Source organism: Monodelphis domestica, chromosome 4, assembly GCF_027887165.1.
Source record: "Monodelphis domestica isolate mMonDom1 chromosome 4, mMonDom1.pri, whole genome shotgun sequence".
NCBI classification, from domain to species: domain Eukaryota; kingdom Metazoa; phylum Chordata; class Mammalia; order Didelphimorphia; family Didelphidae; genus Monodelphis; species Monodelphis domestica.
The window spans coordinates 240,598,412-240,670,500 of NC_077230.1; the positions used below are offsets into that span (position 1 = coordinate 240,598,412).

The window sequence follows — 72,089 nt, forward strand, 5'->3', positions numbered from 1 at the left end:
TAACATTCAAACCCTGAGTCTCTGCCTAAACCAACAGCAGTGCAATCTAACCCGAGCCTTTAGTAGAGTCCATAATCCCAGTGCAAGACAATCTTTGAGGCATGCCTGTTCTTCAGTGGGCTGGCCTGGGTAAGCCCAAAGCAAGGACCAAAGCTCAAGGTAAAATTATAAGCTCTAGGGCAAGGCAGCCCACAGTGTGTCTGATCTAATCAATTCCAGAGTGAGACCAAAAGTCTTATCCCAAACCTGAGGCCAGAGTTTTGACCCCCAGGGCAGGGGTAGTTCATAGAGCTCTGAATTCCACTGGCCATCAGCAGTCACAGGGGGTTATTGAATCAACAGCAGGAGGTAGAGAAGAGCTTCCAGCCTACAGGCCGTTATACTACCTTGGAAGAATTAAAATTTGTAGAAACCCAGAAATAGAGTTAAGGGTAGCATTAAGGAAAAACTGACATTTAAGAGAGTGCCCTCTACTCTAAAAACAGAGCTCACCTTTAAGATAAAAGTGAAAGTAAAAAAAAAAAGGTGGGAAAATGAGCAAATATCAAAAACAAAACACCTAATGAGAAGAATTTTATGAGGACAAAGAGCAAGGCACAAACACAGAAGGAGACAATAAAAGCAAAGTAAACATATGCAAAGCTTCAAAGAAAAATGTAAATTGATCTTAGGTACTAGAAGAACTCAGAAAAAGATCAGTGATGAGAGGCGGAAGAAAAATAGAGAAGAGAAATGAAAGTAATGTAAAAATAAAACAATAGAGCTGACCAAATGAAAAGGGAAGTTCAAAAGCCCACAGAAGAAAATTGTTCCTTAAAAATTAAAATTGGGCAACTAGAAGCTACAAAACAATAAAACAAAATCAAAAGAATGAAAAAAAATTAGAAGAAAGAATAAAATATCTGATTGAAAAAACAACATTGAATAAATTTATATTTCTTAATGCTTACATTAATAAAATAGAGAAAAAGCAGATTAATGAATTGGGCCTGCAACTAAAAAAGTGAGAAAAAGCCAAGTTAAAAATTCCCAATAAAAGACTAAATTAGAAATCCTAAAAATCAAAGAAGAAATTAATAAAATTGAAAATAAGAGAACCATTGAACTAATAAATAAGACTAAGAGTTGATTTGGAGTGGGGGGACATAAAATGGACAGAGCACTGGAAAATTTGAATGAAAAAAGGAAAGAAGAAAATCAAATAATCAACATAAAAAATGAACTTACCACCAATGAACAGGAAATTAAAGCAATTATTAGAAGCTATTTTGCCCAATTATGTGACAATAAATCTGACAATTTAAGTGATATAGATGATTATTTATGAAAATATAAATTACCCAGATTAACAAAAGAGGAAATAGAATATTTAAATAATCCCATTTCAGAAAAAAATAAATTGAACAAACCCTCAATAAACTCCCTGAGAAAAAATCCTTAGGGCCAGATTTTCTCTCAAGTGAATTCTATCAAACATTTAAAGCACAACTAATCCCAATATTATATAGACTATTTGGGGAAATAGTTAGAGAAGGAATACTATCAAATTCTTTTATAACACAAATATGGTACTGTTACCTAAGCTGAAGAGCAAAAACATAAAAACAAAATTATAGGCCAATTTCATTAATGAATACAGTTGCAAAAATCTTAAATAAGATGCTAGCAAAGGGACTACAGCAATATATTACAAGGATTATTCACTATGACCAGGTGGAATTTACATCAAGACTACAGGACTGGTTTAATATTAGGAAAACTATCCATATAATTGACCATATCAATAACTCAACTAACAAAAATCACATGATTATCTCAATAGATGCAGAAAAAGTCTTCAACAAAATACAATACCTCTTCTTAGTAAAAACACTAGAAAGCATAGGAACAAATGGATCATTCCTTAAAATAAGTAGTATCTATCTAAAACCTTCAGCAAGTATCAGCTGCAGTGAGGAGAAGTTAGAAGCCCTCCCAATAAGATCAGGAGTAAAGAAAGCATGCCCATTAGCACCATTATTATTTAATATTGTATTAGAAATGATGGCTTTAGCAATAAAAAAAGAAAATGAAATTGAAGAAATTAAAGTAGACAATGAAGAAATTAAACTATCACTATTTGCAGATGCTATGATGGTATACTTAGAGAATTCTAAAGAATCAATTAAAAACTAATTAAAATAATTAATAACTGGTAAATTTGTAGGGTACAAAAAAGATCCACATAAATCATGAGCATTTCTATTTTTTACCAACAAAATTCAGCAGTAAGAGATAGAAAGAGAAATTCCACTTAAAAATCTCTCTAAACAATATAAAGTATATGGGAATCTAATTGCCAAGACAAATCCGGGAATTATATGGACAAAATTGCAAAACATTTTTCACACAAATAAAGTCAGATTTAAATACCTGGCAAAATGTTAATTGCTCATGAATAGTCTAAGCTAATATAATAAAAAATGTCAATTTAACCTAAATTAACTTATGTATTTACTGCCATACCAACCCAACAACCAAATAGTTATTTTGTAGAACTAGAAAAAAATAATAAAATTCATCTGGAAGAATAAAAGGGTCAAGAATATCTGTCTGTTTAATGACAAAAATGTGAATGAAGGTTGCATAGCAGTAACAATCTCAAACTGTACTATAATGCATTTATCATCAAAACTGTCTGGAGCTAGTTAAGAAACAGAATTAGTAGAACAATGGAAGATATACACAATACACAGGTGCAAATGACTTTAGCAACCTAGTGTTTGATAAATTCAAATACCCCAGCTTTTGGAGTAAGAACTCACTGAGAAAATTGGAAAATAAAATGGCAGAAGCTAGCTATAAAATGATATCTCACCTCCTATACCAATGATGGTGAACTTTTCAGAGACCAAATGCCCAAACTGAAACCCTCATGCCACATGTGAGCCTCCCTCTTAGCCCAGAGAGAGGAGAGAGGAAGTGCTCCCATTGGGTTGATGGGCATAGGAGTGGATGATGTGAGAAATGTCCTCAGGAACCATCCCACTCTGGCATGCATGTCATAGTTCACCACATGGCCTATAAGGTCAAAATAGATATAAGATTTAGATATAAAGAGTGATACCATAACTAAATTAGGAGAACATAGAATAGTCAGATTCTGTCAGATATGTGGAGAAGGGAAGAATTTATGACCAAACAAGAGATAGAGAACATTCTAAGATGTAAAATGAATTATTTTGATCATATTAAATTAAAAAACTTTTATATAGCAAAATTATAATGTAAACAAGATTAGAAGCGAAACAACAAACTGGGAGGGAAATTTTATAATAAATTTCACTGATAAAGGTTTTATTTCTAAAATCTATAGAGAAGTCAAATTTATAAAAATACAAATCATTCCCCCATTGACAAATGGTCAAAGGATATGAATAAGTAATTTTCAGATGAAGAAATCAAAGTTAGCAATAATTATATGAAAAGATACTCTAAATTATTCTTGATTAGAGAAATGCAAATTAAAACAATGATGAGATACTACCTCATACCACCAGATCAGCCAATATTATAGTAAAGGAAAATGATGAATGTTGAAGGGAATGTTCAAAATTGGGACACTAATGCATTGTTGCTAGAGTTATGAATTGATTCAAACCATTCTGGTGGGCAATTTGGAACTATGCTCAAAGGGCCATAAAACTACATACCCTTTGATCCTGTAATATCCTTCATTGGTTCTGTATTCCAAAGAGATAATAAAAAAGGGAAAGGGAACTACTTGTACCAAGATATTTATAGCACCTCTTTTTCTCGTGGCAAAGATTTGGAAACTGAGGGGATATCCATTAATTGGGGAATGGATGAACAAATTCTGGTACATGTTGGTGATATAATACTATTGTGTTTTAAGAAATGGTAAGACGATTTCAGAAAAAGTTGGAAAGATCTCCATGAATTGATCTAGAGTGAAATAAGCAGACCTGAAGAACATTGTACATAGTAACAGCAATAGTATACTATGAGCTGTGAAAACTTGACTATTCTTAGCAATGCAATGATCTGCTATATTCTTGAAAGACTTATGATGGGGAATGCTATCCACCTTCAGAGAAATGACTGTTAGAATTGGATAGATGTGGATCCAAGCATATTATCCTTCACATCAATGTATTTATGGTTTTATTTGGGGGGTTTGGTTTTGTCTGAGTGTGTTCTTACAACAATGGCCAATATGAAAATGTGTTTTTCATGATAATAAAAGTAAAATTAAAAAAAATTTGGTTACTGAGCCTCCAAAGAATGAAATGACACTCACAACCTCCCACAAGTAGCTTATTTCACTTTTCAACAATTCCAATTTTTAGGAAGGTTTTTCCTTATATAGAATGGAAATATACTTTTATTACAACTTTTGCCCATGTTTACTAGTCCTGCCCTCTAGGGCCAAGCACAAATTTTATCCTTCTTCCATGAGAGCTCTTCAGACCATTTCACTGTGGAATAGGAAATGGGGGTGACTAATAGGCCCAATGAGAAGACTCATTCCAAAGATCATTCTTTGAGGGGGAGTATATATACATACTTAATAAGTTATTTGGACTTAATTAATAAGTAGAAATGTTAGGTATGTCTTTTTGCCTAGGGATGCTATGAAAATGTTACTGTGACAGGGCACCATGAACTGTGAAACTCTATATAAAAATATTTAGGAATTCTATTTCTAATAACACAGATCTGGGAACAGATGGCATGATTAATTGGAATGCCTATATTTCTGATGCCAGGTTTTGCTACATTGAAGTTACCAATATTATTACTCCAATGACCCCAATTGTCTTTTCTACCTGTCTCAGAGCCTTTCCCAATTAATTAGGATTGCTTGTAATATTTATAACTTTTTTCTATAGCAAGATCATCTATCTGCCCCGCATTTAAACTTATGTTCTGGGCTCCAGAGTTTTACATCAAAAGGTGGTCCGGAGAATTCCATGTTACCCATATTCTCACTGGTGCATTCCACTTTTGGACCTATTTTCTGGGGCCAAAGGAGCTGAAGGACAGATATGAAGGAGAAGACCGCTGATGAATATTCTTTATTGCTGTTTTTGGTATGTCTGAACCTTCAGTGACACCATTTTATATTCTAGAGTCTGGGATAATTGGAAATAAAACTAAGACTTCTAAGTGCAGAGTTCACAGCTCCTGAGCTATGGCAGAGGACAGAATTGAGCTGTATTTTTAATACACTGTAGAAGCTAGCAAGGTAGAGTCCCCTACAAATCTCTGTTCTTTCCCCGATGAATCTGGGGTGAGAGGTTCCAGTAATTTTATGAACATGAAGGTGTAAATCCTCCACTGAAATCTCTCACTGTGGAGGGATTAAAAAAAAAAACACATAACCCACATTGAGCATTCTAAGGAGTCAGGAGCTTGTGCCTAAATGTTTAACATTCACATTTTATGGTGAAGTGACATTTTTAAGTGGGTGATAATGCCCATTTGCAGCCATCACTGGAGGACAGCCACAGGCTTAGTACAGGAGCTCAACAATGAATCAAAGACGTCCTTTATGTCATGTCACTAAGCAACCCTGTCCTCCACCACCTCTTGCTGTGTCTGCCAGGCACACGATCTGTGTCATCCACATGGTGGATTTATAAAAGCTCATCTACACTGGTCAGAGTGACTCACAGACAGCTAGGGCTAGGATGAATAGGATGATCATACCTTAGAACTGGAAAGGACCTTAGATGTCCAACTTAGTTTTAATGTAACTTCTTAGCCAGTGCACCCTGAGAGATGTACATTGCATTTTCTTCTGCTGGAAGACTTTAATTGTACTCTGAGAATTAAAACTGTAGATGGTTTCTTGGACCAACCATCTTATCTCCTTTTCTACTTCCTATCCTAAGACTTCTGCCTCTTATTTTCTGTCCTTCATCTCCCTTCTTTTTTTAAAAACTAATTTTATTTTTTTACCTTCTTTTTCTTATTTTAATAAAATTTTCCACATAAGTTTTCCAGAGTTATACAATACATATAGCCTCCCTCCATTTTCCCCTCCATCCTCCCAGAGCTGACAAGCAATTCAATTGGAGTTATACATGTATTGTCACACAAAGCACATTTCCATATTATTCCATAAGTGAATAATCCTATAAACCAAAACCCCCAAACATATACCCAAATAAGCATTTATATATCATATGTTTTCATCTGCATTCCTATTCCAACAGTTCTTTCTCAGGAGGAAGAAAGTACTTTTTTCTCATAAGTCCCTCAGAATTGTCCTGGATCATTATACTGCTATTGGTAGCAAAATCTATTGCATTTGATTGTTCCACAATATTGTAGTTACTGTGTATGACATTCTCCTGGTTCTACTTATTTCACTCTGCATCAGTTCACAAAAGTCTTTCTAGCTCTTTCTGAAATCATCCTGTTAGTCATTCCTTATAGCACAATGGTGTTCTATCAACATCATATACCACAATTTGTTCAGCCATTCCCCAATTGAGGGATATCCCTTTAGTTTCCAATTTTTTGCCATCACAGAAAGAGCAGCTGTAAATATTTTTATATAAACAGGCCTTTCCCCATTCTTTTGCTTATCTCTTTGGGATATAGGCCTAGTATTACTGGATCAAAAAGTATGATTCCTTTTATAGCCCTTTGGGCATAATTCCAAATTGCCCTCCACAATGCTTAGATCAGTTCACAACTCAACCAACAATGTATCAGTCTACCAATTTTGCCACATTCCCTCCAACATCTATAATTTTCCTTTACTGTCCTATTGTCCAATCTGATAGATGTGAGGTGGTATCTCAGACTTGTTTTAATTTGCATTTTTCTAATCAAGAGGGATTGAGAACATTTTTTTTTATTGTTTGCTCATTTTTCCTATCTAATTATAGGTAGGCTCTGTTTTCTGGGTAGTTGGGGTACTGTCTTAAACTTCAGTCCTTCCGTGCTGTTATTTTCAACTTATTTTCTGGGTTGTTACGCTGAGAGCTCTGATAGCCCTCTCCCCCTGATGATTCAATTGACCCTTGAGATGCTGGTAGTTTAAAGGCTTTCCTCAGGCTTGGGTGTAAGCTTTTGATCTCAGTCTGAACTTGATCAGATCAGATTCTAACCCCAGGCTTACGCTCAAGGTTTTGGTCTTAAGGTGTTCTTTATTCAATCAGGGGTGTTCCTGATTGCCCTATCTTGGAGCTCCATTCTTAGTTTTGGGCAAAAAAAATCCCAGGGAGGCTCCCCTTGAGAACTATGTCCTCACTCCAAATCCAGCTTGGGATTTCTGGCTTTGCTCTGGGCTCACATAGATTGGCCCCCTTCAGTCCATATTACCTTGGGCTGGGACTCTGGATTTCTACACAGGATTTGCAATTTCAAGGGGTGTTAGTTGACTTGAACCTCTTTTTGCCTGGCAGGATCTTAGGGTCTGACTTAGCTTAGACTTAAGTTCAGAACCTGTGAGAGCAGATGTGTGGAGCGTTGGGGGTGTGGTTTGCTCTTGGCTTGCTCTTCATGCACTGCTATGGCCCCTGCTAGCTCTGTTCCCCTCTCACCTCAATTCTCCAAATGATCTCTGCCTACCTTTTGGGTTTTTCTTTTTTGGAAAGTTGTTTTCCTCTATCTCTTTGTTGGTTCTTTCACTCCTGTATTAGTTTTGTGGCAATATTTTGCTTTTGTTCAGAGAAGATTTTTGTGGTGCAACAGTGAGCTGCTGCCCTAGTTACTCCTCCATCTTGTCTCCACCAGAACATTTTTCATATGATTGTTGATAGCATTGATTTCTTCACCTGAAAACTGCCTATTCACATCCTTTGACCATTTATCAATTAGGTAATGACTTGGATTCTTATACATTTGACTTCATTTTTTAGTATTTATTTTATTTTTAATAACAAATGTCCTTGTAAGTTTTCCAAAGTTATATGATCCAAATTACCTTCCTCCTTTCTTCTCTCCCCACTCCTAGAGCTGGCAAGCGATTCAGTGTGGGTTGTACATCACACAAAACATATTTCCATATTATTCATTTTCTTCATCTCCCTTCTTATCAGTCCCTAGTCCTCACTTCCATTTCTTTCTTCACTTCCTATTATCCTAGCTCCCTAAACTTTCTTCCTACTTTTCTACTCTTCTCTACTAATATTGGAGTATAGTTGAAAAAAGAGAGGAAGTAACCTGGAAATTATATGGTTTCTGGAAGGTGAAGCACTTAAGAATTTCTATAATCATGATTATTTTAAAAGCTTTCAATGTATGAAAGTCTCATTGCATTATGCTTATTGACTTAAAATCCTTTCATTGGAAAATTTCACCACCTGACTGGAACATACTCCGAAACATCAAGATACTTGACAATCATCATCTTACATTATATGCAAAAAATACAATATGAATTATTAAATTTAATATCACTTTAAAAATAGATGAGAAACGCATCAGTGATTTTGACAGTTATGGCTAAGAGGAAGATTCTTTTTTTTTTTTATTTAAAAAAAAACCCTTACCTTCCATCTTGGAGTCAATACTGTGTATTGGCTCCAAGGCAGAAGAGTGGTAAGGGCTAGGCAATGGGGGTCAAGTGACTTGCCCAGGGTCACACAACTGGGAAGTGTCAGAGGCCAGATTTGAACCTAGGACCTCCCGTCTCTAGGCCTGGCTCTCAATCTACTGAGCTACCCAGCTGCCCCCTAAGAGGAAGATTCTTAAACAAGGAAAAGAGTGATAGATGAAAGACAAAAATTCAATTTCAGTTACATGAAATTTAAGAACTTTTGCACAGACAAAATCAGTCTAACCAGGATAAGAAGAGAAGCTTTTGATAGGGGAAAAATACAGCAAATATATCTGATAAAAGTCATATATTTAAGATATATAGGAAACTAGCCCAAATATATAAGATCAAAAGTCATTCCCCATTGAATAAATGGTTAAATGATATGCAAAAACAGTTCTCAAAAGAATTGCAAATTATTAACAACTGTAAGAAAGATTTCACCAATTCACTAATAATAAGAGAAATGGAAATCAAAAAAAAACCTGAGGTTCTAGCCCCTAGAAAATTGGCAAAAAGGACAAAAACAGTAATAGTCAATGTTGTAAGGGTTGTCAAAAGGCAGGAAAGGCCCAAACATTCTGGAGAGCAAATTGAAATTATACCAAGAAAGTAATTAATATGTCCATGCCATTTTGACCCAGAAATCACACTGCTCAGTATATGCCCCATGGAGATCATAAAGAGAAAAAAAGATGCATTATGGACCAGAATATTTATACTTTTGTAATAGCAAGGAAATGAAAACTCAGTAAAGACCCATTGATTTGAGAATGGCTAAGAACTTTGCAATACATGCCACACAAAGCAATGACTATAAAAAATACAGGTAAACATGGCAAGACTCAACAATATATGCAATTGACTACAGCATTGTAAATGAAAGAACAATGAAAAATAGAAACAACTTTGAATACTTATAATGACTAAGAATGACTGTGAAAAAGAGATGAGATTGTTCCTGCCTCATTTCCTTTCAGAGGGAAGGGACATTGGATGTGGAATAGTGTATATACTCTTTTACTTGACTGATTTATAGATTGGTTTGCTGTACTTCCACCCTTCTTTCTTTTAAAAACTCTTTGTAAGAAGGAATGACTCCTTATGTTGAGGGGTAGTGGGTAGATGTGTGTTAGGAAATGAAGAGAGAATAAAACATATAAATTAAAATGTAAAAAGGGGGAGTGGCCTTTAGTCCCTCACCAGTTCCTACTCTGCCCAACAGAGCAGCATAACAAAGAAGAATGATATGTCATTAGTTAGGGTTCTATTGGAAAGCATTTCTGTTGAGTGACTGGAGTTGCTAGGCCAGGGGCAACTGTCCAGAATTAATTGAAGAGAACTACCTTGTCCTGGGTTTATGTCTTGCCTTGATGCTATCTAGAATATCTTGCTGTCCAGGGACTGAATCTAATAAAATTTTGTAATCTCTACAGGGCTTAGAGCAAGACCCTATACTCAGAGGATGCTCAAGTAGGTGTTTGTTGATTTGATTTGTAAATATGATTGGGAAAATGCTGGTGGGCCCACTCAAGTCCAGGACTCCCATGGGAGTTTTGGGTAAGAATGTGTTCTAGGTAAGCCAGCATGCTTTCTGTTTTTACTTTCATGACTGAGATTTGAGGAAAATCATAAGATATGGTGGAGTGATGGCCCAGAGTTTAAGTAAACTATAATCATTTACTTGTTTTCATCTCTGTCCTATGGTGCCTAGTATATAGTGCCTTACATGGAGAGAGAGAGAGAGAGAGAGAGAGAGAGAGAGAGAGAGAGAGAGAGAGAGAGAATATATGTGTATATATATATATATATATATATATGTGTGTGTGTGTGTGTGTGTGTGTGTGTGTGTGTGTGTGTGTGTTCAGTTGTTTTGCAGTCATGTCCAATTCTTTTTGATCCCATTTTACATTTTCTTGACAAACATGCTAGAGTGATTTGCCATTTCCTTCTCCAGCTCATTGTACAGAAGGGGAAACTGAGGCAAAAGGGGCTTCTCCACTGTCACAGTTAGTAAGTGTCTGAGGCTGAATTTGAGCTCTGGAATATGAGTCTTCCTGACTTCAGACCCAAAACTCTATCCACTGTGCCATCTAGCTGCCCTTACATGGAACAGATATTTGAATCATGAATGATTATTAATTAATTAATTATTAAATTAATGTTGGAGTTATCATGAGATAAGACTGAAAAGATAAGTTTACACCAATCTGTGAAGGGCCTTGACTGTTGGGCAAAGGAGTATGGACATTATTTGGTAGAGCAGCAAATTGAAGAATGTTGGACAGAGGAGTGATTGGTTTGCACAAAAAAGTTAATCTACTAGCTATATGTAGGAAGAATTGTAGGAAGAAGAATTGGAGGTAGATATTAGCAAAGAAGCTGTTGTAGTAATCTGAACAGGTCACACAATTATAGTTTTAGAGTCTTGAAAGGGACATTAGAACATATTGGTTTCAACCTCCTTAATATGTCCATTATAAAATGTTGGGATGGTGGCCAGTGAAATAAAAAGAGTGAGGTGCCTTTAAGAGAGATTTCAATATTAGAATCATCAGGACTTCACAACTAATTGCACATAGCAGAGGCTTACTAATTGTTGGCAGGGGAAGAATCAAATGAAGATTTGAATATAATTCTGAACATTTATTAAGTTCTGGTCACTGTGCTAAGTTTTAGGAATACAAATAAAGGGGGAAATCCCACCACCCCTGCTCCCAGGGACCATACATTCTAATGGGCAAGAAGGCAAGACAATGCCTAAACATCTGGGTAAATTCAAGATAGATATATAGATATATAGATATATAGATATATATATGGAGAATTTCATATGGAGAAATTCAAGATATATATATATATATATATATACATATATATATATATATATATGGAGAGAGATAGAGAGAGACGGAGAGAGAGACAGACAGACAGACAGACAGAGACAGACAGAGACAGAGAGAGAGACAGACAGAGAGAGACAGAGAGAGAGACAGACAGAGAGACAGAGAGAGACAGAGAGAGAGACAGAGAGAGAGACAGAGAGGGACGGAGAGAGAGACAGAGAGAGAGAGAGAGATGTTCCAAGGGACTGACCCATATGATCCCAGTCCTTATGAACATGTGCAGAATGTTTGGCTGATACAACAATCACAGGGACTTTGGAGCATTTATAGACATTCTATAACATTCTGTAGACATTCTATAGATATTTCTAAGTGCTTGCCATCTGATGAAGAGGAGCCTTTTTCTTTGGCTGCATCACCAGATGGATAGGTAGGTATGGATGTGAGACCATTCAAAAGGCACTAGATCACCAGAACCTGGTTCTTTTTGTGATGTGACTTTTTATTGCCTTCCCTTAAGAGAAGAGGAACAAAGCTGTGGGAGAGAGGTCTCAGGCCTTCACCATCTGAGACTAATATGTGTCCCATGAATATGGGCTTGAGTTCTTTGCCTCAGCACTTGTTCTTTCATGTTAGGTAAAGGAAATTGGAGAAAGAATATAACCTTGTGAGTTTCAAAACTCAGTAGATAGAACATGGTACCCCAGAAAATCCAGGACTGGAATCTGTGCCAGGTTTTACCATCCAGTCAAGTTTTGAGGCCACAAGGAGTAAAGATTGACTTTCGGAATGGTAATAACATAGACAAGAATGTATCCAGTTGGGATTCACGTTAGTATGAATTTAGTGGGACAGTGCTATGTAAAAATGTAGTGAAATCTAAGACTATTCTTCCTGGAGCCTGAGGGGAAAATTTACCCCTAAAATATGTTGTTGGGGGTAGGGTGTTTCTAGTTGCTCTAGCTTTGGTTTTTGTTGCTTAACTTGCTATATCTTTTTTTTTTCAATCCTTACCTTCCATCTTGGAATCAATACTGTGTATTAGATCCAAAGCAGAAGAACAGTAAGAGCTAGGCAATGGGGTTAAGTGACCTGGTCAGGGTCATGCAGCCAGGAAGTGTCTGAGGTCACATGTGAATCCAGGATCTTCTGTCTTTAGACATGGCTTTCAATCCACTGAGTCTCCTAGCTGCCTCCTTTAACTTGTTATATCTTTTAAGTGAATATCCCCTTGTAAAATTTAATGGGGTGAAAGTGGTAAAATGGAAGAAGGCAGTTAATCACTGGTTTGAGGTGTGTGTCTATACAATACACTAGAAATGAACTGACAGCATTAGAGAAAGACACCCAATGACTTCTTGAATGTACCTTTAGAGACCTGAGGGTCTCTCCTTTCACTTCCCATCTCTATCCAACCCACCCCAAATCCAATCTATTGACAGATAGAGCCTTGTTCTGGGACAGCAAGGCTAAGAATACTACCCTACAAAGAATACAGGAAGTTTATATAAAATGAGAAAGCATTAGCAGCTAAGACGATTAGGAAAACTTGTTTTGCAAAAAGTGAGATTCTGGCTGAGTCTTGAAGGAAGTGGAACCTAAGAGGCAAAGATTAGGAAATAAAGCAATTTAGACATGGAAGACAACCAATCCAAAGTCATAGAGATGGTAGATGGAGTGTTCTGCAAGCAGGCTACTATATCCACATCACAAAATACTTGCAGGGGAGGAAGATATAAAAATTTTGAAAAGATAGAAAGGAGCCAGGTTATGAAAAGCTTTAAATGTCTGAGGAGTCTATAGTTAATCCTAGAGATAATGGGGATCCTGGAGTTAATTGGAGCTCCTTGACCAATGGAATGAATAAAAAAAATCACCTTTGCAGTTGAGAGGATGAAATAGAATGAGGAGAGACTTGAAACGGGGAGATCATTGTAATAGCCCAAGTGAGAGATGATGAGACCTTGAAAAAAGACTTGAGGCTAAATTAATGGAATGAAGGGAACTTATTTAATAGGATGTTGTAAAGATAGAAATGATTTATCAATAGATTGGATATGGGGGGGGGTTGGAGAAGGGATGTGAAAATGAAGATTTGAGAATGACACTGGGAGAATAAGAGTACCCTCAAGAGTAATAGAGTATTTCAGAAGCAGAGAACATTTTTGGGAAAGGTAATGAGTTTGGTTTTGGACATGTTGATTATGAAATATATATAGGATACACAAAGGACAACACGGCCATCCAATGCAGCTGAGGAAGTCTCCAGGTGTAACGATTTTTCATGCCACTGGACCCAGGCTTCCAACACCGAGAGAGTGGGACTGTCTCTGTGCAACGATTTTTCCACTTAAATCTCTTTCATGCACAAGTGTCTTTGTGCACACTCATCTATACACCATAGATGAAAACACACAAAGACAATCATCATCCTCGGTTAACGAGAGACTACTACTATAGGATACTCAGTTAGATGTTCAAAAGGTAGGTAGTGGTATGAGATTGAAGTTCAGTAGAAAGACTAGAGTTGGGAATCATTTGCATATTTTGTAATTGAAGTCATGAAAATTGATGAGATCACCCAATGAGAGAGGGAGAAAATGCCCAAAGTAGAACCTTGGGACACACAAGTTAGTGGACTTGGCAAGGATGAAGAACCAACAAAGAAGGTAAATTATGTGTCATGGTGTTATCATTAGCAGAAATAGGGAGTTGATTTTAAGGAAAGACTTTTAGGCTTAGGACACACTAAGTTCAAGGAATTAGTTTGACTTCCAGGTGCCTTAATAATGGTTAGCACAGAGAGCAAATGGCATTTAAACATGTCATCCAGGAATTATTCCTTGGGTGGGTAAGAGGGGAGATATAGTTTTGTCCATAGAAGAAATACAAATTTAGTTTGGAACCTCAGAGAAAGAGGTTAAGAAAAACAGACAAAGCCTTTTACCATTCCCACCCCCACCCCCCACCAAAAAAAAAATAGTTTCAATCATTTTAGTCTAGTGACAGTATGCTGACCCATGAGGAATGTGTCTGGATCTCCTATATGACCTAGCCAGATATTTCTTTTTTTCTTTATTTTTTGTTACATGTAGAAACAATTTTTGACAATTGTTTTCTGACATTTTAGGATTCCTAGTTTCTCCCTTCCTCTCTTCCTGACTCCTCCCCAAGACAGTAAATAGTCTGATACAGGTTATGCCAGTACAAAAATTTCATGCAATACATATTTCCATGTTGCTCATGTCCAGATAGAAGACACATATCACACGGACAATAAAAATCTCATGAAGGAAGTAAAGTGGAAGATGGCATACTTTGATCTACCTCAGACTCCAACAGTTCTTTCTTTGACTGTGGATAGCACTTTCATCATGAGTCCCTTCTGGATATCTTGGAGACTTGCTTTGCTGATAATTAGCAATGATATTTCATGGGATGAGGAAGTCTTTTCTAATTGGTTGCTGAGCTGCAACTGAGTGGATGTTATTATTGTTGTTGTGTCTTTGTTTTCAAAGAGGATCAATTTATAAAGCTGGCAAGCTTGTCCCTTGATCTCTTCCTTCCAGCTTCAAAGGATAAAGATGGTTCTGAGCTATCTAAATAGTCAGGTAGAGGGTGCCCTTCCTCCCACCTGGCTTCAAGCTATGTTTTGCCTCTACAAGCTCTGGGGTTGGGGTTTACCTCTTTTCATGCCTTCTTTCCTTTGGAATAGAGCCTAGTGAGAACTTGAAAAGCCTGTAGTTGAATTAGTTACTTTTCCCATTAGGGAGATAACATTTTTGGTGTCCCTCCCTGCCCTGCCCCCCCCACCCCCCAGCATCAGTGGCTGGGAATAGAATGATAGAGAGTGATGGCAATTTCATGTACCAATAGAAAAAATGACTAAATAGCTACAGAGAGTAGTGCAATTGGGCAGTTTGACTGGACAATGCCAATGTAGAGGTGGAATTTGAAGGAATTGCTCTGTGTCCCAATAAGGCTTCAATATCAGCCTTCCAGCTGATTGTGCTTGTAGACTAGTCCTAAAGAATGATCTGCTGAATTCTGTCCAGATCAATCTGTAATGTATGCTATGATTCCTTTGTGCTTATCATGGCTTTCTTTGATCTAGTACCCAGTTCCCATATATACAGTTGAGTATCTCCTCCTTTACTTTCCCCCTTTTGGGGAGGAAATTCTAGATTAGAACCCCAAATAAAGTCCCTAGAAAAGTTGGAGTGGATACCATAATGATGATAATACTAGCTAATACTTATATAGTGTTATTCCAGGCTTTGTGTTTAAAGCTTTACAATGGTTATCTCATTTGATCCTCGCAACAGTCCTGTGAGATGTGACACTATTATCTCCATTTTACAGATGAAGAAACTGAGGTAAACAGAGGTTAAGTGACTTGTCCGGGCTCACAGAACTAGAAGTTTAAGGTCAGATTTAAAGTCAGATCTTCCTCAAATCACTGGACCATACAGATCCTTTAAGAGCAGAAAATAGGAATGAGGCCATTTTCAGGAAGTTTGAGAGTGGGTTCTGAAGCAGAGAAAAGAGGGGCACCAATATACAACTTTTATCTCTCTCCTCCCATTCCTGCTATAGTTTTGGTCTTGGTCCTAGTCTTTTTGAATGTTTCTTGATCAAACTTCCAGCCTTCCTCCTACCTACCTTCTCTGCCTTTCCATTCTTCCTGGACATCCCTTTATCAAATGAACATGTGCCAACATATTGTGGGTTAGGTTGCACCACCTCACTTCTCAGAATACCCAGGATAACTTCACCACCCTCATTACCTCCTTTGTCATTCCTCAGTCATTTATTCATTCTCTGAAACAATACCTGCTCCCTCTGCTCCAAATTTCTGTCAAGCAACCCTCCCACACATACCTCCCTACTGTCTCCCAAACTTTGCTAACTTTCTAGAGGGCCAATTCCCTGCATTCTCTCTAAGACATCTCTTTCCTTACTCTAAACTGTTGTGATTTCTCTTCCAGGAAGCCTTTCCATCTTGACCAAAGAAGAACATTAAACATGCCCATCAGTGCCCTTTTTGTATTAGGACTTCCATGAATGCAGAATCAAATTCTTTCAAGTAACCCAAATATGTAGAGAAATACCAAACAGGTTCAGATGTCCATGGTAACAACTGACGCTTAAAATGTTTCATTTGTAAATGTGCAGAGTTTCTAAAATCTGAGGACATGTTACAATATTAAATTGTTAATATTAGAACTAACTGCAGAGGCAAACCCAGCACAAATTCTAGAAAGAATGGTTGCTGAACTGACAATTGGAGCTTTTATTTGACAAGTGTGGATTTGAAGGGAGGCAGGAAAAGAAAACTGTTATCAAGTGTCACCCAAATAATTTTCTTATCTGGACTATGATGCCTATATGACACACCCACAAATCTGGTGGGCTTAGGTCTCTCTTAGTCATGCATAGCCTTGTCACAAGCACTTTTTTTTTTTCACCATCTTCCATCCCCTCACTGTCCTCCTTCCCCTGCAGTAACCATTGACTAGACCACATGGCTTTGTGTATGGATCTTCTGGGGCTGATTGCATTTTGTTAAAGGGAATGTCAGACACAGATGTATCAGACTTATAAAGACAGAGATGAACTACAGAAATGTTCCTGTTCACAGTGCCTTTTGAATACAATTTCATCTTCAGGGGCTGAGGTTCTAAGCTACTAATTGGTTTTCATCTGAATGGGTTCAACCACTGTTGAGTAATTTCTAATCATGGTCTTATTCTATCTATTGGTTCATTGTGGACAATAGAGACCAGAACAGTCCGTGAATTAGATGGCTCCCTGCTAACCAGCCAGAATTTCTTCTTACTATTGCCTCCTTCCTTTCTGCTTCTCCCATATCCCTAAAACAGTCTTTTTAAGGGTAGAGAGGCAATACAGCATTATGGATAGAGGCTTGGACTTGAAATCAGGAAAGGCTTGAGTTTGAATCTTTTCTCAAACACTGACTAGCCATGTGACCACTGGCAGGTCACTTAAACTCTCTCTGCCTTAGTTTCTACATTTTAAAAATGGGGATAATAGTAGCAACTATTCAGAAATGTTGTGAAACTCAGTTGAGAAAATATATGTAAAGTACTTTGCAAGTCTTAAGCTAGTTCTGTGTGTGTGTGTGTCTCCTCTCTCTTTTTTTCCCTTGTCTCTCTGTCTCTATTTCTGAGTGTCTCTGTTTCTACTTCTTTCTCTGTCTCTCCCTCCTCTCTGTCTTGTCATTGTCCCTTTCTCCCTCTTTCTCCTCTCTTTGTCCCTGTATATTCTTATTAATCATGAAGAGAGCTGGAAACCTGTGTTTAAATCCTGACTCAAATGTTTGCTGGCTATGTGACAACTCTAAGTGTTGACCATGGGCAAGTTACTTCTCATTTTAGAGTCTCAGGCTTCCTATAGTTACTTTACAGGATCAGTCAAAGAATCAGTGTAACCAAGAAGGTAAAGCATTTTGTCAATCATGAAGCTTATATTCATGCCAACTACAGCTATTGTATTTTATGTGTTCCATATTTCATGTGCTTCCTTTTATTTGCTCTAAGAAACATTAAAGAAGCAAGAGAAATCTTTCGAGTATTAGGGCAGATGCCAGGAATTACAAGGAGTGAGGGAATGTATGACTTTTGTCTCCACTTTTGAAGAGAAGACTCCCCACCAATGGGATAATGGGAGCATCAAGGTATCTTAGTATATTTGTGTGTACCCATGATTGGTCTATTTATTTTATAAAATTTAATTTTATCCTTACCAATTACATAAAAAAGTTTCAAACATGTTAAAAAGAATTTTGAGTCTCAAGTTCTCTCTCTCCCTTCTTCCCCCCACCCCAAGATGGTAAGCAATCTGATATAGATTTTGCATGTGCTGTCATGTAAAACATTTCCCCATATTAATAAAGGAAATTCAAACAAAAAATAGTTAAGACAGAGTGAAAAAAGTTTGCTTGGGCCTGGATTTAGGCTCAATCAATTCTTTCTCTGGAAGCAGATAGCATTTTTTTTTTATTCTCAGTCCTTTAGGATTGTTTTGTATCAGTTTATTGCTGAGAATAGCTCCTTCACAGTTGTTCATTGTACAATATTGCTGTCACTGTGTACAATGTTCTCCTCATTCTGCTTACTTCACTCATTCTGCTTTAGTTTGTATCTTTTCAGGTTTTTCTGAGCTCCTTCTGTTCAGGATTTCTTACAGAACAATAGTATTCCATTACAATCCTATATTCTAACTTACTCAGCCATTCCCCCAATTCCCCTTTCACTTTCCAATTCTTTGTCCACACAAAAAGAGCTGCTTTAAATATTTTTATAATGTATAGGTCCTTTTCCTTTCTGTTTTTTATCTCATTGGGATACAAACCTAGTAATAGTATTGCTGTGTCAAAGAGTATGTTTTATTTTATAGCCCTTTGGGCATAGGTCCAAAATGTTCTTCAGTATGATTGAATCAGTGCACAACTCACCCAACAGGGCATTAGTGTTTTAATTTTTCCACATCCCTTTTCTTTTTATCATAATAACCAATCTGATAGGTATGGGGTGGTACCTCAGAGTTGTTTTAATTTGCATTTCTCTAATTAGAAGTGATTTAGAGCATTTTTTTTTACATCACTGTGGAGAGCTTTAATTATTTTATTTGAGAATTGCCTGTTCATATCCTTTGACCATTTACCAACTGGGGAATGACTTGTATTCTTATATAGTTGATTAATTAATATATTTGAGAGATGAGGCCTTTGCTAGAGAGATTTGTAAAATAAATTTTCACCATTATGTTTACTGTGTATTATTCTCCATCCTATTTCCCCACATCAACACCACCCTGGTTTCTCCTTTCCTCTCTCCTTTCATTCTGTCTATCCTCAAAAGTGTTTAGTTTCAGTGAGCGGATAGGTGGCTCAGTGGATTGAGAGCTGGATCGAGAGATGGGAGGTCCTGGGTTCAAATATGCCCTCAAACTCTTCCTAGTTGTGTGATCCTGGACAAGTCGCTTACCCCTATTTGCCTAGCCCTTACCACTCTTCTGCCTTGGAACAAATACACAGTATTGATTCTAAGAAGAAAGATAAGGTTGTTGTTTTTTTTTTCAAAAAACTACCACAACCCCCAACTTTCTCTCTTTTCTATTAGTCCCCATTCTCTTATTCCCTTTCCCTCCTACTTTCCAGTAGGGCAAGATAGATTTCTATACCCAATTGATTTAGCATGTTCTTCCCTCAAGGTTCAATTGCTTCCCTCCCTACCTCTCTCATCTTCCCCTCCAATGTAAACATACATGCCTCTTTTATGTGAGATAGTTTACCTCATTCTATTTTTCCCTTCTCCTTTTCCCAATGCATTCCTCTTCCTCATGTCTTAATTTAACTTTAATTTTTTAAGATATCATCCCATCATATTCAATTCATACCCTTGCCATCTGTCTATGTGTACTCTTTCTAACTGCCCTAATAATGATAAAATTCTTTAGAGTTACAAGAATTATCTTCCTATGTAAGGATGTAAACAGTTTAAAATTATTGAATCTCTTTTGACTTCTCTTTTCTTTTTACCCTTTTATGCTTCTTTTGATTATTGTATTTGAGCTATTATTTTCTTCAGTATTTTTGTGCCTCCTTTACCAAGCTGTTGACTCCTTTTTCATCATTTTCCTGTATCAATCTTATTTTTTTCCTCAGTTTTTTTTCCTACTTCTCTTATTTGGTTTTTGAAATCCTCTTTGACATTCTGCATTAATTCTTTTTGGGCTTAAGACCAATTCCTATTTTTCATGGATGCCTTGGATGCAGTAGTATTGACTTTGTAATCTTCTGAGTTTGTGTTTTAGTCTTCCCTGTCACCAAAATAACTTTCTATGTTGACTTTCTTTTCTTATTGTTTGCTTATTTTTCAACCTTTCTCTCTTCTTTTAACTTAAAAAAAAAAAAAAAACCAGTATAGGTGGACACTATGTTCCTGTGGTGAAGGGAGCAGTATTCCAGGCTTCAAGGTTTTTGTTTGTTTGTTTTTTCCAGCTGCTGTCAGAGCTAGCTTTGGAAATCTATAAATTTTCAGTTTTTCTAAGGTGGCATAATCTAAGGAGAGGTGTGTTTAATACTCTCCTGGCCTGTCCTCTGGTTTGTAAGCAACCATAAGCACAGTTTTCTACCTTGGAACTATGACCAGAATCCCCTATTCTCTTGCAGACACAAGGACTCATGTGCATTCATGCTCCTTCTTTCCCTGAGACCATGACCCAACTGTAACCTGGATCTGCATATGAGCAATGAGGCAAGAGTTTTATACCCAGAGCCAGCAAAGGAACCCCTTTAATCTCTATATGAGCTGTTGTCTGTCCCCCATCTCCTTTACTGTGTGTAGATAAGAGCTCAGGAAGCCTTTGCTTATGCTGATTCAGCTGACCCAAAGATCTATTGCAGTTAAGACCTGCCTTGACATGCTGCTTTGTGCTGTTTCTACCCCAGGGCAATAGATTTTTTTGTGTAGGCTTTCTAAGTTGTTTTGGACTAAAAAAATTATTTTACCATGTCTTTTTTTGTGTGAGTTATGCTATTCCAGAATTTGTTTTGAGGCAGCATATCATGGTTGTTTGGAGAGTAATTTGATAGAGATCAGATGGGTCTGTGTACTTTCTCTGCCATCTTGGCTCTGCCTCCCTCATGATTGACCTATTCTTGAAGCTAGTCCTGTGAGATGCTGAGAAAAGGTGAGCTGGACTAATGTCCATGTATTGGCAGCTGCCTTGATGGAGGAAAGAAAGAAGTCCTGCCCCTCTAGGAAATGACTATTTGGAGGAGCCAAAGGAAGAGATGACTGACCTCCTAAAAACCAATCAATGGAAATGCAGTTGGGGGGCAGTTCAGTGTGAGTGTGTAACAGGATGATATAAGTAATGAACTAAAGTGTCAATTCAAAGGTTAGGTCATCCCTATTCTCTTCCTATAACACAAGGCAGCTAGATGGCCAGTAGATAAAGTGCTGGACCTGGATTTAGGAAGACCTGAATCCAAATCCATCTCCAGACACTTGACTGTGTGACCCTGAGCAAGCCACTTCACTTTTGATTGCTTCCGTTTCCTCGTCTGTAAAATGACAAAAATAATAGCACTTACCTCTCAGGATAGTTGAGAAAATCAAATGAAATCATAGTTACAAAGTGTTCAGTGCAATGTGTGACACAAAGCAAGCTCTATATGTGTTATTTACTATTAGTAGTAGTAGTAGTGTCTCCCAGGGTTGTTTGAAGATTAACCCAGTGAAGTACATTCTGCAATTTAAAGTGCTATATAAATGCTAGCTATCATTATTCCTTTGAATTTCACTGCTATGAATCTTGCCTGACCTAATCAGTTGCCTGGTAAGTCCATTACCTTCCCCTTCTTGGGTTTCTGCCTATGATGATGAATGCAATAGAATGGGCAAGTGCTATCTTTGTGCCTCTGGTGCTTAGTATAATGCCTGACATAGAAGAGTTAATAAATATTTATTGACTGACTAGCTGAATAGACAAATGCAACTAACTGTATGATTGTTTCCGCTATTGACCTCACAATTTGATTTCCAGGAGCTAATATCCAGAAAGAAAGTCAGTGTTAAAAAATATGAGCTTGGAGAGAAACTTGGTCAGAAACAACCCAGAAATCAAAATAATATATATATGTGTATATATATATTTATATATATATAGAGATAAAATAGGATATATACATAATATATAGTAATCAATTTCTATGTGTGTTTACACATGTTTATATACCCATGTTTGTATATACAACATGTTTATACATATAAACATACATGCACAGTGTAATGGAAAGAGGGCTGGTTCAGGAATCCATGATTTCTATACAAATAAAGCTGACCTGGACTTCCATGGCCCTCTGTTCCAACCCCTTCATTTTATAGATACTGATACAAATCGAGGCTAAACGACTAGTCCAGAATCATCAGAGATGCTGTAACATCAGGCTAGCCTTCTTCCTACTTTACAATGAACATTCTAGTCCTAGATCTGCCAATTACTCTCTATACAAAGTTAGATGAATTACTTAACCTGCCTGGATCTCAGTTTCTTTAGTTTTCAAATATGGGAATTGAGCTGGCTGATTTTGAAAGTCCTTTCTAACTACCAGATGCTATGATCCTGTGATCCAAGTATTCCCAGACTAATTGGAAAATAGATCCCAAGAGAAGTGTTTTGCGAATTAATTTGGTCATTGGGTATTTGAGGCTTTAAAGGAACCATGAATTCTGACCTGGAGATTCAGGGGGTATGTCATGCTCTTGATACAAATGGAGTTAAGGAAAATTTTTGAGCAAAATAAAAGAACTGATGCTATATAAAAATTAGGTACATAATAAATATTCAGTGTTTTTTTGGAAGTGAATTGCTTAGCTTTACTTTTTTTTCTATTCGATTTTATCATGTCATTTTGGGTTCATTGAGGGCAAAAACTGTTGGGGGGAGGGAGGGTTTATCTATAAGTACTCAACCTCTACTAGAGGGTCCACCATGTAAGAGGCACTAAATTAATGCTTGTTGCTTGATCTCACTCACTAATTTCCATTTTTAGGGTGCTAAGCCAAGCACCCCACTATCTTATTCCCTATTAAAGAATGAGACCTCCAGGAACACTTACTGCTAGTCCTCTTCCTCTGCCATCCCTTCAGACTACTCTGGTCACTGAAGGCTACAGCACACAAAAAGATCTTTCCAGGCAAAGAAGGACTTCAGAAAGGAAAGAAAAATGAGAAGAAAGAGGCAGAGAGAACAGTGTGAGCAGAACGCCCGGGGAGCTGTTGTGGGCTTCAAACCAGGTGCTTAAAAAATTAGCTTTAAGCAAAGCCATCATCTCCACACCAGCCACCCAAACCTCTGATTAGCAGCTTCCTATTGCAGCCGGAGAAGAGAAGGTGGAGGTCCCTATATCCCTTTTAACAGGAAGACTTGGGAGTCTTAGATTCTCCAAGATACTGCCTCTGCAGACCCTTATGGGAATTCTTTGTGGTGGAGCCTTTAAAATTTGGCTTTCCAAAATGACCCTTTTAAGTCTTCCTCACCCCTAAGACCATGTGACTTAAATAGGGCTTCATTCCTCCTTCTGAAAAGCCTTGAAGCTCTGTTATTGGGGAGCTGAACTGAAAATGAATCCATCTAAATTAGCATTTTACCAGCACAATCTCCCTACAGCTGAGCAGAGACTCAGAAGCTAGAGATGCAGCTGGGATTGAATCTAATTTTCATGTCCACATGTAATTCCTCCCTTCCTCCAGTTCTCCCTCCTCCCTTCACCAAAACAACCCTGTTTTTCTCATAGTTCCTTATTTCCCTAGCCTCTGCCACTTTCCCTCTGTTCTTCAGGAATTATCTTTGACAAATTTATTTTCCAAATAAAATAAGTCCCAAAATAGTGGAAACTGGAAACTGTTCTAATTTTCAGAAAGGGGGAAAAACCAGATCATGGAAACTACAGCCCTGTAAATTTGTCAATAATCCAAGGCAGGTCTAAAATGTACTCTCAAATAGATGGTTGGCGAGCCTATAAAAAGGGACATGTTGAACAGCCAGGCATCTGACAAGATCTTTCATGATATTCCCAAGGGCAGGATGGATAAATGTAGGCTGGATGACAGACAGTATAATTAGTTAGATTATTAGCTTATTGAACGACTGTGGCTACCAGTTGATTAATGGATCTATGTCAGACAAAGGTGAAGTCTATCAATGTGCCACAGGAACCTGTCTATAGACTTGTCCTGTTCAAGAAGGTATATTTAACAAATTCATGTATTACTCCAAACTGGAAGGTTAGCTACTGTCATGGGTGATGGAGCTGAGATTCAAAATGATATAATCAGGCTAGAAATCTTGGATTGAAACTAAGAAGAAATATTACTTATAATATATGATATAATACAAATATTATTTCTTTGAATGATCTATAATTTCAAGAGTATGTGGATACACTATTATTTTTTTAAACACTTACATTCTGTCTTTGAATCAATACAATGTATCAGTTCCAAGGCAGAAGAGTGGTAAGGTTTAGGCAATGAGGTTTAAGTGACTTGCCCAGGATCATACAACTAGGAAATGTCTAAGGCCACATTTGAACCCAGGACCTCCTGTCTCTGTGCCTGGCTCTCAATCCACTGAGCCATGCAGCTGTCCCTTATAGACCAATTCTTGATCCTATGAGCCAATTATTTTTTGTTTCTTCTGGAACTTTGCTCCATTGATTGTTTCTCTCCTCTCTGACTCTCATTGTCTTTGTTTTTCTATTCTCAGTTTTTCTATTTCTCTTTCTCTGTCTCTCTGGTTCTCTGTCTGTCTCTCTATGTGACTCTTCTCACTTTATCTTTCACCCTCTTTTCCATGTTGTCTATACACTCTTGTAATCACCTTTGTTAAAAAAGAAAAGCAAAAGTGAAAGACCCTTATTTAGATGTTATTATATCTTAGTTTCCTTTTTCTTTCTTACTCTTAATTCTTTTAAAATTATTTTCTCTTTTGTTTTTGCATATCCTAGTCCTTGTTTACCCTATTTTCTTGATTCTATTCACTTCACTCCACCAATTCATATAAGTCTTTCCATGCTTCTTTATATTCATTATTGCTCACAGTAGAACAACATTCCATTACCTTCATACACCAAAATATGTTTAGTCATTTCCTCACTGATAAATACTTGCTTTATTTTCAGGTCTTCGCTACCACATCAAGTGCTGCTTGGAATACTTTGGTATACATATGTGGCCTTACTTTCTATTTCTGACCTCTTTTCCTAGCAATGTGATTATCAGGCATATTTTAAAAAATATAATTTCAAATTGCTTACTAAAATGGTAATCAAAACTCTGTTAGTGTGGCCTGTCTTTCTATAGCTTTTCCAACATTGACTATACTCATCTTTAATCATCTTTTTCAATTTTCTGTGTTCTAGCTGTAAGGGGGAGAAAGGGTTTTGTGTGTGTGTGTGTGTGTGTGTGTGTGTGTGTGTGTTTTATAAAAGGTTGGACTGGATTATCTAAGAATGGGGTCATCAGGAATTTTATTAATTCCAAAGAGTTTATAATTTATTCACAAAATATAAAAGAGTGAAGTAAGAAAATCAGAGAGAGGATAGGGTAAGATATCTAGCCTACACACTAAGTATTTTTGCTCCAGCCCCTGGCTCAACCCAGGAAGGGAGAATTAGTCCTTAGCTGAGGGGCCTCAGCCCTTGAAACTGAGGACCTGTGGATGGGATTCAGGGAGCCTTTCTCAAGAGGACAGGTCTCTCCTGAGGCTAATCTCCAGAAAATCCAGGAAAGTAGTCAGTTCTTTTCACTCACCACGTGTCAGACGAAAGGGAGAGATTTAAGAACAGTCACACCAAGTACAAGTCTCAGGTCCAGTCAGCAGCTTCTTCACCAGCCTCCAACTCAAACTCAGAACTCCAGAATAAGTTGAAATTTTCTCCCAAGATGTCCTCATAGGAAGTTGTAACTTCCTCTTAAAGCCACTTTCTTTTGCATCACTTTCTGTGCCTTCCTCCAATTTTTATGTCTACCAATAACAGTTTAAGCTTTGCTAAGGACTGCCTAGGGGGCAGTCAGTTTGATTCTGATTCATCACCTACTATTCCACACAGACCTCCCCACTCAAGTGTAAATGAGGTGTTTACAGTTTTGGTGATTAAATCTAAAAATGGGCAGGGGAGTTAATTTAATCTTCACATAGGTCAAATCCTGGAATTGTTTTGATTTGCATCTCCAATTTTAAAAAATCTTCCATATGATATTAAAAAATTGCAGGTTTTTGAGACATATTCATCTTCTGTGCATCTCCTTTGACCAACTTATCCATTGGGGAATGGTCCTTGGTCTCACATAATTGTTTCAATCCTTTATATATCTTGAATATCAGACCCTTATTAGCTATATTGATACAAATATTCTTCCCTAACTGATATTTTCCCTTATCCTAACCACATTGATTTTACTCATGTAAAAAGTCTTTTAATTTCCCATCACTGGAATTATATATTTTATCTTTTGTAAACATCACTCTACCTTATTTGGTTAAAAATTCTCCACCAGTGATAGCTATGAAAAGTATTTGGTCATGTTCTATTCTAATTTTTTTAATAGTGTGACTTTTTTATATTCAGAACATATATACATTTAGAGCTTATTGTTGTAAGAAGCCCAAGATATTAATCTAATTTCAACCACACTAATTTATGGAATTTCCAACAATTCTTTTCAAATAGGATGTTCTCCACCAAGGAATTTATGTTGTCAGGTTTATCAAAAAATGGGTTATTGACTTCAATCATTTTTTATTCTTCTTTATTCTGTTCTATTGATCTACTTTTCCACTTTTTCACCAGTGCTAAATAACTTTTAAAAAAATTAAGAATAGTTTGTTTTTTTCCTTGATTACTTGTAAAAACAATTTTTCAACCTTTGATTTCTATTTAAATTTAAGTCTAATTCTCCCCTTCCTCCATTTCATGCTCTTGCCATTCCCTGAGATAGCAAGCAATTTGATAAAGATTACATCCATTTTCATGTATAATAATGTAAAACATTTTTTTCCATATTAGTCATTTTGTGGAAGAGAACTTCAATTAAAAAAATGAAGAAAGGAAATTAAATATATGTTTAAATCTGCATTTAACGCCATCAATTCTTTCTCTGTAGGAAGAGGGCACTTTTCATCATCAGTGTTGGGGATTCTTAGATCACTGTATTAAGAAAAGCTAAGTCATTCACAATTGTTCATTATACAATATTACTGTTACTGAGTACAATGTTCTTAAGGTTTTGCTCACTTCACTCTGCATCAGTTCACATAGGTCTTTCAAAGTTTTTCAGAAATCATCCTTTGCATTGGTGTTAAATAATTTTTAGTGATTATTGCTTTTTAATATAATTTGAATACTCTAAATACTATTCCTCTTTCATTCCTACTTTTTTCATTGTTTTCCATTGAGATTCTAGACATTTTGTTCTTCAAAATGAATTTTGTCATTTTTCTGGCTACTTGTTAAACTTCTAAAAACCATGATCTTTGCTTATTGCCTCCATTTCTTCACCATGCCCCCCCTTATTCTCATGTATTCTGGTTTCTGTTCCTACTATCTTGAGGAAAATGTTCTTTTTCAGATTACTAGTGCCTTCTTAGTTGCTAGGTTCAATGGCCTCTCAGTTTTCACTTTTCCTGAATTTTAACAGTGCTTACCAACCTCTCCTTGATACTATCTCCTTCCACTGTTCTCTTTTCCATCTACTTGTCTCCTTCACTGGTACATCATTCTCTTTTCACTAAATTTGAATGTCCTGAAGGATTCTCTTAGGCTCTCTCCTTTCCTCTTTCTACATTCTCCCTGATTAATCTTATACTTTCCCAAAGTGTTAGCCATTATCTCTGTGAACATAATTCCTAAATCTGAACATTCCAATGTTAGGAGCTTTGGCCTCACATCTCTAAATATTTGCTGAAGATTTTTTATCCAGATGACATACTGATAATTCTAACTATATACATACAAAACTTAAAACATCAGCTCACCCCCAAAACTTGTCCCTACTTCCAGTTTCTCCATTTTCGTTAAAGCTCAAAGCCTTGAAGTCATCTTTGATCCTCCCTCCCCCAAATCCAGTCAGTGGTTAAGTTCCATAAAGTATGTCTCCTAAATATGTCTCATATCTATCCTCTGTACTCACATTGCCCCTGGCATAGCCTACTCTCTCATTATATCTCCCTTGATTTAATTAAAGGGCCACTTGACTAGCCTCCCTGCTTCTAATCTCTCCCTTTTCTAATCCAGCCTTCATACAGCTGTCAAAATATTCTTCCCAAGTCAGTCATATCTGACTGTTCTGCTTAACACCCTTTAGTAGCTCCCTATTCCCTATAGGGTCAAATATAAACAGCAAAGCTGACTATTAATCTATAATTTGTCTTCACACTGTCTTTCTAGATTAATTTCACTCTTGTCCTGCCATTTTTCAGTCGTGTCTGACTATTCATAACCCCATTTGGAATTTTCTTAGTAAAGATATTGGAGTGGTTTGCCAATTCCTTCTCCATCTCATTTTACAGATGAGGTGGTAGTGTTAAGTGACTTTCCCAGAGTCACAAAGCTAATACATTATCTGGGGTTGGACTTGAACTCAGGTCTACCTGACTCTAAGTCTGATGCTCTATCTATGACATCATCTATCATATCTTCACCTTTATATTCCAAGCAGACTGGACAAGTAAATAAATCTGTCTTTGCCCTGTACTCCATTATTTCCATTAATGTTCAAACTACTTTTCTGTGTTTAGAAAGCACCAGCTCTTCATCCTCACTAATTGAAAACTTTTTCTTCAAGGATTCACTCATACACCATGTCATTCTGACACGAGAGAGTCAAGGTGAAGGCAAGCAGGATGGTAAGAAGCTTTGGAAACCATAAAATGAGATATTTATAAAGCAGTGTCTGATATAGAGTAAGTAATTAATAAATGCTTCCTTCCTCCTCACCTGCACCCCCCATCTCATATTAGGATTGTAAAGAACTTTGGACATTTAGCCTAGAAAAAAATGAGACTTTTGATGGGGTGGGGAGGAAAATGATAGCTATTTTCAAATGAACAATGATCAAATATGTTAATCAAGGGCTATCGCTCTGTATTTTTTGCATTTTAATTTAATTCACTGCAACAGACATTAATCAGACACATATGCAAAGCACAATGCTAGAGATGAATATATAAGTATATATTTATCTTAAATATATAATTTTTCATCTTTATATATTTGTGCAAATATATAAACACACATTTTAAAAATTGTTCTCTACTTCAAAGAGTTCAGGCTAGTGGGGGCATGTGACAAGTATATAGATAATGAAGAAGATTTTATCTTCCTAATCACACTCTAAATTTACTGTGGTAGGATACTAAGTATTATATTCCTAGACTCCCTGGAGCTCAGTTTCCTCACCTATAAAATGAATGGGTTGCATTAGATCATCTCTAAGGTTCTTTTCAATTCTATAATTCTATGACTTTATGAAAGTTATGAAATGGAAGAGGGCTCAGAATTGAATTGCATTGGTCCAGAGGGTAAAACAAAGATTAATGGGTGGAAATAATATGATATTTTAAAAATAATAATAATATATAGTGAATGAGGGGGGAAAGCTTTTTCTAAACTAACTAGAGCTATTCAACAAGAGAATATGAACCACTTTGAAAAGTGATCTATCATTGGAAATGTACAAATGGGGTACTGAGACAGTTTTATTGGAGTGTGGCCACTGCACATACTTCAGTTTCTTGTAGTCACAGATGAGAGTTGGGTAAAAGGTGGGCACCAAAAGAGCAGCTTTGAAAAGGACTCAGCAAGCCTTCACACCAGAGGTGTTCATCTCATAAATAAGATGGCTGTCTACTCCAAGTTTGTGAAGATGTTTCTTGGCAGAATAGGCAGATGAGAACAATTTGTTCCAAAGGGCATGCAGATGGCAGAAGCAGGTCCTGGGGAATAATTAGAACTTGGTCAAATATCAAAGATGCCAAAGTCATCCACTGCATCTCAGGTTATTACCAGTCATCTTGACTTTTATCTCACTACTGGGTTTCTTTTTTAAAAGTTTATATTATAATATTATTATGTTATATATTATGCTATTGTGATGCACATATAATATACATGGTATAATATAATGCAATTATAATATGACAATATTTTCCAGACCATATATCAATATAATTTTTTAATATTCATTTTCTCATATTTCAAGATCCATGTTCTCTTGCTCCTTCATACCCCAAGAAGGCAGGTAATATGATCTAAATTATATATATTATCATACAATAAATAGTCCCACATTTGTCATGTTGTGAAATACACATATTGCTTACACTATAGAAAAATTCATGGAGGAAATAAAGAATGGTATATTTCCATTTGCATTCAACTTCATCTGTTCCTTCTATGGTGGTAGATATCTTTTTTTTTTTTTTGTCATGAATCCCTTGGAAGTGTCCTGGATCCTTGCCTTGTCAATAATAAAGTTATTCAGTTACTTATTTCCCACTAGATTTCAATGACTGGAAGAAAGAATGATGCTGGTGACTTTGTGCAACTCTGCCTCACTTAAACCCAATTTACATCCAAGTCAATACATCACCCCATGATATCATTAGTTCTCTTCAAAAATGAAGGATAAACAGCAAGAGTCCAGTAGGGTTGGATGGATGTATTTTAAGATTCACAGAGCTTCTATATTGCATGAGAGATTAGACTAGATGACTTCTAACATCCTGCCTAAACCTGAAATTCTAATATCACCTCTAAGAATCTAAAGTTTTTCACAAATTGTCCCTCTGCCAAATTTTTCAACCTTATCACTCACTGCTTTCCTCTACTCATACTATGATCCAGTCCATCCATCCTCTTGTTCTTATCTTCTATTTCTTTGCTTTTGCATTGCCTATTCCCCATACTGGGGATGCACTCTCACCACAATCTTTCTTTCTGCAGCTTGGTGGTTTGATGGATAGTGTTGAAACTGAAGTCAGATTATTGTTGTCATGAAACCAAGAAAAATACAAAATGGATATTAGTCTTGATGTGCCCCCTTCTGATTTCATAGTGAGTGGTGAGCATAGTGAGCAGAGTATTGAAGAAGAGAACAAGAATAGGATTGATTTTAGATTATGGTCCCAGAATTCAGGTGGACAACCTAATTAGCTAGCATAGTCCTCAGAAAGTAAACTTAGGCTGTTATTAGGACTACTTTCCAAGAGTTTCCAGCATGATTGAATCTACCAGAGCTTGGGCTCCACTAACATAGCATTTGAAAATCCAAATCTCAATGTAGATAATAAGAAAAATAACAATGATTGTAGATATTATTGTAATGCTTTAAGGTTTGCAAAAATCCCAGACCTAAACCAACCAAAACTCAGTTTTCATGAGTAAATATAGGAGAGAGATTATGAACAGCTGCAGAACAATGATCAAAAGTGCTAAAAGAATATTCAATGAGCTATTGAACTATTCCCAGCAACAACATTCTTTCCAACTGAAGTAGAGATGATATCATTTGATAATTGGATGCTAACATGTGGTGGGCTAGGCTGGTTCCCTGGTAGCCATCCCGGCAGCCTGATGCTCATACTGTGAGAATGGTGAGCAGAAAGGCTGTTCAATGTGGAACTGTGGTGATGACACATATGTCCTTCAGGGAATGTCACATTTGTAAAGATAGGAAACCAGACGAGATTATTCTGTGACTCTGACTCTTTCTCTTCCTTTTCAAATGGTCCCAGGTACTTCTGTCCTTTCTGCAGTGTGCACAGCCCATTTTAATCAAGCTCCAGTTTGATCAGTTCCATTCAGAACTGGATTTCATAGAAAAAAATCTTATTTTATATTTTTGGGCAGTTGAGTGACTTAGTACATAAAGCTCTGGGTTTGAAGCTTAGAAAATCTAAGACTGAAGCCTACATTAGGCAGTTATTAGTTGTGGGACCTTGGGAAAGTCACTTGACTTCCTTCTGACTCAGGTTCCTCATCTAGAAAATGTGGATAATAATAGCACAGAACTATAGGAAATAAATAAAATAATATATGAAAAGAGCATTGCAAATCTTAAGGCACTATATACATATCTATAATTCTCCATGCTAACTTGTTGGTTATCATATATTACATTTAAGACATCCTGAAAAGCTTGCATCTAACAATGAAATGCTTTGATGAATCAACTTTTAGCTATTTTTCCTTAGAATAGGTCAGGTGACTATGTGGACAGTCTCTTGGAGTTGTTTCAGGACTACAAGCCAATTATTTGCTTTCTTGCCCTGTGGAGCAACTTAAGATCTTTATACGATTGATGTTCTAGTTCTGAGGAGCAGATTTTTCATTTTCAAATCTAAGGTAAAAACCTGAATTTGATGTCCCAATAAAGTTACCCTTATGAGTTTTTCCTGTTGCTTTAGCAGAGATGTGTAGAGAAACTGGACCTGATATAAAAGGTCTTCAGATCTTTTTTCTTTTTTCTTTATATTTTTTCTCTATAACTTCATTCTCTTTATATTTAGCTTCTGTATTTTCTGTTTTGTGTTTGTTATCTTCCATATGTCATACATTGGCCTCTCTTTAGAAAGACAAGTTATTAAATTCTAAAATTTCTTCCCTATCATTCTCTCAATTTATTTTCTTTTTTAAGTGTCAAATGTGTTTTACATCACTTTTACTTTTAAATATATTCCTTTTCCTTCCTCTACCCAATGAGCCATCCCTTTAACAGAAAACAAAGAAGAGCAGTAGAGAGTTCTGGGGAAAGACGGAGTTCAATACAACTTAGCCAAAACATTAGCTGATTCTTAGAGAATCTGTAACATACACACCTTTTGTTGCCTACCTCTGTAAGGAAGGGGCAGAAGTATATTTTCTCATCTATGCTTTGGGGCTCAACTTGGTATTTATAATTGAGCAGCATTCATTTTTATCTTTTAAAAATATTATAATTTCTATTTTATATAAAATATTATATGATTATATAGTATAATGATATTATATATTTTATATTTATAATTATTTATATCATTTTAATAATTAGGTATGGGCAACTAGATGGCATAGTAGAGAGAGTTCTGAGCCTGGAATTGGGAAGATCTATTTTCCTGTGTTCAAATCTGGTCTCAGACACTTATTCATTATATGACTCTGGACAAGTCACTTAATTCTGTCTCAGTTTCCTCATCTATAAAACAAAATTTAGAAGGAAATGATTAAAAAAAAACTCCACTATCTTTGCCTTATCAAGAAAACTCCAAATGGGTTCACAGAGTTGGACATAACTGAAACAAAGAAACAACAAGAATAATTATGCATACTCTTCTCTTTCTGCTTACTTTCTAACTTCATAAAAGTCTTTCTACATGTTCCTGAATTCTTCATATTCGTTGTTTCTTACAACCCAGTGATATTGCATTACATTCTTGTGCCATTTGTTTAGTCAGTCCCCAATCAATGAACTTCTATTTTCAGTTCTTTGCTACTACATAAAAAGCTGCTATGAATATTTTGTTATATATTGGACCTTTCTGTCTTTGATCATCTCATAAAAAAGACTATTTTAAGGACAAAAATATCTGAACTAAACATGAACTTCAGTTTAATTATTACTTCTACAATGGGAACTCACATTGGAAACTAGCCTGGGTCTCCCTCCACTACTAATTCTGGGCTTCTTGCAGGAGAAAACAAAGAGAAACACAGTGTACTAGAAATAAGTCTAAAGATAGGGTCACATCACAAAATTTTATATTTGGAAAGGACCTCAGTAGAAATTTATCTCCTTACAAACCTATAGGATTGAGTACCAGTCGACTCTACCACTTAAACGTTTTGGGATCTTGGACAAGTAATTTCATTTTCATGAGGTTTGATTATCTGATCTGTAAAAGGAGAGGATTAGATGTGAAGATTTCTAAAATCCCTTTTGGCCCTAACATTGTATCTTTTGTATTTACTAATCTGTGTACATCCTGTATATACTATAAGCTCCATGAGGCCAGAGACTATTTAAGGTTTCTCTTTCTATCCTCAGCACCTAGCAGAGTTTCTGGCATCTAGTAAATGCCCAACAAAAGTTTCTTGAATTCTAGAAGTCAAGACAGTCTAAGAAGCTAAGGAAGGTTGTTCTATTCATGGACAAATAGACAACCCCAAAAGTATATCTCACCTCTCCCCAGCTTTTAAGCAGTTCTGCTTGTGACTGATAGCTTTCTGTTCTGTTTTCTCAAGGAAAGAGGCTCTGCAAACTGCATTATCATCTGAGGTTCTTGTCCCTTTTACTAGTCCATAGTTCTTGGTTTATGAGAATTCTTTTTTCCCAATGACCTTTGTAGGGGTTGGGAGGGAGGTAGTGATGAGAGACAAGACTTTTTCAGCTGCACCCTCTTTCCTACCTGCCCTCACCTAAAGCAGAGAGGAGACAAGGATGGAGTTTTGACATTCCTTTAGTTGCAATACTCATTTTTGAAGTTCACCTTCTTGGAGAGCCCTCAGTCTTTGGAGCTAACAGTCATTCCAGTAACATTTAGAGCATCTTTTCTGGAAGCATAGGAAGCAAGGCTCAGCAGTTGAAAAACTTGGGAGTTGCTCTGATTTAATTTTTTTCTGTTGTTTTTCTTCTTTAAAATCCATTTTGCAAAGATATACAGTCTCCAAGCTTCTGAAAAGGGAAACAGCAGAGAAATTCCTTCTGGTGTGAATGAAAAGAATTACATAAACCACAGTAAATTTAGTATGAAATTATATTGCCAACTCAAGAGAAGAAAGATTCTTTTCCACCCTGTGTTGCCCATGTGTAAGGATCCATTGTTTCTATAAGCTTTGTGCTTAAGAGTCCACACCCTCCTTTAGCCTTTCTTCTCCATTCAGGGCAGGACAATATTTATTAGTCCCTTTTCATTTTGGGAATGGATTTTCGCTGACTATCTCTCCTACTTAGTCTTATACTGAATAGGTCCAATTTTTCCAAGTTTGTAGTTTCTTCTCTAAGACACTGCAGAAAGACCCCCCCACCCCCCATTCTTGTTGATGTTCCATGTGTCCCTGTAGTCCTGAGATGCTCCATAAATTCAAACAGATCTACAAAGATACAAAGCAAGAGTTTATGGTAGTCAAGTTGTATTAATACATCTCTTCAAATGTGCTTTGCGTAGCTCTCTCTATCATACTTCAACCTTATTATTATCGCTAATTAAGAGACTAATGCTGTAAATCAAGGTTGCTATCAAAGCTTCAGCTTTTGGAAGCACCTAGGCTTAACAGTCTTCCCCAAAATTCTTCACATAGATGAAATTTGTCTTTAGTACTTCTGCCTATCCATCCTTGGCCTCTAGTCTTCAACCATGACCAAGTATCCAGGGATTTCTGAAATCCATCATGGAACCCCATCCAGAGCTGCCTTCCCAGGCAACAGTCCATGTCTCAGCTCCTTTCCCCTTCCATTCACAAATACTTGCCCTACACTCTTTACCCCTGGGGCCTCTAATGGAAGTTTGTAGGTCCTCTAGCCTAACCCTTTCATTTTACCCATTAAGAAGCCAAGGCTCAGAGAGGGCATGTATCCACCCCAAAAGGACAAAGTGGTAAAGTCAAAATGAGAAAGTCGTCTTTCCTAATCTAATGCTTCTTTGATTATTTGATGCTCTAGGTGGCATACCACACTAATGCATCTAATAAACTAATTGAACTTGAGTATTAGTTGTTGATAATGATTAATATGCTTTCTCCAAAATCACATTTATATTTTAAGAGACATTAGTTACCATATTTCACTGGAATGAAAAATATGCCCCTTTCAGGCACTATAGCAATCCTAGGGGAGTAATTTTGAGAGGAGGGAAAGGAAAAGGAAGGATACTTTCATTACTAAATCATACCACAGAGGCAGCCACCTATTGGGCCTATGCCTAAGGTTAGCTCATGATTTGTGGTTCAGGCTTTTTATTTCCTTTCTCTTAGAGCCAAGAAAGGAGAATATTATTTAATACTTGTTACATATTAATTAATAGTTATCATTTTTACATCCCAACTGCCTGATGCATTCTGGCCTTCACTACTCCACTAGATCTCAAAGATTCCTTGGGAAGGCAAAGGACCTTGGAAACCAACTAGTAACAATAATAACAGCTAGAATGCATTTAGTGCTTTAAAGTTTGTGAAACACTTTACATTTATTATCTAATTTGATCTTAGCAGCAATACTATGACATAGGTGCTATTTTTTAATCTCTATTTTATATATATGAGGAGGCTGAGGCTAAGAGGTTGTATAGGCTGCCCAGGGACTCACCAGTAATGCAATGTCTGAGGCAGGATTTGAATGTAGGTATTCACAACTCCAAATCCAGTTCTCTATCCACCCAACAATTCCGTACATTCCTGTAGGGTCCTGTTCCATAATACCCTTCACTAAAATGAATGAGCTTCATTTTTTTTGAGGGGAAACCAATTAACTAATACCAAATTTTGTATTCCTTTTATATTTGGAAAGGACCTCAATGGCAATCTATTCCATTCCATATGCGAGTATCAGTCTTGACTCATCCCTTACAAACTTTGGGACCTTGGACGAATCATTTCATTTTTGTGGGACTCAATTATCTCATCTATAAAATGAGAGACCTAAATTCGGAACTATGCTCAAAGGACTTTAAAAGACTGTCTGCCTTTTGATCCAGCCATACCACCACCACTGGGTTTGTACTCCAAAGAGATCATGAGGAAAAAGACTTGTACAAAAATATTTATAGCCACATTCTTTATGCTGCAAAAAATTAGAAAATGAGGGGATGCCCTTAGATTGGTGAATGGCTGAACAAATTGTGGTATCTGCTGATGATGGAATACTATTGTGCTCAAAGGAATAATGAACTGGAGAATTCCATGGGAACCGGAAAGACTTCCAGGAATTGATGCAGAGTGAGAGGAGCAGAACCAGGAGAACATTGTGCACAGAGACTGATATACTGTGGTACAATTGAACGTAATGGACTTCTCCATTAGTGGCAATGCAGTGATCCTCAACAACTTGGCGGGATCTATGAGAGAGAACACTATCCACATTCAGAGGAAGAACTGTGGGAGCAGAAACACAGACGAAAAACAACTGCTTGATCACATGGGTCGAGGGGGATATGATTGGGGACGTAGACTCTAAAAGATCACTCTAATGCAAATATCAACAATATGGAAATAGGTCTTGATCAATGACACATGTAAAACCCAGTGGAATTGCACATCGGCTACAGGAGGGGATTGGGAAAGAGAGGGAAAGAACATGAATCATGTAACCATGGGAAAATATTCTAAATTAATTAACTAAATTTTCAATTAAAAAAAAATGAGAGGCCTGGAGGAGTAGATTTCCATAAATAAGATTAGAGACCTTATAGTACAAGTAGCACCTGAGTAGCTAAGAGGTGCCCAGGACTTTGTTCTACTGGGGGTAATACAAGATCAGTACACGGCATGTTACTTTGGGGAGACATGACTAACACATGCAAACCAACCAATGAAAAGATAGTAGAAATAATACTATATTATTATATTGACATTATAATAACTTGTATTTCTGCAGCCCTTTAATATTCACAAAAAAGTTTCATGATCACAAAAGCTTTATTTACATTACCTTGTGAGATGGGAAACATATTACTATCCATCCATCATATACGGGTAAACCGAATTTCAGTGAAGTCAAGCGAGTCACTAAGCTAGAAAGTACAGGAACTGAGCTTGAAGCAATGATCTTTGCTGGCACTCTACCACATAGTCTTTTTGAAGGAGTAAAGGGCCAAATGAATGAACATTTTAGCAATGGAAATTAGATAGTAGATCCTCATCCTCTCCCAGTGACTCCTGAACTTCTTGAGAATCACAGTTTCACCCTGAGGTAGCAGAGAATGAGTGGGAGAGGGAGTCAGGGAGAGTTGCTGTTGGGAGTTGATGGAACCTTAGAGTTCTAACCTTGATTTAGAAACTTGGTACTTTTGCAAAATCCAGTTTCCTAAGATGGATCAGAAGCTCCATCACCCCAACCATCATCCCCGCCCTGACCACACACATCCATCCTTCACCACTGGACTGGGTTGGGTTGCCATGTGGGTGTGGGAAACTTGATTTAAAAAACAAAAATAAAATAAAAAAACAGCTGAGCTTTGCTTCTAAGACAAGCAGGTGATGGCATGTGTGGGCTCTGCCAGGCTGTCTGGGGAAATAATGTCTGCAGCCAGAACAGGCAAGGGAAAGAGAGGAAGGAAACTTGGAGAGGAAGCCCCAACTGCTTCTCTGGACGGTGTTTTATTTCTAGCATATACCATGCTAAAAATTCCTCCTGGATACGTGTGAAAGTCTATGTCCTTGGCACCAGAGTCCATGGAAAGTTTGCAGCGGGCTTGGGGAGGGGGTAAGGGATGAGTAGGGGAGGTGACATCACAGGCAGGCACTGCAGGAAATGATTGTGATGTCACAGATGGAGTAGAACTCCTGGGCTAAAGGATCTGGAGGAGTTTAGCAGAGCCTGGGGACCTATTTCTGTCCCTAATAATAGCCCCTGGTGACACTAGACCACAAGGAAGAGACATGAATGGGTATTTCTGCTGGGAGAGCAGCCTCCCCACCCAAAGGAGGGAGAGAGAAAGAGGGAGGACTTTCCAGGAGGCGTTGGTGGCATTTAAAATAGAAGTGGGGTGGGGGTGGGGGGTGGGGAATGTGGAGTGTATTTTTAGCAATAAGAGAGCACAGCTGCTGGGGAGTGAATGAGAAGAGGCTGAAAATGATGTTCAGCTGTCACAAGAAGGGAATAGCAATCATGCCCCTTAAGGAAGACACGTGGTGTGGAAAGAGGACTGGACTGAGAGGCAAGAGAACCAAATTCTAGCCGGGTTCGGTTACTACCTGCCTGTGTGTTCTTGGCTAAGTTACTTCCCCACTCTGGGGCTCAGTTTCCTCATCTATAGAAGGGAATTTTACAAACTCAGCTCTAAAGTCCCTTGTTACTTTGAAATTAAGTGATTCTGAATCTCCACAGGAGGAGGAGCAACACCTATGTGGTAGGATTCGAAGGGAACTTGTGGGTGTTCTCCCGACCACAAAACCTACTTCAGGGTGCCCTGAGAGTTGGAATTATACTATTAGATAGATACATTCCTTTGGGGTTAAGCTGTCCTGTTATTTGCCTTCTTTAAAAATTCAAAGACTCAACTACATTGAATTGGTAATGTAAACAAGATTTTTTGTTAAATGACTATAGGAATTCTATGAATAGTAATTGTTAATGTATTAATAGGAATTAATTTATCACATCTATTTTCCCCTTGACTAGAAGGACCCTGGGAGATGGTTGGGGTCTTCAGGCATATCCTGTTTGTATGTTTGTTTTTAATGTCCAGGTCAAAGAAATTGCTTCATTGCAAAGAATCTGCTTTAAACCTGAGGAAAAACCCTCCAAATGTGAAGGATGTGAGATAAAAGAATGTGACTCAGGGAGCTTGAGTCAAGAGGCTGGAAAAAGACACCTCTCTGATTCTTTTCCCACCTGTGATTCTAGAACAATTTTCCCTAGACCTCAGAGGAGATATCTAGACTGGGACTCCTATGGGAGTAAAGGCCCCCTGGCCCACGGCTGTATCTGCCTTAAGCTACATTTGTAGGCTATGCATCTCCAGAATGGAATTCTGTGGCTTCTGGAGTGAAAGCCTAATTGGCCTTCCACAAAAAGCCCAGGAAAGGGATAAATTACACGGAGACTCGATGATGTGTTCCCTGCTGGGCATTGCAAATTGAGCTCAGAAAATGTTTGAAATGATCTATAGTCATCAGGCAGAAATTGAAGTGACTCAGATGATAGAACTCTTAATATGCAGCCCAGATACTAAATAGTCAGCAATCCGGCCATGGAGAAGGAGAGGGAGCTAGCAAAGTAAAGGAAGACAGAGAAAAGAGAAGGGCCAACTCAAAATGAAGAATGAGGAACAACATCTATTTGAAATACCCTCTGCATACCAAACTCTAAGCAAACAAAGTTGGGTTGGATTTTATTTTTCAGGGATGTGGGGAGTTTGGGGATGAATGAATGCACAAAAGTTTTTTTCATTATTTGTCCCCAAAGTAAAGTTGAGCTAGTCACTTCCTGCCCCTGGGCATCAATGACTTTATAGATAACAAGTTTGGGAGGTGGGGTTGGGTTGTACCTAAAACCTAAGATTCTAAACTCTCCTCTGGCTTTTCACCCAATAATCCTAATGTTCCTTGGTGGGACTTGGATCTTAAAGATTATCTGGGAAGGAAAAAAGCAAAGATGAGTCAACATCATAGCATTCTCTCAAATATTTTTAATTTGCTCTCAAATGAAGCAAAATGGAAATTAGGAAAGAGATTTTTCCATTTCTCACCATGTGGGATTATCCCTGCCTCCAAGTAGATAGATAATGGTATTTCATGGACTATAGATTCTCTTAGACTACAAGATGGAGGAAGATTCAACTCATATTTATTAAATATCTTCTATATGCAGTCCCAGGCACTGTGGGTACAAAGATAGAAGCAAAACAGTCTTGCTTAATAGTTCACCTGCTATTGAAAGGATACAATGAGTACAGCTATAAACAAATAAGATGGAGGAAGCAAAGAATTGCTTTTTCAGTTTATGGTCACTTCATGACCCCATGAACTATGGCATGCCAAATGCTTCTCTGTTCCATTATCCCCTGAAATCTATCCAAGCTCATGTTCATTGCTGCTGTGACACTCTCTCATCCTCTGCTGCCCCCTTCTTCTTTTGCCTTCAATCTTTCCCAGGATCAGGATCTTTTCTAAGTTCTATCTTCTCATCACATGGTCAAGGTTTCAGCTTCAATATTTGATCTTACAATGAATAATATGAATTAATTTATTTAATAGTGACTGATTTGATCTTGGTGTCCAAGGGACTCTCAGAAGTCTTCTCCAGTACCACAATTTGAAAGCTTCAGTTCCGTGGCTCTCAGCTTTCTTTATGCTCCAACTCTCAACCATAAGTTGCTACTTAACTATATGGACCTTTGTCAGCAAGGTGATGTCTCCTTTTTGGTATACTGTCCAGAGATGCCATAGTTTTTCTTCCAAGGAACAGGAATCTTTTAACATCATGGCACTGATCTTTGAGCCCAAGAATATAAAATTTTATATTGCTTTCTTTTCTTCTCTATTTTCCAGAAGGTAATGGGAACAAGTGTAGAAATATTGGGATTTTTTTTATGTTAAGCTTCAAGCCAGCCTAATTCTTCTCCACTTTCTGCCATCAGAGTGCATATCTGAGATTGTTGATGTTTCTCCCAGCAACTTTAGGTTCTGACTTTTGATTCATCCATTCTGGCATTTCACATGATGCACTCTGCATATAAGTTTAAAAGATAAGATGACGATATATAGCCTAATCATGCTTTTTCCAATCTTAAATGAATCATAAAGAGGGGGAAGAAGGGTGGCTTCAGGGGTAAGTGGAACTTTTGGCAAGTAACTTCACCAGTTAGCTTTTTAAATTTTTCAGAATTAAGGAATTATTTCTGCTGAGAAGCTAAAGATTCTTTTTGTTTTCAAGCAAATACAATACTGAGGAACTGGTCACTTTATGACAATGTATCAATAGTCATTCCACCATGCAAAGGATGAGACAGTTTTGCTCCAAAATAGCATGGATTGAATCTTTTATATATTTTGTCCAATGATCAGCACCCTGTGGCTGCTTAATAAGCATTTAATAAAAAACTTTGGTTCTAATGGTTGCTTCTTGGTCCACATACAGGTTCTTCAGGAGATAAGTAGAAGATATGATATATCCATCTCTTTAAGGAGATCTGCCTTATTTTACTGGGTTCCACACAATCAAAGGCTTTAGTGTAGTCAATGAAGCAGTAGATGTTTTTTTCTGGAATTCCCTTGCTTTCCCCACAATCTAGGAAATGTTGCAATTTGCTCTCTAGTTTCTTTGCCTCTTTGAAAACTAACCTGCTTTTCTGCTAATTCTTGATTCACATATTGCTGAAGAATATGAAACATAATCTTGTTGACAAATGAAATGAGTGCAATTGTTGGGTAATTTGAATGTTCTTTAACACAGCCCTTCTGAAGGATTGGGACATAAACTGAACTTTATTATCTAGTGATCATTGTTAGTTTTCCAGATTTGCTGACATGTTGAGTGCAGTACCTTAAGAGCATCATCTTTTAGGATTTTAAATAACTCAGCTTAAATTCTTTTGCCTCCACTAGGTTTATTGTTAGCATTGCTTCTTTAGACCTACTTGGCTTCAATCTCTAGAACATCTGACTCTAGATTAGTAATTACACCATTGTGTTTTGTTAGGGGATGTTAAGACCTTTCTTGTATGATTCTTTGGTATATTCTTGGCACCTTCTTAATCTCTTCTACTTTTGTTAAGCCTTTACTACTTGTATTTTATTATGCCCATTTTTGCATGAAATTTTCCCATGATGTCTCTAATTTCTTTGAAGACATCTATTGTCTTTCCCAATATATTGCCTTGAATTTTCCATTCTTATCTTCTCTTATAATTTTCTGGAATTCTGCATTTAGTTGGGTAGATCTTTCTTGTTTCCTCAGACATTTGTAAAACTTCATCAGACAGCCATTTTGCTTTCTATCAGTCTCTGCCCTGCTCCATTTCATGCTCAAGGCTAAACTTGACTTTTATTCCAATTATCTTTTGATTTTCTTCTTTAGCAGTATAATTCCCCATCTTTTGGGGGGTGTTATTTCTAAAAGATGTAGATCTTCATAGAATTGATAAACTTGCCTCTTCAGCATTCATGATTGGAACATAGACTTGAGGCTGAATGTTTTGCTTTGGATTTGAACAAATACATTTCTGTCATTTTTGAGATTATACCACAGTACTGCTTTTCTCTCCTTTTTATTGACTGAAAGCCATGTTTATTCTTCTAAGAGATTCTTGCCCACAGTAGTATATGTAATGATCACTTGAATTAAACTAATCAATTCCCATCCATTTAAGTTCAGTGACACCCAAGATGTTGATGTATAATCTTTCTACCTCCTCTTTGACCATATCCAGCTTACCTTGGTTCATAGATCTTACAGTCCAGGTTCTTATGCAATGTTAATTTTTATAGCATCAGACTTTCCTTTAATCACCAGCTGAACTTCCTTTCAGCTTTGACCCAGCCACTTTATTCTTTCTGGAGCTACTTCTAGTTGTCATCTGCCTTTCTCTAGTAGCATGTTGGGCACCTTTGAAATGAGGTGTTCATCTTCCAGTGTCATAGCTTTTTTATCATTTAAATATGTCTATGGGATTTTCTTGGCAAAGATACTGGATTGGTTTGCAATTTCTTTCTCCCCTAGATCACCTTTTGTCAGAACTCTCCTCTATAGCCAGTCTCTTTTGGGTAACACTGCTCAGAGTTTCATTGAGCAATACTAGACTCTCTGCCATGACAAGGCACTTATCTAGAAGGTAAAATAGTAGGGGTGGGAGGAAGGATATTAGGAAAGGAGGAGAGAAACTGGGAAGGAACCTTGGAATGAAAGAACTCTCAACTGCAATCTCACTTGAAAAGATCAGTAACTCTAGGTATTCTGAACAAAAAGGAAAGATAGTGTGACTTCAGGGAAAGTCAAAACAAATCAGTCCTGGTTCCTCCACTTGGGCAGCAGCTGAATCAAAGAGGAAGAGCTTTGGATAGAAATCATTTCATCCTCTGACTTCTCTAGAAGAACCCTTGATCAGAGTCTTAGCCTATTTGGACTTTGGGAAAGATGAAGAAATTGATAGATCAGATTCTGAGTAGTGGCAAAGGGAGTCATTGACTTTTATTTGTATAAAAATTGCTGTCCCTTCTCCCCTTGGAGCATGAACAAACATTCCTTGTCATTCCCTGGAAACTGCGAAGAAATGTGAATGCAGACAGATATTCTCTGACTGCTTCTTTCTATGTATGATTCATCACTGGATTGTGTACTTGTCACTAGTTATTAAACTGGCCAAAAGTTGATAATTTGGGGATCCAAATTAGGTAGGAGAATTAACTTACAGCTGGTAGTCCTTTTCACTTCAGTATTCTGTGAATATACTACAAATTTGTACCCCTCTTTCCTTTTAAAAAGGAAGTTTTGAAAATCCATTTTGTTCTTAGCTCCATCCTTTGACTGGGGCACATGCATATTATGGGAGAATACCAGAGGTCTCCTGGCTCCCTGGCTTTCCAAAAGACATTTACCTCTTGTCTTATGTGACTCTTGGCTTCTGGCTGACTGGCCTCTGACCTGAACTGAGATCAAGTCTGTCCAACCAGGGACAGAAGGAATTATATCACTGGGGTTATAAATGAGGGATCAAGGAAGCAGAGTACCATCCTCTATTTTTGGACTTTCCTAATGGAAAAGTTTTGTTTACTTGGGCTCTCCTGCCTAGTGAGACAGGAGATGACTAGAAACCTCAGATTAGCTAGGTGACCAGTCATGTGATTATGTACCTTTTTTTCTCACCAACCTACTTTAGTACCTCATAAATAACAATTAATTAATATACAGTCTCCAGAGAATTTTAATGCTAATAGTCTTCAGCCAGGGGTCAAGAAAGAAGTTCTTTTCTGTTCTGGAATAATTAAAATGAGCTGCTGCTTCCAAGTTGAGTAGGTTCTCAACTAGCCAGGTTTGGACTGAGGTTCCTAGCTGTCACTATCTACTGCGACTTACCATCAATTCCATAATCATCAAAAGGTTCTTGAAAACCTGCAAAGTACTATCAGGAAGCAGTTATGGCTCTCACACCTATTGTGATTGCATCAGCAGTGGGAGTAGACTAGACACAAAGAGAAAAGTCACTGTCAGTGAGATAGACCACTAGAAAAATCCCATTCCATGTTGATTGAAACTACCCAATGTAAAGTGGCTAACAGTCTTGTAATAAACTGTGCCCCAATGAGGCTTGAAGTTTCCCAGTTCACTGTACCAACAACAATAATATATTGCATTTTGATCAAATCAACCTGTGGTTCTTTATTGCTTAACACTCCCTCTTTTGCATGGGAATAAACTTCCTGTTGCATCACTGGTACATATTCCTAGATTTTAAGCCCATAACTATTTCCATAAATAGCAATTCTACAAGTTGCCTTTTCTTAGGAATCTGATGCATGAAATAGAATGAAGTCCTGTTTAGTCAAATTCTCCTATAAAGAAAACATACAACCCCTGAGTGATAAATTTCAGGCAAACTTCAATGCCCTGTGAAGGACAGAGATTAGTATAGGTTGCTTGCCCCTTTGGCTTCAGTCAACCATTGTCTTGCTGATCCTATATCTGTTTCCTCCACCCTCAATTTGCTTGACTCTTCCCCATGTAATAATGCTCCTAGGATACTTTGTCTAAGAAAAGAAGAATCGGGGAGTGGGGGCAGAAAAGATGGTTGGAGGGGGTTACAGGAATTACAATTTTGTTCCAGAGCAAATCTCTATACCCAATTCTTGGAGTCATAAATCCATAGTAAGGGTCTTAGAAGTGATCTTTTCTATTTTACCAACCAGTAAAGTGATACCTTCAAAACATCATAATATTTATTATTGATTTATATGATGATTTACAGTTTGCCAAGGGAGTCCTCACAACAACTCTGTGAGACAAGTGAGACACAAGGAATACTATGTTAGAATCCTCTTGCTTCCTTCCTCCAGAACCAAACCAGCTATATTTTCATATACCCCTGAGATTTTAGGGCTACCCATGAAGGATTGTGGTGTCTTTCTCTGATGCAACTGATTCATTTTCTTTCTTTCCTCTGTGTTCCCCACACAGTTAGCACCAGTGAATGATTAGACCCTTAGTTCCATTTTACAAAGTAATATCAATTAGCTCTTCAAAAGGTTAATTTACTTCAAAGGTATAAGAACAGAAGTACAAATATTTCTCCCCAATAACTTGAGGGTACAATCTCCCCTACACCAGTCTCTAGGGCACTGATGGGCAACCTTTTGAGCTCAGTGTGTCAAAATTTGCCAAAAAAATGAGCATGACTCGGTGGTGTTTCACTTCAAGGGAAAAAAAATAACTTGGTGATATTTATAGTTTAAATAACAAAAATGTATAATTATAAATATATAACTGTATTTAATACTAAAATACCAAAAACTAATTATTTAATTTACCGGCTTAATGACTTCTTTGTTCATCTGTCAGTTTCTTTTGTTGATCTTGATATTATTTAACTTGTGTGGGGTGCCATGAACTAAGATAAGTGAGGAGAGGGGGAATTCTTTAACTAATCTGCCTATTAGTGACTTTTTTTGTTGCTGAATTTCATTGGCTAAATCTTCATTTGAAGGTTGGTATTTTGTACATTTCAAGCCCAAGCAAGTGCTACTAACTTCATCTGTCAATCTGTTTCTTTTGTGGGTTTTTATATTCTTTAATGCTGAGAATAAGGTCTCACAAAAGTATGTAGAGGGGAAAATTGTGAGTAAAGCCATTGCTATATTTTTCAGGGTGCTAAAAGTATCTGGTAATCAGTTCCAGGCACTCCTCAGTTGCATGTGGGCCAGAGCCCCACCCTGTCCCATCCCTCCCCAGCTGTGCTGTGAGAGCAGTGGCTTCAGCCAGCCAGCCTGCCCGCACATACTCCTTCTGGGCTCTCCTCCTCCCTGCCCCCATGAGAGCCCCACATGCCTCAGCCACCTGGTGTGTGCCACCAGCCACTAGCCCTCATGGTCAGTGTGTGGAGCAGCCCTCTCCCCCAAACTCCCCACTGGGCCGGGGCATGGCCATGGCCACAGCTCAGAACACGTGGCTCCCCAAGCAGCTCCCAGCCCTGCGGTGTGCTAAGCCCACATGTGGCTGCATGTCATCGAAAATGGCTATGTATGTCAGTGCTGACACATGTGCCATAGGTTCACCATCACAGCTCTAGGGAGAGTAGACTCAAATATATCATTTCTACATAGCATTGGTCTGATGTCCAAATGTGGCACTAACCAGATTAATACTGGTCTCTGATACTGTTGGATTGAATCTTGATGGTTATTTCCAGTTCCTTAGAGTGTTAATGTTAGGCTGGCTATAAAATACGTCATAGACTCAACTGCCAGAGTTCTGGACCTCAGGAGACTCACCTTCATTTCTGGAACTCTCCTCTTTTAGCATTGTCTCTCATCTCCCTAGAATGCAAATCACAGAAAGAAGTCATACAAAGACAAAGGGTCAGAACTAAGAGAAGAGATGAGGCTGACTAATGCATTTTCAAAGCACCCCCATTTAATAAAAAATTCTTCCCGTCATCATTTTATTAGTAGACTAGAACTGTTTACAGAGCATCTATGCATGGTCCAAAGTCCCTCCAAAGCATTGTCATCATAACTCTCCTCTAAATAGGCTCCCCTACCTCTTCCACACAGAGAATTACATCAATGTCATTCTACACTGTCATAAGGATCATCCTCAATATCCTGACTCTCATTTTTCCATCTCAGAACACTAATTCAACTTAGATTAGAAAAGATTAAACACAGGTTAAATGTCAATAATTGCTGCAGAATAATTTAATATTTTTTTTTAAACCCTTACCTTAATGGGAAAGGATCTACTTGTACAAAAATATTTATAGCTGGTTGGTTTTTTGTTTTTGTTTTTTTGTGGTGACAAAGAATTAGAAACTAAAGGGATGTCCTTCAGTTGGGGAATGGCTGAATAAATTGTGGTACATGATAGTGATGGAATACTATTGTACTAAAAGGAATGATGAACAGGATGATTTCATAAAAAACTGGAAAGACCTACATGAATTGATGTAGAGTGAAGTAAACAACCAGAAAACATTGTACACTGTAACAGCGATACTGTGGAATGATCAACTGTGATAGACTTAGCTACTATCAGCAATATACAGGACAACTCTGATGGACTTATGACAAAAAAAAAAATGCTATCTACCACCAGAGAAAGAACTGTTGGAGTTGGAATGCTGAAGAAATCATGTGATTTTTCACTAGTTGATTTGGTTATGCATTTGGGGGTTTCAGTTCTATAAGATTATTTACTTATAAAAATGAACAATATGGAAATATGTTTGGTATGATAATACATGTATAACCCAGAGACAACATAAAGCTTGATTATCTTTTAAATTAAAAAAAATTATATCAATTACCTAAAAAACTCTTCCCTTCTATCTCTGAATCAATATCATGTAGTTCCAAAGCAGAGGAGTGGAGTGGGTTAGGCAATGGGGGTTAAGTGACTTGCCCAGGGTGACATAGTGAGGAAGTTTCTGTGGTTAGTTTTGAACCCATAACCTTCTGTCTCTGGGCCTGGCTCTCAATCCACTGATCCACCCAGCTTCCCCCATCACGCAATATTTATGCAAAACAGAATGTACGATTCTTGAGGGCAGAATTGTTTTGTTTTGTATCTATACCATGTAGCATCTGACTCAGTCCTTTGTATATATTTGTCACTCAGATGATTACAGTATTGGATTAGATGGAGAAACCTAGAAGAGTGAAAAAAATTAAAGGGACACAGGGAGAGATGCTAATGGCATTGTTACTCCTCTCCCTATAATATGCTATAGAATATACAGCAGGGTTCTTAGAATCAGAATGCTTGGTTTCAGTATTATCTCCAACATTTGCTTGCAGCTTGTATCTCTGGGTAAGTATTTTTAAAATGAAGGTAATACTTGTGTACCTACCTTAGAAAGTTATTATGAATTTTTAAAATTGTTCTATAAGTGTGAGCAAAGCTTAAAAGTTTTATATAAGGTAATTTATTATTATTTTTTCTTTATTATCCTTTCAGTCTTTAAAAGAGGTTAAAAGGGATGACAGTTCATCTTGGTATAGGGGAGGGTCTTGTTATTGTCATTAATGGAGATAATTCCAGGTGAGAAAAGTCTTCTTTGATGAAAATCTGCACTTGGTTTGTAACTGACATTCTTAGATATTGAAATATCTAAAAGTCAGCCTTGAATCACTCCTTGTCTTGCTACTGTTTACAAGCTTTTGAAAGAAGGCCAAGAAAAAACAAAGCCATGCTGACTGGATCCATGACAAATTCATGCTATGTAATCTCAACTGGGTCCTCACTGCTGCAAAACAATCCTTTTACATATCCATAATTCATTATTCCACTCACTACAGTAGTTTTCCAAAATCTTTATATCCATTGTCAGAATCTCCTGGGCCTCTTCCCCCCTCCTCTCTCATCTGAGGACCTTTCCTCATATTTTCACTGAAAAAAATTGTCGTTCACTGAGAGCTCTGCCTTCTCCCCTCTTTCTCATCTCATGTCACTCAACGCTTTCTATCACTATCTCCTCCACCTTCAGTTCCACAATTAGAGGTCCTTCTCCTTGCCAAAGTGAATCCTTCTACATGCACAAATGATCCCATTCTATACTTTTTAATATTTACTTTTCAGTTACATGTAAATTTTTTTTTTGCCAATTTGTTTTCTGACTTTTTAGGATTCAAATTTTCTCTATTCTATTTCCTGCCATCTCCTGAGGTGGTAAATAGTCTGATACAGGAATTCCATTAATCTCTAACAGAGTGCCCTCTCTATCATCTCCACTCACACTAATCTTCAACCTCTCTTTGTCTATAAGCTACCATCCATCTCTGCTAGTTGTCATCCTATATCTTCCCTTTTTTTGTGACAGAACTCCTTGAAAAGGCCATCTACAAATATTGCCTTTTCTTCCTTTCCTTTCCCCCTACTAAATTCTCCACAATATATCCTCTGACTTAATTATTAAACAGAAACTGTTCTCTCTCAAGTTATTAATGCTCTAATTGTCAAATCTGATGACATTTTTGTCAATCCTCATCTTTCCTGACCTTTCTGCATCCTGTGACACTGTCAATTCCCCTCTTCCCCTTGATACATTATTCTCTCTAGATTTTAGTGACACTCCTCTCTATTGGTTTGCCTCTTACCTATTTAGCCACTTCTTAGTCTCCTTTGCTTCCGTGACTATTCGTAGACTGTACACCATACATAAAATGCACATTGACTCACTTCTGCCTTAAAGAGAGAACATTACAAGATATAAAATTGGATAACTGAATACATTAAGTTAAAAAGATATTCCACACACAAACCCAATACAACCAAGATTAGAAAGGAAACAAAAAAATGAGGGTAAATATTTAAAGCAAATATCACTGACAAAGACCTAATTTCTCAAATATATAGAGAATTAAGTCAAATCTATAAGAATACAAATCATTCCCCAACTGATAAATGGCCAGAGAATATGAAAAGGCAGTTTTCAGATACAGAAAGTAAGACTATCTCAGTCATATGAAAAAATGCTCCAAATCATTCTTGATTAGAGAAATGAAAATTAAAACAACTCTAAGGGACCACCTCAAACCCATCAGACTGACTAATAGGACAAAAAATGAAAATGATAAATGTTGGAAGGGGAGTGGGAAAATGGGGGTGTAATACACTGTTGGTAGAGCTGTGAACTGATATATTCTGGAATACAATTGTAACCATGAACAATGAGCCATAAAACTGCATACCCTGCATCCCAGCAATACTACTACTAGGTTTGTATCCCAAAGATATCAAAAAAAAAGGGGGGGGAGGATCTATGGATCTTCGTATATCAAATTATTTATTTCAGTTTTTATAGTGACAGAGTTGGGAAATAAAGGGATGACTATCATTTGGGGAATGGCTGAACAGGTTATGATATGATTGTGATGGAATGTGCCATAAGAAATGATGAACAGGATGATTTCAGAAAAACTTAGACTTCTATGAACTGATGCAAAGTGAAGTAAGCTAAAATCAAAAGAACATTGTACACAGTGACATCAATATAGTGTGATGATCAGCTGTCAATGACAACTACTCAAGACAACTATAAGGAACTCATAATGAAAAACACTACCCACCTACATAAAAGGAACTGGTGGAGTCTGAATGCAGATCAAAGCATACCATTTTCCACTTTATTTTCTTCATGAGTATTTTTTTGTATTTGTAATATGTCTTCTTTCATATCATGATGAATATGGAAATATGTTTTATGTAATAGCACATGTATAATAATCTATATCATATTGCTTGCTGCCTCAGGAAGGGGAAAGGAAAGGAAGGAAGGAAAGAATTTGAATTGGCAAAATGTTAAAAAAATGTTTAAAATTGTTTCTGCAGGCAAATTAGAAAAACATATATTAAATATTTAGAGGTAATTATTTCACATTATCATGTATGTATATACATGTCTATGGATATGTCTATATGTGCAAAGTATATATGTGTGTATATGTATGTATTTACAAATATATAAACATCTACTTATCTGTAGACAGATGGATAGATAGACAGAGAGAGAATGTATGCTCCTTGAGTGCAGGAATGAATAAATAAATCATTAAGTACTTCATTGTTAAGTACTATTGTATTAAGCACTAAGGATATAAATACAGAAGGAAAATAGTCCTTACTTCTAATAATGGGAGTCAACACATACAGGGCAAGGGTGGTCAGGGAATGGTGTTTGGTTCTGGAAAATCACAGAGATGGTGAGTGGAGCCATTGGGAAGTCAATTGACATATCCTTTCCAGTAGCAGAAATATTGATTTCAATATGGTTCCAGAGCTAGAAAGCAAGTATGGTGGAGTAAAGGAAAAGGAAGCCACACATGCAACAGTAGGATGAATATCATGAAAATATCTAGGGTGGATTTTAAGGTATGGTAGGCACATCTCGAATATAGTAAGCAATGTTGGAAGTTCACCAAAAAGGACAAAATATGCCCCAGGAAAGACATTTCAAAATTGATAGAGTTGAATCCCCAAGGAGGGAGAAATGGCAGTGCAGTTGATTATTGGTCTGGAGGGTACAGCAAGGAAGATAGCAATTAAATGGCCCAGTTGGATTAGAATGTGGAGCATTGATAGGATAAATTGTATAGACATAGTAGACCACAAGATATCACCAAATGATTTCAGTCTTGTTTTTGTTCTCCTAGAGTAGGACATGGTACCTTGCATCTAGCAGACAGGGAAAAAAAAGAATTGAATTTTCTTCTGGTGGAATGTAAGATCCTTGAGGACAGAAATTTTTCATCTCTGTCCTTATATCATCAGTGTCTTTTTACATAGTAGGTGTTTAATAAATGCTTAAGTAAATTAATCTCCTCCATGGGGATCCCTGGAACTTAAATCTGCAAGTGGCCCTAGATTCACTAATAAAAACAAAAACAACAAAAAACAGAATTCATATGATTGGCCAGAGTGATAACATTTTCTCCTTTTAAGAATGGGGTTAGAGGCAGTGGGGTGACTCAGTGGATTGAGAGTCAGGCCTAGAGATGGGAGGTCCCAGGTTCAAATGTGACCTCAGACACTTCCTATCTGTGTGACCCTGGGCAAGTCACTTAAAGTCCTATTGCCTAGCCCTTATCACTCTTTTGCCTTGGAACCTATTAATTCTAAGGTGGATAGTAAGGGTTTAAAAAAAAAAGGGGGGATTTCCCCTTCACCTGTGATGTTTCTTGTGAGTTCTGGGTTCAATAGGCTAGTGTCTAGATGACCAGTTTCTTCTTCTCCCTAGAAGAATTGAAAAAGGATATGTTGCCCAAAGGCACCACTTTCCAAGTATTCAGCTGCCTTCGAAGGCAGCCTTCTGGCTGCAGAAGCAGGAGAATATTAAATCCAGCATGGGAGACTAAAAATAGCTTCAAAGTTGATGTTAATTTGGCTCACACAGAGGTGCTGGACTGGAGGATCCAGCTGTTCTCGGGACTGACTCACAGGTCTTTAACATGAGGAGTCAGCCATTCTCACATATCCTCTCCAGTCATTTGTAACCTTTTGAAAATCATCCTAATTGTGTTTCGTGTTGTTTAAATGCGTCACCCTGGGGAATCGAGATTTAAAAGGGGCCAGATATTATTCCATCTTCTCTGGGGAAGAGTGCAGGTCATGAACATCCTTTCTTGGAATAATGGCTGTCTCTTGGAGGGACTCTTGCCTCCACACCATTAGCATTTTAATAAGGAGGAAATCAAAAGATCCGTCAATCAACACCAAATGAGGACATTATTTCAATCAATAGAGCAGCTTTTAAAGGCCCCAGTGCTTCTGACATCATATAAAAACAAGTTATAATTGAGAATTAACCAAACTTTTATCTGATGTCATTCTGAACTTCACCTTTCAAAATAAAGCCAAGGGTTTTTTGTTTGTTTTTTTGTTGTTGTTTTTAAAGACATTCAATGTCTTGATTCAGTCTAACAGATTCTACAAGTTGTATTTCCTCTCCTGGCCAACACTTAACATTACCACCCTGCTGCACAACAAAAGTGAAGGTAATTACTTCCCCCAAGCCTTTTATTGCTAAGTAGTGGCTGATACAGGAGCATTCTTCCTGGGGTTGGACTGGGCCCTGCCTAAGTATCCTCCAAAGTGGTCACTGATAATAGTAACTTGACATCGCAAAAAGGCTGAAACTTCCAGCCACAGCTATGTACATTTAACCACAAAGGATGGTTGCAAGACTTTTTTATCTGCATGAGGCAGAAACCACTACTTATGTGTAATGATAGTAGAGTCTCCTGCCCATCCTTAGTTCCCTAACTTGTTCATTTTTTAAAAAATGGGTTCTGATTTAGGGGAATTTGACAAAAGAGCATCAATAACAACAACAGTTTGTGCCTCTGATCTTTCTGAAATCCCTAGTCTTAAAGGCCTTTATAAAGAGCTGTGTATTTAATTGGGTTAACTCTCCATCTCAACAACAAAAAAAATGAATCCATTATAATTTGTTTTCACAAGGCAAAGAATTTCCTTGCATAGGAAATTTCTTTCTCTTTTTCTCTGGGTGTTAAATATAAAGAAGGGGGAAGGGGGTACCTCGCAGCTGTATTCTCTGACAAAAGTCCATTAGGTTCATCTTTGGCCTGGTCTCCCTAGGAGTGGTTCCCCCTCATAATCTGACTAATTTAGGTCAGGTCTCCAGATCTCTTCTTCTGTCCACAAACCAATGGCTCTCTTTCCAGGGGAATTCCACTTTCCAAAGAACAAACATAAGACACTGCTCTGTAGACTAACACTGTAAGGGGTGGTTCCAGTTATACAACTGGTCTAATGAGAGTTGTAGACAGACACTGTGGGCAAGGAGATCCCAGAATCACACAGTACTATGAGTGTTCCAATTGTAGAATTCAATCATTAGCCAAAAATAATCTGCCATATGAAAGCAGAGCAGACACAAATGGTTAGATCCCATCACTAGCATCAAGGCATATCTACCATTGATTCCCAGAAAATTAACTGCTGAGGGACACTGAAAGCATATGGATGCCATTTATCTAGCTGTCAAATCCTATACAATAGTTTCATGAGGGAATAATATATTAATGATCCTGAGCAAGTTTTGTTAAGATCATGAAGAAAGCAGGCTTTGGGCAGACATCATAAAATGGAATGGGGGTTGCCAAGAAGAGAAGTAGAAGACACAAGATTCTAGGCTTGCCATATAATTTTGCTCAAAGCTGGATGATACCATAAGGGACCATCAGGAGGTATAAATCCTGCTTCTCTTATAGCATTGTGACACTAAAAAGTCAGAAAGTTCAATAAAATTTTATTGTCTCCTCTTTCATTGGCCTTTTTCTAGGGATGGACAGAGGATTTCCAAAACTTAAAAGCCAATTTTTTTTATTTATTTTCTTTTATTTTTAATAATTGTTTTACTTTTAATAACAAAGTTCCACATACATTTCCCATAAGTCATATGATCTATATTGTCTCCCTTTTTTCCTCCCCTCTCCTGGAGCTGACAACTCAATCTTGGTTATATATGCATTGTCACACAAAACATATTTTTGTAAGCAAATCTTATAGAATCAAAACCCCAAAACAAATACCCAAATAAACAAGTGATAAATCATATATTTTTATCTGCTTTTCTACTCCCATAGTTCTTTCTCTAGATGTGGATAGCCTTCTTTGTCATAAGTCCTCAGAATTGTCCTGGATCATTGTATTGCTATTAGTAGTAAAGTCTATTACATTTGATCATCCCACAATATTGCAGTTTCTGTGTATAATGATCTCCTGGTTCTGAAAAGCCTATTTTTTAGAAAAGCCAAAAACAACAGAATAATATAACCTATGTGAAGAAGGAAATTATATTTTTTGAGCTTTAGCGGTAGCCTATAGGTGGCTAGCATATATATTGTTCTTTAAGTTTTGCAAAGTACTTTACAAATATCTCATTTTGATCTCTATGACAACCCTAGCAGACAGGTATTGTTATCTGTGAATCTTAACACTGCTCAGACTCTACCTTGGAACATTTGGTTAAGGCTATTCCCCATTTAAACAATGGAGGTACTTGATCAGGAATGTATTGGGAATTTTGGCATTACTCCACCTATACTTAGGCATACTTTAGAGGAAGATGAAGTTATAAAACTCCTTACCGAACAATAAAAAAGTCCCTAACTTATACTTATAGTGAGGCCAAAGCCCTTAAGCTAGGTCTATTTTTAGATATAATACAAAAGAATGCTAAATACCTATAAAGGTCAAATTAATCACTAAAAGGTCAAGCAACTTACAAAGGGCAAGTTTAGCAAAGAGGTATGAAGTACTGAGAAAATATAATCTACCCAGAGAAGGTGAGAAGTAAAGAGTGGTGAAAACTAAGAATGGGCAGCCCTAGGAAAAGCATCTACTGTGATTGGTAGATGTGAAAATTTAGGGGAGGTGACCCAAGAGAAAATTCTCTTTAAAAGGAAGAAGCTTGAGGGGTCTGGAGGGTTAGTTCAGCTTTGGAAGCTGAATTGGAGGTCAGGAGTCAGAGCTCTCTCTGAACTCAGTTCAGGAGTTGAGTCTGAAAGCTGAATAGGAGCTGGTCTCTCTGAACACTAGAGCTTGCTTGGAACGATCTTGTGATGAGTGATTAAGGACTGACCAGTCTCTCTTAAAGCTCAGGCCTAGGCCCTTTTCCTACTATTTCCTCTGCCTCTCTCTCTCCCTTTCCTTAATTGCTTCATTCATATTAATTAAAATCTCCATAAAACCCAGCTGACTTGAGTATTTCATATTTGGGAATTTTTCCCATGGCGACCACTTATTTTTGATTTAACTCAAGACACTAAAAATTATCTTTACAGTTTTGGCAATTCAAAGTCTTGAAACCCACATTTTCGCGGTCACATATCCTCTTTTACAGTTAAGGAAACTGAGAAAGTAATGTAATGTTTAAATTGAGATTTTGACTAAATAAGAGTTATAAAAAATGGTCACCAATTATTATCCCTTAAGTCAGGAAAACTATTAGCAGCTTTTAACGATTTTGTTTAATTGGAATATTAGTAAAAAGAGGGAAATGTGTGTAAAATTGAGATTTGAACTCTGGACTTCAATCCCCACAAGTCCTTGCTCCACTTCCCCAAAATGCTTTGTAATCTCACGGAATTCTGAGGTGGGCGAGATCGAGAAGGTACTTAAGCTGATTGCAAAGGCTTTTGAGCTCTTTTTCTGGACTTCCGTTTTGGAGCAGACATGGCTCTTTCCATAATGTAGGTGAGGTCTTGTCTAGGCCTCTGGCCTAGGGACGTTTTCCTTATCCTGTATTTTCTTTAATCCTTAAGCCTTAATAAACCTCCAAAAAAAATAATACTCCTTGCAGAGAGAAACTAATTTCTACCTGCCTCAGTTTCCCCTAAATTTTAATCTTTACATGTGGAAGGGTGTAAACCTTAAAATTTCTTAGACTTATAAATGTTGGAAATTTCACCATTGGGAAATTTCATACTTGGAAAAAATTTCCTACTGATAGTAAGAACTCTATTGGAATGTGAAAACCCTTGGCATGGGAGGGTCCTTCTCCTCCCTACCTAAGACTACTTTAAGACAGAAACCTTTTGCTAAACAATGGAAAGGGCTTTGACCTATGCTTAAGCATAGAACAGGAAGTTCTTTGAGTCATGATTGATTTTAGAATTGATACAATAGAGATACTTGGAATAACAGAACCAGGTCTTGGAAAATACAATCTGCACCCTACTTAGAGTAACAGGATTTAGGAAGGACTGCAGCAAGATCAAGATTTAATTATTTGAGAATATGACCTTCAACAGACATGTGCAAAGCCACAGACCTCTGGGCGGTCCTGGGTTAAACTAGAACCACCATTGGCGCAGGGGAGACATCAACAGTGATTGGTAGATGTGAGAACTGAGGGGAGGGAACTGAGATGGTTTCCTTAAAGATAGCGGGGTCTGAGGACAGAGGGAGGAGGTTTTGCTCTGAGGAGGTTGCTCTGAAGGAGGACTGAGGAGGGGTGGATGCTCTGAAGGAGTCTGAGAGGAGAGAGGTCCTGGAGGGAGAGCTCCTGGAGAGGTTTTGAAGGAGGCTGTGGAAGGAGAACTCAGGAGGAGTCAGGAGGAGAATTCTCTGGAACATTTCTTGAAAGGAGGCTCTCTTGAAGGTGGAGCCTGAGGTTGGCATGAGAAGCCTTACCTAGAGAGATCTTGGGTGAGTGATAAAACCAACTGACTGCTTTATTCATTCTTATTCCTTTCTTACTTTCTCTCTTTTTCTATTGATTAATCAATGTATTATAAATTAAATTTCTCTATAAAACCTAGTTGGCTTGGGCATATTCATAAATTGGGAATATATTCCCTGGTGACTATCTTATATTTATATAAAACCAAGACATAGTAGAAACATATTTCAGCGGTCATAATTGTTATATATTTCCCTTGCTCCCAAAACATTTTAATTATCACAAGGGAAAGAGGCAAGGAAACTACCTAACCTACCCTAAGTACCCAGTGAAATAAAGCTCACTCCCCAACAGAGTTCCAATCTCCACATGGGAATCCTAGTCACTCACCATCAAACCGGGCAGGATCCAGGCAAGGTCCCAATGTAGAAAAACCCTCATAAGCTAAGCTACCTGAGGCAGCAGTGAACCCAACAAAAAAGTCCCCCATACCAAGAAGCTCCAAAACTAAAAGTTAAAGTCCCAAAGCCAAAAACTCCAGTCAAAAGGCCCAAAGCTCCAAGCTGAAGTCGAAGTCCAAAAGCTCTAAGGAACCATCATCCAAAGAAGAAGTCCAAAGGAGAAGATCCTTGGACAGGAAGTTTAGGACTTTTTATAGTCCTTTTTCCATGTCACTTCCTGTCCCATCCCCGCTTTACAGGAACCAATTGAAGTCTTTCAATTTGCCTAGCACTGAGGGAAGGGGGGGAGTGGCAGTGACCTCTGCAGTTGTCATCCACTCTAACAAGTGACTTGTGAACTTTCATACTTAGTGACTGGTAAGGTACGAAGTAGGGGTACATAAGTTTTTGAGAGATTAACTTAAAAGTCTCTGATTAATAGTTTGATTCACTCTTCACAATCTCCTCAGTGATTCTTTGGGGACACCTCCCTAAAGAATCATTAAACATAACCAGTTGATATCTCTAAAGATCGTCTAGCTAAAGGTGAATATAATGTTTCACTTTCTAAAAGGAAATTACAATAGTTGGAGATAAGAGAGAAAAGAGAGAGAGCAAAACCAATGTTTGCTAGCCACATTAGCATAAGAATTTATATTCAGAATAAATGTGTTCAACCCCCTTCAGTTCAATCAATTATATCCCAAAGTTCATTCTGGATCTTCTGATGCAGTGTAGGTTTCTTTATGGCACTTTCTCCAAGTAGTTGATTTTCTTGATTTGGGGAATTAGCAAGCTTCTTTTCCTTAAATTTTTCTCAAAAAAGTTTAAGTCTTGGATTTTATGAAAATTATACAGGCAAAAGTAAAATGACTTGCCTAGGATCACACAGGTAGTAAGTATCTGAAGCTAGACTTGAACTTAGGTCCTGACTCCACAAAAATATACACTAGAGAAGGAAATGGCAAACCACTCCAGTATTCTTACCAAGAAAATGCCATGGATAGCTATGGTCATGAAGAGTCACACACAATTGAACAACCTAATAACAACATTCTAGACTCTAAACCCAGTACGCTATCTACTATGCCACCTAGTTGTGTATATTAATACTTTTGAGGAAACTGAAACACCAATATTTGGCTTGTATTCATCTGTATGTCCCTTTTCCTTGGTTGGGAGGAACAGAAGTTATGGTGCAAGGGACTAGGTAGTGTAAGAATTTAAATTTGGGTTTTATTCTAAATATGAGAATTCTAAAGCAATGTTGTGGTCACTTATTTGAAAATATTACAGCTTAAGTCAAAATGACTTTTAGCAGCTTTATTTACAAAGAGATGGAAAGTGTGAAAGTGGAAAAATGTAGATAAGGAGACAGAAAGTACTGCCTAGCTACAAATACCCTAAGTTTAATCCTAATGTCTCCAGATCAAACATTCCAAAAGCAAATCTCACCAGAACCCAAAGTCCTAATTAGGAAGCTGAAATCCAAAGAGCCAGGAGACACTGAAGAATCCTCCAAGAACCTTCAGTGCACATGAGGCTAAGACCACCAAGAATATTACCAGAACTCACATTGAAGGGAATGTTCCACAGAAGCACCAACAAGCAGAGAGGGTCTCCCTACCAAAGAAACAAGGAAGGAATCACTCCACTTACAACCTCAAATCCATTCAATATCCAAGGAAAGAGTCTCCTCCTCCAGTCTAGCTCACTAACACAGAAAGAGCAAGCTTCAGTCCTCAGGCTGGCCTTTTTAAAGCAGTTTTCTCAATGTCACTTCCTGTCACTCCCCCACTTTACAGGAACCAATTGCAGGCTTTCAATTTGCCTAGCATTGCCCAAGGGGGGTGACAGTAGCCTTTGGAGGTGTGAACTTACTCTAGTAAGTGACTTGTGAATTTTCTTACTTAGCCTTAAGTAGAGGTTCTTTGAGTTCTTGATTTGTTTATCTAAAAATAGACAAGGGGAGAGTTAATCCTATCACCACAGTAGTAATAATGGTCAGAACATCCCAAGACCCACCAGGTCAGGAAGAAGCATCCTGATTGGGAGAGAATTACCCAGTGAGCTCAGGGCAGAGGATCTGGGCAGTATTTCCTTAGCATAAGGGTGTTCCTTAGGGGTATTCTGACCTAGGAGACACCTGGAGGACCATGAGAGAGCTAGGTCTAGGTTTGCATCATTGATCAATCTAGATCTGAGAATTTTAGCTAAATTGAATAGAATATGAAGTCTAAGACTTAGAGATGTGGTTGTTTTCTTTTGTAGATAGTTCTAATTGCCTACCTGGGATATTGATTTGCAATCTGCATATTCTTTTTTCTTCTGTAAATAAATCTGAAAATGTTATTCATATAGTAAATAGTATATGTGGTGCAACGATTAAAGTACTAGGTGTGGAGTCAGGAAGACTCATTTTCTTGAGTTCAAATCAGGCCTCCATATGTATGACAAGTCACTCAATTCTATTTGCCTTGGTTTCCTCATCTGTAAAAGGAGTTAGAGAAGGAAACATTAAATCACTCCAAAATCTTTGCCACGAAAACACCAAATGGGGTTGTAAAGAATCAAATGCAATTGAACAACAACAATATAGAGTTTATGGGGAATGGGATGGGAAGAGAAAGAAAGAGTATAGGCTAGAGGGTGGGGTAGTTGCTGAAGAAGTGGAAGAGATCAATACAGATGAATGAGGTGGTCAGTGAATTGTTAGAGATTCAGATTGAATCATATTAACAAGAGCTGATTGTTAAATTTTCCATCTGAGCATTTACAGATCAGAAAGATTCAGTTTAATGTTAATAGGTTTAAAAAAGTAATGGAGAAAATGTTAAGACTGCAGATTCAACTTAGAATACCCCTTCTTTCCCCCACCACTACCACCATTGTTAAACATTTATCAGCATGCCTTTGGGAGGATCAGATCTCTCATCTATGAAAATCAAGTTAGTTTAAGAATCAGGAATATCCTGTCCTGTCTCAGATACTTACTAGCTGTGTGACCCTGGAAAAGTCACTTAACCCCATTTGCCTCATTTTCTTCTTCTGTAAAATGAGCTTGAGAAGGAAATGGCAAACCACTCCAATATCTTTGCCAAGAAAACCATAAATGAGGTCATACAGAGTTGAGCACAACTGAAACTCCTGAACAAGAATAACAGTGTTCTTCAGGCACATTACTTTGAACAGTTTCCCTGAAATAGTAAAAGGAACTAAATGTAGAGGTCCCCCATTGTTGAACAGACAGAATCCTGGGCAAGATGAAGCCAGCAAGGCTGAAAGCTCAGGGTTGGATCTCTTACACCCACATCACCATCTGGTGCTTGTGAGCAATATCATAAACCCAGGAAAGGACCTTGTGAAAGTCCCAGACATTCCATAAGGAAAAGACTTCCAGTCAAGTCTACACCAGGATGAATTCTGCTAAACCAGAGTTTCATTTTAGAAACTGTGCTGGATTTGAATTGAATGGGATAATAAATGTAAATTGTTATTAAACCTTAAAGCAGTCTACAAATACTACTATTATAGTTGTTGATTTTTGGAATATAAGGGCCTGGTATCAAGTCCTGGGTCTATTCATTTACCCCATGTTAGTGCTTTTAGGTCTCAATTTCTTCATCTATTAAATGAGTTGTATTTCATGATGTTTAAGTTGTCTTCAAAATCTAAAACTTTGATCCTTTATATATTCTTGCCATATGTTCTTCTCTTCCAGCCACCCCTTCTCTACCTTTAGGAGAAAGAGGAAAACTACTAGAAAATAATCTGATACCAAATATTTATCCACAATTAACAACTTCCAGGAGATGGCTTGGAATGAATACACAGTCTAATTAATCTATTCCTATGTACCTAGATATGGTTTGGTAAATCATATCCAAAATTATTAGTTGGATGCTCTTATGGGATGATCATCTAGTCTAACCCACTCATTTGGCAGATAAGGAAACTGAGTCCCAGAGAGGGAGAACAAGATCACACAGATAACACAGAATCACATAAGTTAGAAAGGACCTCAGTGTCCATCTGATCCAATTCATGTTCAAAAGGAATCCCCACTATGCCATACTCAACAAGGGGTCATTCAGCCTTTACTTGAAGACTTCCAATGATTAGGATCCCACTATATCTTAAGGGAGCTCATTCCACTTTTGAATAGATCTAGGAAGAGATAGAAACAGCACTGGTTTTAGAGTGAGCAGACCTGGTTTCATATTCCAAAGCTACTATTTAATAGCTATGTGGCCTTGGTCTTTTCCTGGATAAAACTACTTAACTTCTCTCTGTCTTTGTTTCTCTCTCTTAGCTGAGATATCTAGCTCCCAATAGGAGAGTACTGTAAATCTGCATTATTGGGTCTGTTTTCTCAAATGTATATGTTCTCTGATTTCTGTTTTGCTATCAATTTGGAAAAATGCATTTTTTTTTGTTATTTGCTATGTTTTCATTGAAGAACTAATATTTGGTAATAAGGGTGTTAAGCCTTAGATATAATTCTTGGATTTGTGTGGAAGTGTCTCTCTGAAGGAAACCAACTTTGGAGCTGCCTGGGAATTGGACCATCTTTAAGGAGAGGTTGAGTGAGTGATCCCACACACTGGTGGGCAGTGTGTGTGCATGTGTGTGTGTGATCCTCCTCCCTTCCTGAACCTTGTGAGAACTAATCTTGAGACAGTTGTTTGACCCAACCAAGGACTCTCGTGTTGTGAGAATCTGGCCCCTGTGGACTTTACTTATCCCTTTTATCTTTAATTATCCTTTTATTTAGTTAGATTAAGGTTATTTAGAAAGGCTAAGATTTTAATATCTGGGTAGGTTAGAAAAATTAGTTACTCCCTGATTCCCTTTCCATTCCCTTGTCCCTTTAGCTAATAAACACACACACACACACACACACAACACACACACACACACACACACATATATATATATATATATATATATATATATATGTGAATATATATAGTTAGTGTGATCCCTTCTGTTTAACTTTCCTATAACAGAAGAGACACCAGAAAGATCTATTCTTATCTCCTTGATAGCCACATCAGGCCTAGAGATAGGACATTCTAGATTCAAATCTGGTCTCAGACACTACCTAGCTGTGTTGCCCTGAACAAATGACTTAGCCCCTCTTGGCTAGCCCTTAATATTCTTCTCCCTTGGAACAAATATATAGTATTAATTCTTAAAATGGAAGATAAGGGTTTGAAAAAATTTTTTTTTTAAGAAAGTCTCATTGAGATAACCACATCACATGTAAAATGAGGAAGATGGGTTAGATGACCTTGGAGAATCCTGTCAACTCTATAACTATGATCCAGTGAAAAATCTCCTTATATCAATCCTAAATTTACTTTTATTTGGCTTCCACCTATTGCTCCTAGTTTTGTTATCTAAGGTCAAAGGAGACAAGTTTAATCACTCTTCTAGGTGATAGCCCTTCAAATACATACATAGTCAGAGCTAAATGCTGTGGTTGTTCTGAGTCTTCTCTAGGTTACATATTTTTAAATTCTTTCTTTGATCCTCATATGGTATATCACAACCATCCTAGTTGCACTTCTCTGAAAACTCTTGAGCTTTTCAAAGGTAAGGGTAGGGTTTCCACTCTTATTCCCTAATCAATTTAATCACAGAAGCCACAGAAATCTTAATTGAATCAATCAACCTAGTAACCTCAGTATTAAGGGATTTCTCTATAACTTAATTATAATATGTAGGCAAGTCCTGAATCAGTTTGAGAGGCCCATGGTTGCTTTGGGCTGTTACATGAAAAACAGATAATGCTACATGGGAAAGATCTTGTGCTTCGGTTAAGAAGATCAATGAAGGAAAGCATTCCAACCTAGGGATTTTAGAAAGGCACTGTTCCTTGGAGTCCAGCAGAGAGCTATTCACCTAAAGGCAACTTCATGAGAACTCCACAAAGGAAGAAAAGGCCCCCAAGCGCAAGGACTTACAAGGTACCCATTTGTCACATATGTTCCCTATATCTGTGCCTCATTACTTTAGTATTTGAATTTTGTCCCACTGTCCTTACAGATTTTGTGTGTAAAGGGTAAGAATGTCCCTCTGATTTGGGGGTATACTTAATTCAATTTTAGTAAATAACTAATTACTTTGCAATCTTAGTAAATAACTCTGCTAAAAGTTAATTGGGAGTACTGTTGGTAATCAGTGGGAGGCACAATGATGGGGAGCTCATGAGCAATAGTACTAGAAACTGTGAAATTAGAATCTGTTACCCTAAAAAACTACAACCCCCAGCAAAAATTATGATTCCCAGAACCCCACTCACTTCCTGTCTTTACATGCTGACGTAGATAGGATAAATTGGGTGGAGTTCCATGTCTAGTCCTTTTTCCTTCCTGTTGGTGGTTTTGGTGGAGCAGGGATTTTTGAGCAGGTAGAAAACTTAGTCACATGGTTCTATTTTGTTAGATAATAAACTTTATAAAATAACATCATCCAGGCTTGCTAGCAAATAACATCATTACAGTTTACTTATTTCTCATCTTACACACTTGAAGAAAAAAGTTATTTACTAAAATTGCATTAAGTATACCCCCAAATCAGAGGGACATTCTTATTAGACATTAATTTAACTCTTACAATTATGGTGACCAGAAGTGGGGTGCAGAAACCCTTAATTCTCTCTTAGTAGATTAGTTTGAAAAGAAACCACATTTCTCCTGCCAGGACTTTCCCCACCACACCCCACCCCCAACTCTCTCTCTGAAGCTGCTTCCTGTTGCTGTGGATCTTGCTTCTATCCTGCTGCTCACTCCCTGGGTGGTCCCAGCCATCTGCTCCTGCTCCTGCTTCTTCTCCTGCTCTTCTTCCTGCTACTACTATTACTACTGCTGTAGCTGTTGCTGCTACTGATTGGAGCTGCTCTCCAGAGGCTTGGAAAGTATAAAATTCTTCTTTTACATTGCCAACAGCTGAGTGCTTGCTAGCTGCTTGCCTTGAAAACCCAAGTATATTTCCCTTAGGCAATCCCTCTTAACTCTCTGTTCACTTGGCTGGAGGTGCAAGCTGCTCCCTGGTGTTGTACCCTTAGGGGGAAAGGGAAGAAAGGTTACTCTTCCAAACAGGAAGTAGAATTGTAAGCATGGTCCACTCTATGAAAGAGCACTAAATTGCCTATTTCAAACAGCTCCCAGTTTTGGGGTGCTTTTTCTTCCTGCCATTCCTGGGTGCAGTGGTCCTTGCAATTAGCTTGCCTGAGATTCAGGGGAGAAATTCATCTCCCTACACCCTCTTGCCATTCTGGCCTTCCCAGTCCCTGAAACACATCCCAAATGAGATTCCTCCACTCTATGTTCAGCTTGGAATTCTCCTTCACTGTGGGAAATCCCAGGGGTGTGACAAAAGGAACCTAAATGAATAATGATTCTGGGGAAGGAACCTTAAAGAGTCTGGAGGTAGATTTTTAAGCCTTTTTCAGACTCCATTGTTTTATGGAAATCTCTGTATCAGAATTGGAAAAAAGGACTTTCTAATTCAATGTCTGTATCCTATCACATATATTATATTTGCTGATTGTTTGTTTTAAGATTTTATTTTGTTAAGTTCTGTTACATTGTCACTTTAAGTTACTGTGTTTTGACAATTAGTTATATATGCTGTTACATACTCTTTATTTGTACCTCACCATATGACTGGACTGAAGAAAACACCATTGTAAAAATCCAGGAAAATTTCATGATCTAAAATTTTTTTTTCAATTAAATTGATTTTAAAGGGCCTTCTGGAATGAAGTGCCTATTATATTCCTGACCTCTGCAGTTATAAAAATATATAAATGTCTCATCCAGAAGGTGGAAAGGTTTTTCTAAGGGGCATGGTATCCCTAAACATTACCCACCTCTGCATTTATAAAAATCTGAAGTGATTTTCACTATTGTAGTCCTTGCCTCCAAAATACAATGGATGGGACATATAAAAGACATGCCTTTAGAGCTGTTACAGTCTCATGCCAAAGGAGTGAGCAAACCCAAGAGGTTTGATTACCCTGTGATGAGTTATAGTCTTATTATGAGAGGTAGGAAAGTTAAGGGGCGTGGTATCCCTAAATATCCCCCAAAAGGGAGCATTTCAGCCAAGATTAAAAGTCATGAGCTTCAGTGGCTACCTGAGTGGATCTGTGTGTTTGTCAATACTCTCCTTGGAGGGGATTGTATAATTGTAATAAAATTCTAGTTTTATAAAGGTTAAGAAAATTGCTACCTCCCAGAATCCAGGAAGTAAACTGCTTAGAGAAGGCACCATGGAGACACCTACAGAAACCTCACACTGCTCCAAAAGATATGGAATGAACTTTGGGTGGTAGTGGAATTGAATTGTGTGAGGTTTTAACACATATATTTTGTATGTATACTCTTATGCCAAAGGGGATTTCCCCAATTGACTTTTTATCAATGCACCTAGCAATCATTGGTTTTGTCCTCTTTCCCTTTTATCCACAAATTATTGTAATTTATAAGTTGGTTATGTTTACAAGATCTATTGGGTAGACTAGTCTTTCAAAGGATCTCAAGGGGAATTGTGAAATTAGAATCTGTTACCCTAAAAAACTATGATCCCCAGAAAAAAACTACGATTACCAGAACCCCACTCACTTCCTGTCTTTATGTGCTGATGTGGACAGGATAAATTGGGTGGAGTTCTGTGTCTAGCTCTCTTTCCTTCCTGTTGAGGGTTTTGGTGGAGCAGGGATTTTTGAGCCGGTAAAAAACTTAGTCACATGGTTATATTTTTCAGATAATAAACTTTATAAAAATAATACTTGAAATATTGGACATTAACTTTTAGAAAACCAAGACACTCAGGGTCATACCTAGAAATCAGAGATTAGAAGTCAACTGGCCCTCTGGAGATCCCAACCAGTGAATTCAAAGTTGAGTTTGGGGAGTGAACCAATAGGGGAGGCTTCAAATGTCCCTCCTAAACTATAGTTCCCAGGTAGGAATTTAATACTCCAGTTCTGTTCTAACTAGGGTCCTTGCATTCTCAATGCATGGAAACCATTTCTTGTCTTTATACAATCATCTCTTGCTATATACTGGTTCACTTGCTATATTGGCTTCACTGTATTGAGGATTTTTTATAAAAATATATCTAATTCTGTGTCATGGAGTTACACTCATCACAACTGTAAAAAATAGACTCGAATACAGGACTACAATCCCCACAAGCCTTTGCTCCACTTCCCCAGAATGCCTTGTAATCTCACCTAGGCCAAGATCGAGAAGGTACTTAAGCTGATTCAAAGGCTTTTGAGGTCTCTTGGGTCTTGGACTTCCGTTTGGGGCAGATATGGCTTTTTTTCATAATGGAGGTGAGGTTGTGTCTAGGCCACTCTATGGCCTGGACATGTGTTTCTTATCCTGTATTTTCTTTAATCCTTAATCTTCAATAAACCTCTAAAAAAATGTAATACTCCTTGCAGAGAGAAACTAATTTCTATCTGCCTCAGTCTCCCCGCCTCCCCTAAATTTTAATCTTTACAGTTTGGCAACCTAATGGGAAAAAAAAAAAACTCAATCTTCTGATTTCTTTTCTGATCTTTAGTTCAACTTTTAATATCTAGTACCTAGAAATTTTTTTTTTGAGCCATATCTCTCTGGCCAAGGTTTTTTACCCTTGCAAAGACATTCAGTCCTGGATTAAAATCTGGCCTCAGATTCTCCCCAGCTGTGGGGCTCCGAGCAGATCGATAGCCTTTACTACTCTACCTCGGACAATAGATATTTAAATGGATAAACACACCTAAGGAACTTTAAAAACTAAAGGCTATATTTTGAGGCATTTCAGACTCCAATGGTTTATAAAAATCTCTGTATTCTATTGCATTTTTTGTTATGGTTTAACTTTGTGATTTTAAGTTCATATATTACTGGATTGAATATTATTCTGTGAACTGAAGGTTGATTGAATTTATTTTGAATGTACTGAGTTTTTAAAATTCTGTTGTTTTTCCCCTATAACTGTGTTGAACAAATATTATTGTGAATAAGCCCAAATATGAAAAAACAGCTTTTTTCTATTTTGCTGAGGATAGATGGACTTCAAAACTGGTTATAATTGTATTAACAACCTTTGGAAATTTAATGTGCTAAATACCTCAAATGATTTGATTTTAAGGGTTTTTTAAATATGATTTTTGGAATTTTTTTTAACAATCTGGTTATTTTTGCCTGTCCTAAGGCCCATTAGCTGAAGTGAAATACATTTTATAACCCCCAACCTTCCTGCATTTCTAAATATGTGAATGGAAGTTGGGCAGTTAATCTCAGGGCATTTGTATCCCTATAAGCCTCCACGAAAAAGGAGCAACCCTTTATTTATACTCTTCAGCTCACTACTTTACTTGCACCAGAATGATATATAGATCTCTTGATTATGTTCTTAATCCAAGATGAGTTTTACTTTGTTTTAAAAAATATGTTTAAATACCAAGGTTGAAAGATTGCTATGTTTGTAAAAATTGTGACAAATGTCCATCAATTCATAGGTATTAAAAATGTCATACAGCAACTTATGTGAAATATGAAAGTGTGTTTGTTTGCTATTGTAATTAATTGGGCTTTTGAGAATTTTGGGGATTTTGATATCTACATATTTGTACTACTGTATTTTTAAAGATGAAAAAATTGTTAACCTTGTTCAATTCATTTGCCTTCTACTCACAGTGATCATGGCCAGATATTAAGAGGAAATGGATCTCATTTTTGGTGAGAAAGTCTTGCATTTTATATTTTCTTAGCTGACACAGAGTGTCAATGATTATAAGCTATATTTTTGAATTTTTTAAAGCTCTTATTATTATATTTTTCTTGCATGTGCAATATACTTTTTCAGTTTTTTTTATTTTTTCTCTCTTTTTTTATATTTGAAGCACATGTCACCAGCATTAAGATTTTCTTTAACCTTTTGATTTTTCAGTACTACAAGTTTGAGATACATTTGTCAGAGCATGCCCAAAAAGCTTGTGACTATAAAAATGATGCCACTAATTATTTAAATAAATTATGGGACTTTGCTTAATGATTCTGTCTGATTCCAGGATAAGATATACACACAAGAGCCATTGCACAGAGCCAAAGAAAGGCCAATCCAGGATGGATTGATGCACTCCTAGGCCAATACAAAGGTCTTGAACCTAGTGTGAAGACTCGAGGTTACTATGTTTAACATGTGTTAAGACATAGGCTTTCCTTGTGTCCACACTTACTCTGAAGATATAGATGAATATCCCCGAAACCTTGGCTCCTATAATCTGGTCCCCTTTTCTGCCTTCCATAATGTGGTATCTTTCTGTAGTCCTGGCTACTGACTGGGTAAATGCATCATTGCTTAGATCATTTTGATTGGGCCCTGATTGAAGGACCTGTTATACATTTATTTTTCTTTTACTTGGAATTTTTACACATAAGACTATGATAGTCTATATTTTCATCCAGAAATTTTTCTTTTCTTTTTGATTTTCCTGATGTCTTTTTAATATCTCTTGCCAATTGATTCATATACCTCAGCCATGCATCCCTAAGCGATTCTGTATTTTTAATCACCCTCTTAATGGGGGGAATGTAAAAAAATATCATTATTTAAATTGCAAAGTTTAAATTCCTTTTGAGAAGAATTTTAGGTAAAGAAGATGCTACCTCTCTGAATCCAGAACTGAACTGTTGGAGAAGCCACCATGAAGAAGCCTCCAGACCACAAGTTGCACAAAATTGAACTTTGGGTGTGGTTGATTGAACATTTATTTGTATCTGTATTTTCATGCCAAAGGGGACTGCCCCCTAATTGGCTTTTTGTCAATGCGTTCAGCAAATATTGGTTTTATTCTTTTGTTTCTCTTTTCCTCAAAATATTGTAATCTTTAAATTGATTATGTTTTCATGATCCTTTGGGAAAAAAATTAATTTTTTTCAAACGATAAAATGGGGGTATGTAAAAATAGACTCGAATACAGGACTACAATCCCCATAAGCCTTTGCTCCACTTCCCCAGAATACCTTGTAATATCACCTGGGCCGAGATTGAGAAGGTATTTAACCTGATTCAAAGGCTTTTGAGGTCTCTTGGGTCTTGGACTTCCGTTTGGGGCAGATATGGCTTTTTTTCATAATGGAGGTGAGGTTGTGTCTAGGCCACTCTATGGCCTGGACACGTTTTTCTTATCCTGTATTTTCTTTAATCCTTAATCTTCAATAAACCTCTGAAAAAATATAATACTCCTTGCGGAGAAAAACTAATTTCTACCTGCCTCAGTCTCCCCATCTCCCCTAAATTTTAATCTTTACACAACACACTATTGGCTGATGGAATGAAAGGCAACCAACCACAGCACCCTGTTCTGTATCCTGGGTGCTGATTGGTTTAGTGACTGTAGGTGAATAAGAGTTTGGAAAAGGTTTATAGAAGAGTAAGAAGGGCTTCTAAAGCCTTAAAATATATGTAAATTATAAAATAAATATAATGCCATTACTTCACAGATTTTCATCTATGGCAGGGGGTCTCTGGAACATAAATCCCTCAATAGGTGAGGGATTACTGTACTTTCTTGATTTTAGGTAAATGAATATTAGCGACAGTATGGATCTGTTTACAACTTTGTGAGCTTTGAAATGCTGGAAGGACCACCAAAGGTCCTTCAGCAATCACAATAAGGAATAGAAGTAGGCAAGAGCAATGCAGAACCAGCCTAGCGGAGTCAACCCAATGACTATGAAAGAGATCATGTCCTCTAAGTCAGGTAAGTGACTTATTCACTGGCTGTCCCACACTCAGAAATGAACTTAGTAGTGTAATATTTATTTGGAAAGGAAATGGGAGGATTGGAAAAATGAGGGATAATGGGAGGTTTGTATGGGGTATGGAGGAGTTGAGGGGAGAGAGGGAATATCGCTCAGTGAAGCAAAGGAGGGAGATGCCCCCTGCTAAGAGGAAGCAGCAGGGGTCTGATAAGGACTGTTTGTCCTGGAATGACTGAACTGAAGTTCAGCTCCCTCTATGACCAGAAAAGATAGTAGACTTATCTGACTGTGAATTCAAATAATATAAAATTTAATAACCACTTGGGATTGGAGGTTTTTTTTTCAGCTTCACAGTTGAGGCCAGGCCCCAAGGCTGGTGGAGGGTTCTCCCACTCCTGTCTACTATATATCAGTCCTGCTTTGTCTAATTCAGAATCTTAGCAGTAGACAGAACAGCAAACAAGAACAGTTCTGACCTTCAGAAGTAATTGGGCCTAAATCTTCGGGATGAATCAAGAAGAGGCACACCACTCCAGACTGGGCTGAACAAGCTCCTCTCTCCTCCAACACCCAGAAGCAAGTCTCCTGGCAGGAAGGACATGCTAGTCACAAGACCTAACTGCCACTCCTGGCAGGAAGGAAGTGCTAGTCACAAGACCCAACTGCCACTCCCAGTTGGCCCCTTCCCCCACAAACTGTCAGTCTTGTTTCCTTTCCACAGTAGAGACTTCAAGAAGGTAGAAAAGAACTCCTAGGACCAGGAAATATGTCTGAGTTGAAAGAAGAAAAGGAGCATTTTTTAGTGACCATATAGCATCTACTCTTCCCAGAGGCAGAGTGAGAATATAAAGGAAACAGTGTACCTCTTGGTTTGGGGGAAGGAGGAGATGAGTCTATAGTTGTAAACCTTGAAATTTCTTAGACTTATAAATGTTGGAAATTTCACCATTGGGAAATTTCATACTTGAAAAATTTCCTACTGATAGTCTATTGGAATGTGAACCCCCCTTTGGCATGGGAGGGTACTTCTCCTCCCTACCTAAGACTACTTTAGGACAGAAACCTTTTGCTAAAAAATGGAAAGGGCTTTGACCTATGCTTAAGCATAGAACAGGAAGTTCTTTGAGTCATGATTGATTTTAGAATTGATACAATAGAGATACTTGGAATGACAGAACCAGGTCTTGGAACTTCCAATCTCCACCCTACTCAGTCCTAACAGGATTTAGGAAGGGCTACAGCAAAAGGATCAAGATTTAATTATTTGAGAATATGACCTTCAACAGACATGTGCAAAGCCACAGACCTCTGGGCGGTCCTGGGTTAAGCTAGAGCCACCATTGGCACAGGGAAGACATGGACAGTGATTGGTCGATGTGAGAACTGAGGG

General features: G+C 37.5%; 1 long non-coding RNA gene across 3 annotated transcripts; it reads right to left on the minus strand.

Annotated features, from left to right (window-relative positions):
- Window positions 1-29,187: 29,187 nt before the first annotated feature.
- Window positions 29,188-38,619, minus strand: LOC103100052 (uncharacterized). 3 transcript variants are annotated; one of them, XR_001630116.2, is made up of 3 exons: window positions 37,617-38,619; window positions 34,391-35,065; window positions 29,188-29,931 (listed from the first exon to the last, which is right to left on the minus strand). It is a non-coding gene; the product is annotated as an uncharacterized LOC103100052 (long non-coding RNA). The 3 variants fall into 3 exon arrangements; XR_008911304.1 differs by having other exon boundaries at window positions 34,155-34,646; window positions 37,617-38,616; XR_467887.3 differs by having other exon boundaries at window positions 29,189-29,931; window positions 34,391-34,646; window positions 37,617-38,604.
- Between the last annotated feature and the right edge of the window lie 33,470 nt (window positions 38,620-72,089).